The following is a 56,223-nucleotide window of genomic DNA, read 5'->3' as shown; positions in this document are numbered from 1 at the left end:
CCTTTGTTTTCCTTGATATTAATCAAATCTAAGATGCCCTTTGTTCTCTATAAATTTGATCAAACCTAAAGAAGTTGGACTTTTCAAGGAAAAAACATCTTATATTTCAGAACAAAGTAAAAGGCCGACTTATGTGCGTACTTGTCATGAAGTTTTTGCACCCGAGCTCAAATGAGCTCGGGTGAACGGTATTTTTTTTTGAAAACTCTTCAAAAAATCTGAATTCTTTTTACGGCAAACTTTGACAAGCATTTTCAAAGTAATAATTTTGTTTTTTTTTTCACGACTACCACAAATGTTATTTTGTGATGAAACTTTGCAATCTCTTAGAACATTTGTCAAATTTTCCATAAAAAATCAATTTGTTTGGACATTTTAAAAAAAATGAGCTACTGTTTATCCCGGGCTCATTTGAGCTCGGGTGTAGAAAGGGACTTCCGATACTTCTATGTTGTGTCTAAATCAGATACTTTTGAAACTTACGTGTACACTTCACCAAGGTATAATTGAAAATCCTTGTGTCATGTGTGAATCTGTCCATCTGATAACAATGGGAGTAAACTTCGTACCAAAGTTCATACATAAAAATATAGATAACTCCAAAATGACAACAATAATTAATGCGTGGATTACAACATAATGCTTGCTTATTGCTTCATGGTCTTTCGGTACCCAATGAAACATGTTCTCCTTGTCTTTGATCAACATGAACAACTCACCATACTCCGGCTTCATCACGATCTTGGTGGCGGTGTGGAATGACAAGATCATTTCCGTAGTTCCACACTCCACTAACAAATTAAATACTTTGTCCATGGCAGGAGCAATCATCTTGGGGACATGGTTGATTGATGCTTCACCACTCACTCTTTAGTTTATGTTACCCAAGCTTTGCTGCTACGTACATAGAAATTGGTGCTTGACCTCTTCAACTTTTATGTTGGATTTAGCCTTGTATTTACCCAATGTTTTTCCCTCTGTATCTTCAATGATTTTGCACGAGCTTCCAAATCATCATTTTCTTATACCTCACTGCTGCATAAATGGAGGTTGCTTCCCCACCGACATGAGTATTTTCAAATATGGCATCTGTTGGGAAACGTTGCAGAAAACAAAAAATTTCCTACGGTTTCACCAAGATCCATCTATGAGTTCATCTAGCAACGAGTGATCGGATTGCATCTACATACCTTTGTAGATCACGCGCGGAAGCGTTCAAAGAACGGGGATGAGGAAGTCGTACTCGACGTGATCCAAATCACCGGAGATCCTAGCGCCGAACGGACGGCACCTCCGCGTTCAACACACATACGGCCAGCGTGACGTCTCCTCCTTCTTGATCCAGCAAGGAAAAGGAGAGGTTGATGAAGATCCAGCAGCACGACGGCATGGTGATGGATGCAGCAGTCACCGCAGCAGGGCTTCGCCGTTCTCTACGGAGGAGGAGGAGGTCTTGGAGGGGAGAGGGAGGCGCCAGGGGCATGGGGTGCGGCTGCCCTCCCTCCCCCCTCTATATATAGGGTCCCCAAGGGGGGGGCGACGGCCCTGGAGATCCAATCTTCCAAGGGGGCGGCGGCCAAGTGGGGGTGGAGTGCCCCCCAAGGCAAGTGGGCGCCCCCCACCCTAGGGTTCCCAACCCTAGGCGCGGGGGGAAGGCCCAAGGGGGGCGCACCAGCCCACTAGGGGCTGGTTCCCCTCCCACTTCAGCCCATGGGGCCCTCCGGGATAGGTGGCCCCACCCGGTGGACCCCCGGGACCCTTCCGGTGGTCCCGGTACAATACCGGTGACCCCGAAACTTGTCCCGATGGCCGAAATAGCACTTCCTATATATAATTCTTTACCTCCGGACCATTCCGGAACTCCTCGTGACGTCCGGGATCTCATCCGGGACTCCGAACAACTTTCGGGTTACTGCATATACATATCTCTACAACCCTAGCGTCACCGAACCTTAAGTGTGTAGACCCTACGGGTTCGGGAGACATGTAGACATGACCGAGATGGCTCTCCGGTCAATAACCAACAGCGGGATCTGGATACCCATGTTGGCTCCCACATGCTCCTCGATGATCTCATCGGATGAACCACAATGTCGAGGATTCAAGCAACCCCGTATACAATTCCCTTTGTCAATCGGTACGTTACTTGCCCGAGATTCGATCGTCGGTATCCCAATACCTCGTTCAATCTCGTTACCGGCAAGTCACTTTACTCGTACGTAATGCATGATCCCGTGACCAGACACTTGGTCACTTTGAGCTCATTATGATGATGCATTACCGAGTGGGCCCAGAGATACCTCTCCGTCATACGGAGTGACAAATCCCAGTCTTGATCCGTGTCAACCCAACAGACACTTTCGGAGATACCCGTAGTATACCTTTATAGTCACCCAGTTACGTTGTGACGTTTGGTACACCCAAAGCACTCCTACGGTATCCGGGAGTTACACGATCTCATGGTCTAAGGAAAAGATACTTGACATTGGAAAAACTCTAGCAAACGAACTATACGATCTTGTGCTATGTTTAGGATTGGGTCTTGTCCATCACATCATTCTCCTAATGATGTGATCTCGTTATCAATGACATCCAATGTCCATAGTCAGGAAACCATGACTATCTGTTGATCAACGAGCTAGTCAACTAGAGGCTTACTAGGGACATGTTGGTGTCTATGTATTCACACATGTATTACGATTTCCGGATAACACAATTATAGCATGAATAAAAGACAATTATCATGAACAAGGAAATATAATAATAATCCTTTTATTATTGCCTCTAGGGCATATTTCCAACAGTCTCCCACTTGCACTAGAGTCAATAATCTAGTTACATTGTGATGAATCGAACACCCATGGAATTCTGGTGTTGATCATGTTTTGCTCTAGGGAGAGGTTTAGTCAACAGATCTGCTACATTCAGGTCCGTATGTACTTTACAAATCTCTATGTCTCCATTTTGAACACTTTCACGAATGGAGTTGAAGCGACGCTTGATATGCCTGGTCTTCTTGTGAAACCCGGGCTCCTTGGCAAGGGCAATAGCTCAAGTGTTGTCACAGAAGAGAGTCATCGGGCCCGACGCATTGGGTATGACTCCTAGGTCGGTAATGAACTCCTTCACCCAGACTGCTTCGTGTGTTGCCTCTGAGGCTGTCATGTACTCCGCTTCACATGTAGATCCTGCCACAATGCTTTGCTTGCAACTGCACCAGCTTACTGCCCCACCATTCAAAATATACACGTATCCGGTTTGTGACTTAGAGTCATCCAGATCTGTGTCGAAGCTAGCATCGACGTAACCCTTTACGACGAGCTCTTCGTCACCTCCATAAACGAGAAACATTTCCTTAGTCCTTTTTAGGTACTTCAGGATATTCTTGACCGCTGTCCAGTGTTCCTTGCCGGGATTACTTTGGTACCTACCTATCAAACTTATGGCAAGGTTTACATCAGGTCTGGTACACAGCATGGCATACATAATAGAACCTATGGCTGAGGCATAGGGGATGACACTCATCTCTTCTATATCTTCTGTCGTGGTCGGACATTGAGCTGAGCTCAATTTCACACCTTGCAACACAGGCAAGAACCCCTTCTTAGACTGATCCATATTGAACTTCTTCAATATCTTATCAAGGTATGTGCTTTGTGAAAGACCTATGAGACGTCTTGATCTATCTCTATAGATCTTGATGCCTAATATATAAGCAGCTTCTCCAAGGTCCTTCATTGAAAAACTCTTATTCAAGTAGGCCTTAATGCTGTCCAAAAGCTCTATATCATTTCCCATCAAAAGTATGTCATCTACATATAATATGAGAAATGCTACAGAGCTCCCACTCACTTTCTTGTAAACGCAGGCTTCTCCATAAGTCTGCATAAACCCAAACGCTTTGATCATCTCATCAAAGCGAATGTTCCAACTCCGAGATGCTTGCACCAGCCCATAAATCGAGCGTTGGAGCTTGCACACCTTGTCAGCATTCTTAGGATCGACAAAACCTTCCGGCTGCATCATATACAGTTCTTCCTTAAGATAACCGTTAAGGAATGCCGTTTTGACGTCCATTTGCCATATCTCATAATCATAGTATGCGGCAATTGCTAACATGATTCGGACGGACTTCAGCTTTGCCATGGGAGAGAATGTCTCATCGTAGTCAACCCCTTGAACTTGTCGATAACCCTTGGCGACAAGCCTAGCTTTATAGATGGTCACATTTCCATCCGCGTTTGTCCTCTTCTTAAAAATCCATTTATTTTCTATGGCTCGCCGATCATCGCGCAAGTCAGTCAAAGTCCATACTTCGTTTTCATACATGGATCCTATCTTGGATTTCATGGCTTCCAGCCATTTGTCAGAATCCGGGCCCGCCATCCCTTCTTCATAGTTCGAAGGTTCACCGTTGTCTAACAACATGATTTCCAAGACAGGGTTGCCGTACCACTCTGGTGCGGAACGTGTCCTTGTGGACCTTCGAAGTTCAGTAGGAGCTTGATCAGAAATATCTTGATCATCATCATTAACTTCCTCTCTAATTGGTGCAGGCACCACAGGAACATTTTCCTGAGCTGCGCTACTCTCTGCTTCAAGAGGCAGTACTTCATCAAGCTCTACTTTCCTCCCACTTACTTCTTTCGAGAGAAACTCTTTCTCTAGAAAGGATCCATTCTTGGCAACAAAGATCTTGCCTTCGGATCTGAGGTAGAAGGTATACCCAATAGTTTCTTTAGGGTATCCTATGAAGACGCATTTTTCCGACTTGGGTTCGAGCTTTTCAGGTTGAAGTTTCTTGACATAAGCATCGCATCCCCAAACTTTTAGAAACGACAGCTTAGGCTTCTTCCCAAACCATAATTCATACGGTGTCGTCTCAACGGATTTCGACGGAGCCCTATTTAAAGTGAATGCGGCAGTCTCTAAAGCATAGCCCCAAAATGACAGCGGTAAATCGGTAAGAGACATCATAGATCGCACCATATCCAATAGAGTGCGATTACGACGTTCGGACACACCATTACGCTGAGGTGTTCCAGGCGGCGTGAGTTGTGAAACTATTTCACATTTTCTTAAGTGTGTGCCAAATTCGTGACTCAAGTATTCTCCTCCATGATCTGATCGCAAAAACTTGATTTTTCTGTCACGTTGATTCTCAACCTCACTCTGAAATTCCTTGAATTTTTCAAAGGTTTCAGACTTGTGTTTCATTAAGTAGACATACCCATATCTACTCAAGTCATCAGTGAGGGTGAGAACATAACGATAGCCACCACGAGCCTCAACACTCATTGGACCGCACACATCAGTATGTATGATTTCCAATAGGTTAGTTGCTCGCTCCATTGTTCCTGAGAACGGAGTCTTGGTCATCTTACCCATGAGGCATGGTTCGCACGTGTCAAATGATTCGTAATCAAGAGACTCTAAAAGTCCATCTGCATGGAGCTTCTTCATGCGTTTGACACCTATGTGACCAAGGCGGCAGTGCCACAAGTATATGGGACTATCATTATCAACCTTACATATTTTGGTATTCACACTATGAATATGTGTAGCATTACGCTCGAGATTCATTAAGAATAAACCATTCACCATAGGAGCATGACCATAAAACATATCTCTCATATAAATAGCATAACCATTATTCTCGGATTTAAATGAGTAGCCATCTCGAATTAAACGAGATCCTGATACAATGTTCATGCTCAAGGCTGGTACTAAATAATAATTATTGAGGTTTAAAACTAATCCCGTGGGTAAATGTAGAGGTAGCATGCCGACGGCGATCACATCGACCTTGGAACCATTCCCGACGCGCATCGTCACCTCGTTCTTCACCAGTCTCCATTTATTCTGTAGCTCCTGCTTTGAGTTACAAATGTGAGCAACCGCACCGGTATCAAATACCTAGGAGCTACTACGAATACTGGTAAGGTACACATCAATTACATGTATATCACATATACCTTTTGTGTTGCCGACCTTCTTGTCCGCTAAGTATTTGGGGCAGTTCCGCTTCCGGTGACCATTTCTCTTGCAATAAAAGCACTCAGTCTCGGGTTTGGGTCCATTCTTTGACTTCTTCCCACCAGCTTGCTTACCGGGCGCGGCAACTCCCTTGCCGTCCTTCTTGAAGTTCTTCTTACCCTTGCCTTTCTTGAACTTGGTGGTTTTATTGACCATCAACACTTGATGTTCCTTTTTGACTTCTACCTCTGCCGATTTCAGCATTGAAAATACCTCATGAATGGTCTTTTCCATCCCCTGCATATTGAAGTTCATCACAAAGCTCTTGTAGCTCGGTGGAAGCGACTGAAGGATTCTGTCAATGACCGCGTCATCCGAGAGATTAAATCCCAGCTGAGTTAAGTGGTTATGTAATCCAGACACAGTGAGTATGTGCTCACTGACAGAACTATTTTCCTCCATCTTACAGCTGAAGAACTTGTCGGAGACTTCATATCTCTCGACCCGGGCATGAGCTTGAATAACCATTTTCAGCTCTTCGAACATCTCATATGCTCCATGTCTCTCAAAACGCTTTTGGAGCCCCGGTTCTAAGCTGTAAAGCATGCCGCACTGAACGAGGGAGTAGTCATCAGCACGTGTCTGCCAAGCGTTCATAACGTCTTGGTTCTGTGGGACGGGTGCGTCACCTAGCGGTGCTTCTAGGACATAATCTTTCTTGGCAGCTATGAGGATGATCCTCAGGTTCCGGACCCAGTCCGTATAATTGCTGCCATCGTCTTTCAGCTTGGTTTTCTCTAGGAACGCGTTGAAGTTGAGGACAACGTGGGCCATTTGATCTACAAGACATATTGTAAAGATTTTAGACTAACTTCATGATAATTAAGTTCATCTAATCAAATTATATAATAAACTCCCACTCAGATAGACATCCCTCCAGTCATCTAAGTATAACATGATCCGAGTTAACTAGGCCATGTCCGATCATCACGTGAGACGGACTAGTCAACATCGGTGAACATCTTCATGTTGATCATATCTTCTATATGACTCATGCTCGACCTTTCGGTCTTCTGTGTCCCGAGGCCATGTCTATACATGCTAGGCTCGTCAAGTCAACCTAAGTGTTTGCATGTGTAAATCTGTCTTACACCCGTTGTATGTGAACGTTGGAATCTATCATACCCGATCATCACGTGATGCTTCGAAACAACGAACTGTCGCAATGGTGCACAGTTAGGGGAAACACTTTCTTGAAATTATTATGAGGGATCATCTTATTTACTACCGTCGTTCTAAGTAAACAAGATGCAAAAATATGATAAACATCACATGCAATCAAATAATAATAGTGACACGATATGGCCAATATCACATAGCTCCTTTGATCTCCATCTTGGGGCTCCATGATCATCTTGTCACCGGCATGACACCATGATCTCCATCATCGTGTCTCCATGAAGTTGCTCGCCAACTATTACTTCTACTACTATGGCTAACACGTTTAGCAATAAAGTAAAGTAATTTACATGGCGTTTTTCAATGACACGCATGTCATACAAAAAATAAAGACAATTCCTATGGCTCCTGCCGGTTGTCATACTCATCGACATGCAAGTCGTGATTCCTATTACAAGAACATGATCTCATACATCACATATATATCATTCATCATTCCTCACAACTTTAGCCATATCACATCACAAAGCACTTGCTGCAAAAACAAGTTAGACGTCCTCTAATTGTTGTTGCAAGTTTTACGTGGCTGCAATAGGGTTCCAGCAAGAACGTTTTCTTACCTACGTAAAAGCCATAACGTGATTTGTCAACTTCTATTTACCCTTCATAAGGACCCTTTTCATCGAATCCGCTCCAAGTAAAGTGGGAGAGACAGACACCGCTAGCCACCTTATGCAACTAGTGCATGTCAGTCGGTGAAACCAGTCTCACGTAAGCGTACGTGTAAGGTCGGTCCGGACCGCTTCATCCCACAATACCGCTGAAGCAAAATGAGACTAGTAGCGGCAAGAAAGTTGACAACATCTACGCCCACAACAAATTGTGTTCTACTCGTGCAAAGAGAACTACGCATAGACCTACCTCATGATGCCACTGTTGGGGAATGTTGCAGAAAACAAAAATTTTCCTACGGTTTCATCAAGATCCATCTATGAGTTCATCTAGCAACGAGTGATCGAATTGCATCTACATACCTTTATAGATCACGCGCGGAAGCATTCAAAGAACGGGGATGAGGAAGTCGTACTCGACGTGATCCAAATCACCGGAGATCCTAGCGCCGAACGGACGGCACCTCTGCGTTCAACACACGTACGGTCAGCGTGACGTCTCCTCCTTCTTGATCCATCAAGGGGAAGGAGAGGTTGATGAAGATCTAGCAGCACGACGCATGGTGGTGGATGCAGCAGTCACCGCAACAGGGCTTCGTCATTCTCTATGGAGGAGGAGGAGGTCTTGGAGGGGAGAGGGAGGCGCCAGGGGCATGGGGTGCGGCTGCCCTCCCTCCCCCCTCTATATATAGGGTCCCCAAGGGGGGGGCGCCGGCCCTGGAGATACAATCTCCCAAGGGGGCGGCGGCCAAGTGGGGGTGGAGTGCCCCCCAAGGCAAGTGGGCGCCCCCCACCCTAGGGTTCCCAACCCTAGGCGCAGGGGGAAGGCCCAAGGGGGGCGCACCAGCCCACTAGGGGCTGGTTCCCCTCCCACTTCAGCCCATGGGGCCCTCCGGGATAGGTGGCCCCACCCGGTGGACCCCCGGGACCCTCCCGGTGGTCCCGGTACAATACCGGTGACCCTGAAACTTGTCCCGATGGCCGAAATAGCACTTCCTATATATAATTCTTTACCTCCGGACCATTCCGGAACTCCTCGTGACGTCCGGGATCTCATCCGGGACTCCGAACAACTTTCGGGTTACTGCATATACATATCTCTACAACCCTAGCGTCATCGAACCTTAAGTGTGTAGACCCTACGGGTTCGGGAGACATGTAGACATGACCGAGATGGCTCTCCGGTCAATAACCAACAGCAGGATCTGGATACCCATGTTGGCTCCCACATGATCCTCGATGATCTCATCGGATGAACCACAATGTCGAGGATTCAAGCAACCCCGTATACAATTCCCTTTGTCAATCGGTACGTTACTTGCCCGAGATTCGATCGTCGGTATCCCAATACCTCGTTCAATCTCGTTACCGGCAAGTCACTTTACTCGTACCGTAATGCATGATCCCGTGACCAGACACTTGGTCACTTTGAGCTCATTATGATGATGCATTACCGAGTGGGCCCAGAGATACCTCTCCGTCATACGGAGTGACAAATCCCAGTCTTGATCCGTGTCAACCCAACAGACACTTTCGGAGATACCCGTAGTATACCTTTATAGTCACCCAGTTACGTTGCGACGTTTGGTACACCCAAAGCACTCCTACGGTATCCGGGAGTTACACGATCTCATGGTCTAAGGAAAAGATACTTGACATTGGAAAAACTCTAGCAAATGAACTATACGATCTTGTTCTATGTTTAGGATTGGGTCTTGTCCATCACATCATTCTCCTAATGATGTGATCTCGTTATCAATGACATCCAATGTCCATAGTCAGGAAACCATGACTATCTGTTGATCAACGAGCTAGTCAACTAGAGGCTTACTAGGGACATGTTGGTGTCTATGTATTCATACATGTATTACAATTTCCGGATAACACAATTATAGCATGAATAAAAGACAATTATCATGAACAAGGAAATATAATAATAATCCTTTTATTATTGCCTCTAGGGCATATTTCCAACAGCATCTAGCTCCTTCAAGCTAGATACTCAAATTCTGCCAACATGTCACATTAAGAACTTTAAAAATACCTGACTTTGAATATATTTTTAAAACACCATCGCCTTGAGATGGTCTTCCACCAAATACACTCACCTCCATTGTTTCCAATTGATCATTCCAACCAAGTCCATTTGCAACATTTCAACATGATAATCACGGGCTAATTCCAGTTGCAACATTTCAACATCATTGTTAGGGGCTGGTTAGGGATTATTAACCTTGACATAAATCAATGGAAAATGAGAACTTGATGTGAAGTTGATGGGTCCACATGGCTAGCAACACTAATCACCAAATGAAAGCGATGATGTTGCTCAACATGCATGTATATAGGGAAATATAGAACAAAAGGACCGCTTGGCTTTTTCATGGAACCTCGATCATGCCGCTAATCATCTAGCAAAGATGATAATGTGAGGCAACCAATTGTGTCATGGGTTCTAAACCGTCTGGGTCACTTAATACATAGAGATTAAACTATACTCCTCCATTTCCCCTAGTTTTGAAATGCAATTAAACTCATTATTTTTTTAGTAATTAATAAATGGAGTAATAAATCCAATAAAATCACGGGGTCATTTCTACCACTTTGGCAACAACAACGTCATTAATACGCCTTGATGGCAGTCTGGCCTTAGATTTAACCATGTTTTATGTTTTATTTGAACGTACTAGCATGGTTCTACGCCTTTTTTGGCCCTTCTCAGTGTGTACATGCTCTAAGGATGTCACACATACAAAAAAAATTGACGTGACAAAGCATAGAGCACTTGATTCGAAGAAGAAACCATGCTAAGCACATCGACTTATGCAGAACAACTATGCATGAAAGACTTTAGTTGTTAAATAATTAAATAGAAAGCTTAGCAATAAGAAGATAAGCACTTATGCATCTAAAAGTTGAGTTGATAAATCTTTTCATGCACTTAGCATCTCCTCTAACCAGTACACTAGTATGGCCTACGGTCAGATGCTCAGAGGAATGGGAAGATGTAAAGTTGTGAAGGATAGCACGTAGGTGAAAAACTAATGTGATAAAGTAATTAAGAAGAGAGAACATTTTAATGACTCAAAGCAGAAACAATGGTACCTACATAAGGAAATGAAGTTTCTTAGCTCGAGCTCATACGAGGTCGTTGAACAGTAAAAATGAAAAAAATCAAACAATTCTGAATAAAATTGTGACAAACATTGACAAAAGTTTTTTACGCTTGCAAGTTTCATTGTGTCGCTTTCCGCAAAAAAAAAGTTTCATTGTGTCGCCATGAACTCTACAAATGTCCCAAGCTCAAAGAATTTTATGATTTTTTTTATTTTACTGTTCACCGAGCTCATTCAAGCGTGGGACTAGAAGAGTACTTCCGCCTACACAAACACCTATGCATGAAATAGTTTAATTGCTAAACAATTTAAATGAAGGAAGCTTAGTTACAAAAGGCTAAGCACGTATATATACATTAAAAAAATACAAGTTGGTACTAAGCCCTTTCGTGTATTTAACACTTAGCATCTTATTTAAGCGTACCGCGTAGAAAAATGACGGGGTGTTACTTCGTGTCACACGGTGGCACTTACCATTTGATAAAAAGAAAGTGCCCTCATGATTTATACAGCGAGCCTGGTCTTTGGACCCGTACGGCAGCCTGGCCCACACTCAGAGGAACGGGTGAGTGGACCCGTACGGCAGCCTGGCCCACGCTCAGAGGAACGGGTGAGTGGACGGTATGCCAGTCTGGCCCACTCGCAGATGAACCGATCTGAGCACTAGCTACAGCCGAAGCCAATTCGAGCAAGCTTTTAAACTCGAGGCCAGCGCAGAGCCGCGGACTTGCTATCCACGCGACATCGCCCCTAGAAATTCTCGCGAGTGGCCTCCGCCGTCTCGGATTCTTGACCGCCACGCTCTCACGCAACCCTCTCTGGATCCGGCGCCCGCCGGCGACTTCTGCGGCGTCTCTTGCTCCCCAGACTACCCACCCCTTCCCCGATGGATCCATTCCCCGTCTTCGGCCGCGAGAGGTCCGCGTCGTCGCCGGACTACCCGCCCCGCCCGGGGTCGCCGGAGTACGTGCCGTCGTGCCATCAGTCGCGAGCGGCGTCGGTTGACCTCGCGCCTCCGACCTCCCCGTGGCGCGCGGAGTCCCCGGAGTACGTCCCGTCGACCCCCTGGTGGCGCGGGCGCGTGACGGTCACGGCCAGCCACCGCACCCGGTCGTCGGCAGGTGGGCGGCAGAGCTCGTCCTCGTCGTCGCCGGATTACTTCCCGTCCACCTCGCCGCCCCGCGTGGCGTCTCCGGAGTATTCGCCGTCGGCGGACCACTGGAGGCGCGCGGAGTCACCAGAGTACGCGCCGTCGACCTCCCCGTGGCGCGCGGAGTCCCCGGAGTACGTCCCGTCGACTCCCTGGTGGCGCGGGCGCGCGGCGGCCAGCCAGCACACCCGGTTGTCGGCGCCTGGACGGCAGAGCTCGTCGTCGCCGGATTACTACACTCCTACCTCGCCGTGCGGCGTGGCGTCGCCGGAGTACACGCCGTTGGCTGACCACTGGAGGCGCGCGCTGGCGGTGTTCCCCGCCGACGACACCCCGTCGACACCTCTCGAGCAGCGACCGTCATCGTCGGACTACGCCGCGTCGACATCTCCTCTGCGGCGCTCGCCGTCACCGGATTACTCCCCGTCGGCCTCCTCGCGGCGCGCGGCCTCGCCGGAGTACGTGCCGACTGCTCCGTGGCGGCGCGCGGCGTCCCCGCAGCACACGCCCCCGACGCGTCCCCAGCGCGCGGCGACACGCGCCCCCTGCGCGTCTCCTCCGTCGCCGCCGGTGCCAGCTGACGCTGGGTCGCGCACGTCCTCGCGGTCCCGGTGCCATCGTCCGTACCAGAGGAGCGGCGTCGGGGCGTGCACGTGCCCCGCGCGCCGGAGCTGAGCAATCCCGTGGCGGCATGGGCGCCTGATTTTGCACGGATGTTAGTCGGATTCATAGGCACCTTGCAGATTGTAGTAGGAGATATTGGATTCCTCATGCAAACTTTGCTGCTAGTAGTTGCCTGACTTGCAATACGACTCACTCCTTTCCTGTTTGCCGTGCTTCACATCAATAACGAGCATGTCAATGCCACATGCATGACCCTTGCTCTTTCATGCATTGGTGAGATCAAAATATGACCGAATTTAATGTGGACACAAGCTATATTTATCTACTTGGGCCTTCCAAATGGCAAATTTCTGATTGGTAAGATCAAAATTTGACAGAATTCAATCTGTCGGTGGTAGGTTGTATTTAGGGATCTTATCTTTTTTTTTTTGCGGCAATTTAGGGACCTTATCAAAATTCAGACTACTACAAGTTCAGAGTACTTACCGAATAGAAAGCTTAGTTTTGAGTTGTTTGGCTCCACCTGGTAAGCATGTTTTTTTTTTTTTGCGGACACACCTGGTAAGCATGTTGACGTCGGTCAACACTAGAGATTCAGATGTATTGTTGAATACTTGTAGTTCATTTCTTGGTTAATTTCATGTATGTGAATCTCATGAACACCTCAAAAACACCCATAATCAACAACCATCGTATTTATATCCGATATCAATATTATTAGTTCGATATTTCCTCGATACGTGGCAATAAAGTAGCGATGAATATATGCAATAAAATTAATGTGGATGTGTTTTCAATACTCCTTTGATCCTTCCTTGATACGACCTAGCTCAGTCAAATTCGATGTTGCGGTTTGGCTGTCAGTTACTGGCTTTTGATATAAGAGAATGAACCACACAAACTAAATACTCCCTCTGTAAACTAATATAAGAGCGTTTAGATCACTAAAGTAGTAATCTAAACGCTCTTATATTAGTTTACGGAGGGAGTACATACTAAACAGTTTGATGCTTAATTGATAATATATTCTCAAAACAGTAAAACATATCCTTATTTTAATGCTTCAAAAATGCATTTATATCCGCATCATCTCGATACTGACACATATATCTGTATCGGTGCAACCTAGATGAACGAGTTGGACCAGCCCTCCGAAATAACCACATTTGGAAGACAAAACTCCCACATAAGATAAAAACGATCATACGGTTTCTAGATCATGGTGTTGTACTCATGAATGATGACTTGCAAAGCGCAAGCAGTAAGAAGTGGTGTTTCTGTGACTAGGAAGAAACAAATCAACATTCTTTTGTCTTCCCCCACGCCAATCACTAAACTCACTGGCCGGTTGTTCATGGAGCTTTTAATCTATGCTGATCAGCAACTAGAACACCAAATATGTTTGGAGTTGGTTGGCTGAAGTTTGTCCAAATTTGGAATTACCGTATAGATTACATTTTACTACAAACAACAACTCTAATTCTTTTGGAGATTATCTTCTGCGGGTCACATCCGTGCTATCTATTGCTACCGGATGTTGGGAGACGGTAACACGTGATATATCAATCGGTCTGGTTGATAAGCCAGTGATTCTATTATCGGGCGGTTGTGATTAGGCCTTTGATATTTACCATTTAAATATGAATGACGGTGTGCACCAAAATGGCGCGGGGGCTGAGGATCATCCCTTTTCAAAAGAAAATGATGTTTTTACTCCCATTTTCTTGGAAAAGGGGCACAACTCCCAGAAGTTGCAAAACGTCGTTTTCATTTCGTGAATGGAAGCTTTCGTTGCCACGTCTCTGCATCGGAGATGCATACAACCAACTCATCCGCATACAATAACCGAACACGTCCAAATCATAAAAGCTGTGACAGGAGCGCAATGCAAATGAATCATCTGTGGCAGGAGTAGTTCCTTATATTTGCAATTTCCCAAATTGGGATGCTGATGCTAATAGACAGAACAGGCAGAAATACAGAGCATCTAAAAAATGAATTGAATTTGCCGACGCCGTAACCAGGGAGTATTTTGTATTTACACTTCAATAGAGAAAATCACTGTAACTGCCGCCATGGCGCCGGTCGCCCGCGCAGAACAGCTCCGAGTAATCGCAGAGGCCGTACAGCTCGTCCGGAAACGTCTGCTGCGCGGCGCCGGCGTTGGCGTTGGCAGCCCGCACGTCGTTCCCGGCTGTACCGGCCGCGCCCGCGGTGGCGGGCATGAAATGGCTTCGTGCTCCGGCGGCAGCGTTCCTCCCCTCGGCGGCTGGGCGGCTGGGGCGCGGCCGGTGGAGCGGACGTGCGGCTGCTTCGGCTCCGGCCTCGGCGGACTTGCCGGTGAGGCGCTGCACGAGGGACTTGAAGCCCGCGGCGTCGGAGGTGACGAACTGCGTCTCGATGTAGGTGACCTTGACGCCATTGCTGGCCATGGATCTTGCCTGACCGAGCGAGCACGTACGGCTCTGTCCTTGATTTGCTGACGACTTGTTCTTCTCGCCGAAAAGGAGTACGTATGCTCTAGTCGCAGGTTGTGTCTGTCTCTCTATCCTGGGCTCCTGGCTTTTGGGGGCGTTTATATAGGAGTAGAAAACAAAGACTGGGGCTGAGATTTTGGGCCAAGAAGGACATAATACATCTGGGCCACACCGGAGGTAAAATTTCGTGTTTCGGCCCTTTTCTGAAATCTATTCGAGATCTGATCCTAGGTTGAATTTTTTTCGAGATCTGACCCTTTTGCTATCGCCAAAGCCCATGACGGTAGGGTCTAACAGCCTACCGCCAGGGACTTTGGCGGTAGGAAACATCGCTACCGGCAAACGGGCTGGCGGTAGCCTGCACACCCCTATCGCCAAGGTGCTTGGCGGTAAGCACGAGCACGCACTGTGTTCAATACTTAGAAGGTTTTTGACGGTAGGGCATGCAACCCTACCGCCAGGGTCCTTGGCGGTAGGCTGTTATACCCTATCGCCATGGTCTCTGGCGGTAGCCTGCACACCCCTATCGCCAAGGTGCTTGGCGGTAAGCACGAGCACGCACTGTGTTCAATACTTAGAAGGTTTTTGACGGTAGGGCATGCAACCCTACCGCCAGGGTCCTTGGCGGTAGGCTGTTATACCCTATCGCCATGGTCTCTGACGGTAGCAAAAGGGTCAGATCTCAAAAAAAATATTCAAACTAGGGCCTTTGGCGGTAGGAAACATCGCTACCGGCAAACGGGCTGGCGGTAGCCTGCACATCCCTATCGCCAAGGTGCTTGGCGGTAAGCACGAGCACGCACTATGTTCAATACTTAGAAGGTTTTTGACGGTAGGGCATGCAACCCTACCGCCAGGGTCCTTGGCGGTAGGCTGTTATACCCTATCGCCATGGTCTCTGGCGGTAGCCTGCACACCCCTATCGCCAAGGTGCTTGGCGGTAAGCACGAGCACGCACTGTGTTCAATACTTAGAAGGTTTTTGACGGTAGGGCATGCAACCCTACCGCCAGGGTCCTTGGCGGTAGGCTGTTATACCCTATCGCCATGGTCTCTGGCGGTAGCCTGCACACCCCTATCGCCAAGGTGCTTGGCGGTAAGCACGAGCACGCACTGTGTTCAATACTTAGAAGGTTTTTGACGGTAGGGCATGCAACCCTACCGCCAGGGTCCTTGGCGGTAGGCTGTTATACCCTATCGCCATGGTCTCTGACGGTAGCAAAAGGGTCAGATCTCAAAAAAAAATTTCAAACTAGGGCCTTTGGCGGTAGGAAACATCGCTACCGGCAAACGGGCTGGCGGTAGCCTGCACACCCCTATCGCCAAGGTGCTTGGCGGTAAGCACGAGCACGCACTGTGTTCAATACTTAGAAGATTTTTGACGGTAGGGCATGCAACCCTACCGCCAGGGTCCTTGGCGGTAGGCTGTTATACCCTATCGCCATGGTCTCTGGCGGTAGCCTGCACACCCCTATCGCCAAGGTGCTTGGCGGTAAGCGCGAGCACGCACTGTGTTCAATACTTAGAAGGTTTTTGACGGTAGGGCATGCAACCCTACCGCCAGGGTCCTTGGCGGTAGGCTGTTATACCCTATCGCCATGGTCTCTGACGGTAGCAAAAGGGTCAGATCTCAAAAAAAAAATTCAAACTAAGGCCAGATCTCGAATAAGTTTGAAAAAAGGGTCAAAACATGAAATTTAGCCCACACCGGACGTTCCTTTCTCCTTGCCAATGGCGTAGCTTGGGTCTTGGGTCAGGGTCGGATTCGAACCCCAAACATCTTGGATTACTTCCACCCGCTATAACCAGTTAGGACAGCTAACTTGCTTTGTCTAATTCCTTCTTTCATTCTTCTTGTTGTGCATCTTTTCAATCTGGTTTTCTTCTTTTTTGTTTAGCTGTTGTTTGGGCTTTTTTTTCAGTTTTTTTATTTTTCTTTGTTTCTTCTTCTTTTTATCTTTTTATTCATTTGCTAAAGTTTGTGAACATTTTCTTAAATTCATGAACATTTTCTAAATCTGTGAACTTATATTTTAAATGAGTGCTTTTTTTAAATGAATGAATGTTTTTAGTTTTTGCAAAATAAATCAAATTCATGATCCTTTGTGTCAAATTCATAAACATTTCGTAAATAGATGATTTTTTTTTCAATTTTACTAACTTTTTCCCAATTAATGAACTTTTGTGTCAAATTCGTGATTTTTTTAAGTCAATGAATATTTTCAATTTCATGAATTCTTTTGTCGTACTTTTTTCAAACCGTGAAGTTTTCTTTAATCTTAGGGTGGGCAGTTGAAACCGAAAACTCAGTTTTTACCATTTCGTTTATTTTAAATTTTGGTTAGCAAAACTATAAACCGAAATGAACAGACAAAAGCAGCTAACCCATAATTTGGTTAATTGGCTTACTCAGTTCGGCGTTCAATTTACACCGGGCAAACTCGTCAAATGTAATGCTTTATATTATGATACTCGCGCATTATATAGCAGAGCTCTCTACCCACATATTCGTTGCTCGGTGGGGTGAGACTAAATTGAGCGCTATGGGCGGCTCGTGATTGAAAGGCTCGCGCAGGTTTGGGCCTTCGTGGCCGGGTCAGCCCATATTGCATGCACCGAGCGAGCTCCACTCGCTACTTGGCGTGGGCTTGTCCGCTTGGATCCTTAGCACCACTCGCTACAGCGATAGTTTCCCTTTTTTTTCATTCATTTGTCTTCGCACTTTATTATTCTTTTTGAAACCTTTTAAAAAATTTGAAATATTGTTTGGAATACTAGAAAATGTTTTTGTTTTCAAATATTGTTTAAAATTTATAAAATATTCTGGAATTTAAAAAATGTTCCAGTTTTTGAATTTTGTGTTCACAAAGTGAAGCAATGTTTGTGTTTTGAAAAAGTTGATAATTTTTTAGAAAAGTATGTGGTTTGCATTTTGTGTTCATCATCAATTATTGGAAATTTTTTAATTTTTTTGAAAAAGGTGTTCAAATAAATAAAAAAATCATACACAATTCAAAATTCGAAAATTATTAACAAATTTCAAGTAATGGTTAGAAAAAATGACAAGCTCATGGATGCACCCGTCTGCCCTAGTCTAGCACACTCTTCTCAACTGGTGGTTTTTTGGACTATGGATAAATGATCTTAACTTCTTGTAGTAGCTTGGCTCGGACATAGGAGGCATCCCTGCCAAGTTTGAACGACAACCGACTCCATTCGCATGTTGCGACATGCTAAACCATTTATCAATACTTTTTCACCGAGAAAAATCCAGAAAATGCAAAACTTTGGTCATAGAAGCAGTTGGGGAAAATTTGGGGTCATTTGACGGATGTTGAAAAACAACATCTTTCAAACGGACCCTTCTCGCCCTACCCAAACACCATCCGTTGCACATGGTCTATTTTTGGACATCCTTAAATTGACCCCAACTTTTGCAAGCGGGTGGGCATGCAATGGTAGGCATCCATGCGTGGTTTGAACGAACTTTGATATCATGTGCAAGTTGTAACATGTCCAACCATTTATCAGCATTTTTTTACGAAGGAAACTCCTAGAAATGCAAAACTTGTTGAAAACTCAAACAACTTAATATATATGGTGCCTTGAATTAGTCATACAAGCCAATGAAAATAATTGAGGCCATTTAAGGGATGGCGAGAAATGAGATGCTACCAAACAGATCCATCTTGCCTACCTGAACAACCTTCATTGAACATGGTATAGTTTTGCACATCCTTAAAATGAGCCCAACTTTTGGAGGAAGATGGACATGCCCATGGTAGAATCCATGCCAAGTCTGAACGATTACCGACACCGTATGCATGTTACGGCACATCTGGTCATTTATCTTCTTTTTTTCACAGAAAAACTCTAGAAAATCAAAACTTATTAAAAACCCAAAAAGTTAGCATGGTGTCTTCAATTGGTCGTACAAGGAAATGTAAAAATTGGGGCCATTTGAAGAATATCGAGAAACAACGTGCTCTCAGATGGAGATTTCTCGCCTACCCGAACATCCTCCGTTCAACATGGTGTATTTTTGGACAACCTTGACATGACTCCGACTCCATATTTTTCCAGCAGGTGTGCATGCCCATTGTAGGCGTTCATGTCAGGTTTGAATGATTTTCGACGCTGTATACAGGTTGCGACACGTACGGCCATTTATCAGCCTTTTTCACCGAGGAAAATCCAAAAAATGCAAAAAAATATCAAAAACCCAAACAACTTGGCATGGTGCCTTGAATTAGTCACACAAGGGCATGGAAAAAATTGAAGCCATTTCAAGGATGTCGAGAAACAACAGCCTCCATTCAACATGGTCTATTTTTGGACATACTTGAAATGACTCCAACTTTTGGAAGCAGGTGGGCATGCCCATTGTAGGCATCCATATCATGTTTGAACAATTTTTCGACACCATATATAAGTTACGACACATCCAACCATGTCTCTGCCTTTTATCACGATGAAAACTTCAGAAAATGCAAAATTTGCAGAAAACCAAAATAACTTGGCATGGTATCTTCAATTGGTCAATAAGGAAATGGAAGTTTTTTCAAGCCACTTGACGGATGTCGAGAAATAACGTGCTCTCAAATGGAGCCTTTTGGCCTACCCAGACACCCTAGATTGAACACGGTGTTTTTTTGAACATTCTTGAAATTACCCCAATTGTAAGCTGGTTGACATGCCTATGGTAGATATCAATGTCAGGCTTGAAGGAACAAAGTATTTAAAATCATGATTTAAATAATAAATCTCTTTTCAAAATAATTTAATAAAATATTTGAAGCAAAAAGGAATTTAAAACACTTACTTAAAATTGTTATTTCGTATTCCAAAAAATATTTCAAACTTTAGGACAGGTTTATAAAAGAATAATAAAGTTCAAAAGGTAGAAAAATGAATTAGCGACAAAAAGAGAAGGCAAAAAATAGAATAAACGCTCAGGCCTTGGCCTAACTAGGCGACGACATCGCTCCCATCGGGCACCTTTTGAACCAGCCTAGCGCTCATGATTTTGAAAAAGTTCACCGATTCGAAAAATGTCCATATTTTAAAAATTGTTTCTCAAATTCATAAAATGTTCCTTTTTTAATACTAGTTCACAAATTCAAAAAAATGTTTGGGGACTTTCAAATAATGTACATGCTTTCAAAATTTGTTTCGCATTTTAAAATGTTCCTGTTTTCAACTCTACTCTATACAAATACATAAAATCTTTGGGGAAATTCAAACACTTAATGGTTTCAAATTTTTGTTCGTATATTTATGATTTTTTGAAAAGATGTTTGAAAAACCCAAAAATGTTAGTGATGAAATTTTTTCTCTTAAAAAAAATAAGTGTTCATGTTTTGTCATTCTTAGCAATTTTTTAAGACACATACATTTTATTATGAAATTATGTACAATTTACTAAAATAAGAATATTTGTTGTTTTGAACAAAATTTGAAAGAATGAACATTTATTGAACTTTTGGACAAATTTCCAAAAGCGTGGATTTCTTGGAAAAAATCAAAACAATTGAAAGGCAAAAAAAAAGAGAAAAGACGCAGGTTTTCTAGGAAAAAATCTATAATTTGAAAAATATTCCGGAATTTGAAAAATAGTTTCTAGATTTGAAAATAGTTTATGGGTTTTGCAAGGAAAGATGAAAATATAGTGAAAAAGTGCATGGAATTGGGAAAAGTTCACTAGAGTGTTAGCAAAAAACTACAAGAAATTATGGTGTTGAAAAAGATTGCAGATTTGGAAAAAGTGTCAATTTTTTAAAAGAAAATCACGCATTTGAAAAAATCCAAGAAAAGAAAAAGAAAAATGGAAAACGAAAAGGAAATAAAAATAGAAGAATATAAAACCTGAGTAAAAACAGAAGAATGAACCGCCAGAACAGCCCGATTGAAAAGGAAAACCAAAGTCTTTCTTTTTAGCGTCATATTTGATGCACTACAAAAGATGGAAAAAAGAAGAACTTAGACATAGGAGTTAAGGTATCCCATGTGGTTAACGCGTCTGGTTATGAACAATGTGGTTCTGAGTTTGAGTCTGACATAATGCCTTTATTTTTTAAAGGTTGTAAAAAAGAAAAGGAAAGTAAATTGGGCCAAGCCCAGGTGAGAGGGGGTGTGTACTATTGAAGAAATAAAGAAAATAAATTCATCCAAAGAAAAAAAGGCCAAATAAACATAAAAGAGAAGAAAGTCTAAGACGATGAACAACAAGAAGAATAAAAGAAGTAACTAGGCACAACAAATCAACTATCCTATTTGGTTATAACAGGTGGAAGTAAATGGTGGGTATAGCTCATGTGTGCCACATATGGAGGTGGGTAAATGACCATACTGCCCTTATATGGTTGGGGGGGGGGGGTGTACAGAAGCAAGCACATTTTGCTAACGGGTACTACACGCCAACATGTTAGCATATAGTACAAAAAAAATACAATGATGAATATGGTTCCACACACATCCACGTGAATGGTAAATTTAAAAAATACTATAAATAACGATCATTCTACATATTTGTTAGTGAAGAAAATACAATCTATCTTATTATTATTAAATACTCCCTCCGTTCATAAATATAAGATGCTTTAGTTTTTGGCCACATTCCACACGTATTAAATGTATCTAGACATGTTCTAGTGTGTACATTCATTCATTTTAGTATGAATCTAGACAACATGTAGAACACCTAAAACATCTTATATTAAAAAACGGAGGGAGTAGTGTTTATGGATATAGCTTTGATTTTGTATTTTTTGTTCAGAATACCACAAATGTCATTTTTTTTCTCGTGAAACTTCATACATGAGTGTACTAGTCGATGTAAAAAATATTTCAATTTTGTTTTAATGTTTTCTTTCCAAATTTACTATTTATAAGGGATGCGCGTGGCACCATGTCCCACAAACACCCATAATATATTAAAAACATTGATCGATTAACTCTTGCAAGCATATTAAAATTTAGAGTTAAGTTTCAATTGTAGCATGCACTTGCATGTCCGCAGTGGATGCACTTGCACCAGAAGAGGATGTATTTATCGAGGCCCTGTGGGCAGAGCTGCTCCGAAATGTCATCTACCCAGCGTGCATTTGTGGTTGCCTTGACCACCGTACGTTTGTTGAAGGCTCTTTTTCTGACAAGTTGGACAACCAAGGGTGCAATTTCTCCTGTTACGAAGTGAATTATAGAAAACCACCGCATTGAAGTCAAGATTTGCAAGAGACACCCTTCTACATCTTTTAGCACTGGAGGAGGGGTGCACTAATTCCGAGCTTAATCTTTTGCAGAAAACACCGACATGTCGCTTTGGGTATGTTAACCTCAATTATGACACGTGGGGTCTGTTTTTTATAACGTGGCGCAAAGGTTCGGACAAGACGTCGTTAGTTTTTGTTGTTGCCAAAAGCTCCTTCCTGAACAAACAAAACAACCAATCCACCCCTCTCCCCCGTGCGTGCCGCCCCGCCGCCGGTAGACCTGCTCACGGCGCCGCCCCTACTCTCCTCCCGTGACCTTCTCTCTGTCACTGCTACAGGCTGTGTCACCGGAGCACGCAACACGAGCCGCCCCCAAATCCTCGCCGCCTCGCCGATCTTCAGCCGTCCGCCGCAGCCGGAAACCGTTAGCTCTGGCAGGCCTCATCGACCTCGGGCTGCCCCTGCATCCGCCTCATCTGCCTGAGGGGCGCCTCGCCGCCCACCCGCGCCGAGATCCACCGTGTCCATGCCACACAGGAAGCACACGCAGCAGCTCGGGTTCTTGCCGCCGTTGGCCAAGACCACCAGCCACCGCGGGCCTCTGCCGGCCAGGACCAGCAGCCGCTTCGGGTCGCCGCCGGCACCTCTTCGCATTTTCCAACTCCGCTCAGCAGCAGGTCCTTGATAAAGTGCATCGTAGCCAGCATCCCGATGGTGGCTCCTGGTGCCAGAGATGTGTGAGGCAACGGCTTGGATGCCGCCTCCCAATGCTGAAGGCAGGCGACAACCTCGAGCCCGAGCTCGGGGATGGCCTGCTGCGGGTGGTGAGGAGGCTAAGGACTTGATTGCATTTTCCTATTCTAATCAAAGGGCGCCTATGCAAAAATATCAAGAACTATTTGGTAATTTCATATCACACTTTGTCTAACGCCTTGTGGGACCAACAGTTACGCCATGCCAGCTTTTGCGGACCCATATGTCACAATCGAGGTTAAAATGCCCAAAGAGACCGATCAATGTTTTTTTGCAAAATATTAGGCCGGGAATCAGTGGTCTCTGGCTGAAACTCGTAGAAGAGTGTTTTCTGCAAACATAAGTGTCAATGTGGTGGTTTTATGCAATTCACCCTACGTTATGCATCCATTTATCTAGCGGTAGCAGCCTCAATCCATGAAGACTCATTCTCAGCCCTACCCCCGCATTGCTCGCAGTGGCGGCTCGGGGAACCCTATTTCCGTCGATTGTCGGCCCTCCCCTCCAGCCCCTCTCCCTCGTAGGAGCCAAGGGTCTTTGTCAGGCGAAGCCCGAGTAGTGCCGACAGCAGTAGGGCCTTCCATCGGCGTGGCTCCTTTCCCTCCCCAGCGGCGATGCGACACCGATCCGGTGGCGGCTCGCTACGAGGCTCTGACAGTGGCGCTGCTCGGTGACAGGCGTGGTGTGGTGCTCCGCCTAGTGGTGTGCCCCGTCTTGTAGTGATGGCTTTGGTTGCCGATCCCTTCGATCTGATCTGGGTGGGTTGGTGGAGCTCAAACCAAACCTGCGTTCGATCGTGTCCTTCGTCGGCTGATGCGGCCCAGGGCTTTGGTCAGTAGGCTTCAGGCCATGGACGTACGTTGGCAGGCAGGCGGTAGCGAGCTGGATTGGGGCGGCATGGGGGCATGCTACCTTGATAACAACGGTGGTTGTCCTCCTGCTCTTCTCACATCATGGCAACATCCTACATGATCGGTCCTCCTTGATCTGGTCATCGACGTGTTTCGAAACTGCTGCCGGAGATCCTTCCTGATGAGCACATGGGTACATCATACATGACATTTCAGAAAAGTGCAAAATTTGGTTGGAAAGAATTACTAAGCCGAATCAAGCAAACACATGGCCAGGTGAACGCTAACTTAAGTTCATACTATAATCTTGAATACATGGCTGCACTTTCATATCCATTGTTGCTGGTTGAATTTAGGTATCACATGGAATAAATCCAACAACTTATGAGCTCTTGAAGCAACCGGTTTGGAGGAACAAGTTTGAAGAAAACAAGTTTCAAGTGAAGCTGATGCTGTCAGTTTTTACCTATGATGTTTCGTCGTGGCACACCCATATGATGGAGAGACGGGGCCATAGGGGTACATCAACAGAAGCTACCTCAAATTATCTTTCCAATGCAAAAAACCTCACATCATTTGGAGTTGTGAGTCAAAATTTGTAGTCATTCTCGTGGAAGGTGTTCAGACTGTCAAGGCTTCGCAAATTTCTGAGGAGCTCTCCAACAACTCCCAAAGTTGACTGCTTATTCACCCAAGGAAGCCATGCAAACCTGCTTACTTTTGAAACCATTTTCACACCTAGCTAAGGGGGGTTGTCCCTGCTATAAAACCCCATCTTCCCCATCCTCTAGAAATACCTTTTTGTCAAACCATTCAGCTACAAGCTTATGATGCAAGACATCTAGAGAGATCCGAGAGATCTTGCTACCTTTGCTCTTGTGAGTTCATTCAGATTCGCTAGAAGAAGCCTCTGGTTCCCCCTAGTTCGTGCTCTACGGTTCCGGCCGGTTTGTGTGGATTAGTCCCGGTTTATGGTTCTGCGATTGTTCGGACAGCGGGTTGGGGGTTCTTGTAGCTTCGGTCAGCCATCCCCAACGTACGGGTTGCATCCAACCTTGGCAGGTATAAAGCTAGTTATCCCGATGCTTGCAGCTAGTTATCCCTCCTGATTCGATCCTACGACGTGAAGATCGGGCCACCCTCAGGCGTGAACTCGTTCATCGGGGTCCTACCTATCATCTGGCATCAGAGCCTTCGTTGACACGGTAGGATCTGTTATCCAAGTTTATCTTGCTATCATCCCTTTAGATCGAGTGTTTTTCATGCTATATTTTCTGTCCTAGAAGTCCAAAGCCCCACCAAAAATAAAGCCAAGTCTTGTTGGTGCTGAGATCTTGTTGTTGCATACCTTGCATGTTCTTCATCTTTTAGATCTGCACCAAGTTCATCTTTATAATTGCTTTCAGATTTGGTTGTTGTGCTTTGGAAAAAGAGAAAAAAAAGTGGCAAAAAAAATCAAAGAGAGAAAAAAAGAGTGGGAAAAAAGTCAAGAGAGAAAAAGAAAGTGTTGTGTAAGATCCAAAAGTTTGAGCTTGATAGAAAAATTTCAGAAGCTTGTGTGTTGTGTTTTTCAATTTTGGTGCAAAGGTGCAGCAAATCCATCCACATATTTTTCTTGGTTTGCATCAACTTGATTTCAGCACAAGCCCCCTTTTGTTTACCCCACCGAGCTCCACCAAAAATCAAAGCTAGTTCTTTGATCCTTGTCTTTCAATCGCTTTAACACATTCGGGAGAAGCACACTCTGATGTTAACTCATACGAAATTTGGTGAGTAAGAGGTGAAGTTGTGTGATTCCACAAAATTATCCTTTTCCACTTTTGGCCTTACTAACATGGCAGGATCTAGATCGAGTGTTCATGGAGAAAACCATGGGGAAGAAGATGCCCCGGTCACACGTGCTGATTTTAAGGAATTACGGAACATGGCTCGAGGCCTTGGAAGGATGTTTTCACGACCGACCTCCAGCAGGTGGTGATGGGGTTTGACACCGACAATACCCTGTTGCTCATGAAGTGCAGCAAAGAAGACATGCTCGAGAGCATGATGTTGCTGCCCATAGGCGTGTCACTACTACTCATGAAGTGCAACAAAGAAGACATGCTCGAGGGCATGGTGTTGCTTCTCGTGGGCGTGTCGCTGCTCCTCCTGAAGTGCGGCAAGGATGGCATGCTCGAGGGCAAGCTGTTGTTGCCCCTAGGCATGTTACTGCTGCTCATGAATCGCAGCAAGGACGTCATGCCCGACGACAAAGTTATGGCTCCCGTCGGCACACCGATGACCCACCACAAAGCATGACCGTTGTTGATGAACCAAATCCAATAATTCATAGCCCATGTTTACATGAGAAGCTCATTCCTAGTGTTGCCATCTTGACCACCAATATTATCCCAACATCCAAGAAAGATGTGCTACAAATTCCACGTGAGGTAGAGAGTCCACAATCCAAAATCCCACAACTTGAGAGTGATAAGAAAAGCAAACTGAGTGACTCCACCAAAAGTGAGGAAGAATCTCCACTTTCAAAAATCCCAGCACTTGAGAGTGAAAAGAAAAATGAGTTGAGTGACTCCACCAAATGTGAGGAAGAGTGTCCACTTTCCACGATTCCATATATTGAGAGTGATAAGGAAAGTGAGGTGAGTGAGTCCACAAAATGTGAGGATCAGATTGTTCATCATGAGATTAGAGAAATACAAGATCTCCACCTAGATATACCACACATTCAGGAAGAGAGGATTAATGAGTTGTGTGAGTCCACGAAATGTGAGATTGAGATCATTTCGCACCTCATTAGAGAGATGAGTGAACCACAACATAATATACCACATCATCCAAGAGAGAGGATTAGTGAGTTGTGTGAGTCCACCAAACATGAGCTTGAGGTGTTTCCCCATAATATGAAAGAGATGAGTGATCCACCAAATGAAAAGAGAAAGGAGTATTCAATTACTAACCTTTCACAAAATTTTCTTTCTTTACAATATGTGCAGATGCAAAAGTCATACCTATCAGCTCTCTTGCAACAATGGGGGGACGAGATCCAGGAACAATTGTGGTGCACGTGGAACACCACTACACAAGGTGCACGTGTGAAGATCGATTTTCAGAAAGGCGTTCAAGTACTCAATGAGGTAAAACAAAAAGGATCTTCCATTTTGATGAAGCCAGAGGTATGCACTTATGAGTTTTTGAAGCAATGGCGTGATAAGATTAGAGAAAAATTGTTTGGTACATCATCCATCCATCAATATGATTTTATTAATCTTTAAGAGGCTATAAAATATCCAATAAAACTAAATGTTGCACATGATTATTCATCATTTTCTTTTCCTAGTTATTTCAAATTGTCCTCGTGTTATAATTTTGTGGACCAAATGAAGTCGAGGATGACTTTTCTCCTAGAAAGGGATGCTGATATGAACATGATCATTGTCGATTGCAAATTTGTACTCCATGGAAACGTTTGCTGGAAGGAACTCCTAAGTCGAACAAAGCATCATATTGACATCGTCCATAAGATAGCAAAGTTGAAAATTAAAATTCTCTATATCATGAAACCTTTGCATTATGATTTGGTATTGCCCTGCTTTCTTTTGTGTGATGACCAGGTAGAGTCGAGGACGACTCCGTTTCAAGAGAGGGGGGATGATGAGGACATGTTCATCATTTAAACAACACAAATCATTCCTGAACAAATTCTAAGTTGTGAAAAAGAAGTACATGATCAGATGCAACACAATTCAAAGATGAAAGCTACAAATGAGGATTGCATCATTTCTTTGCATTGATATTATCTACTTCCCTTCTACTTATCTTTTGCAGATCAAAGAGAGTCGAGGACGACTCTTCATCAAGGGAGGGAGGATGATGAGCACATGGGTACATCATACATGACATTTCAGAAAAGTGCAAAATTTGGTTGGAAAGAATTACTAAGCCGAATCAAGCAAACACATGCCCAGGTGAACGCTAACTTAAGTTCATACTATAATCTTGAATACATGGCTGCACTTTCATCTCCATTGTTGTTGGTTGAATTTAGGTATCACATGGAATAAATCCAACAACTTACGAGCTCTTGAAGCAACCAGTTTGGAGAAACAAGTTTGGAGAAAACAAGTTTCAAGTGAAGCTGATGCTGTCAGATTTTACCAATGATGTTTCATGGTGGCACATCCATATGGTGGAGGGACGGGGCCATAGGGGTACGTCAACATAAGCTACATAAAATTATCTTTCCAATGCAAAAAACCTCACATCATTTGGAGTTGTGAGTCAAAAGTTGTAGTCATTCTCGTGGAAGGTGTCCAGGCTGTCAAGGCTTCGCGAATTTCCGAGGAGCTCTCCAACAACTCCCAAAGTTGACTGCTTATTCACCTAAGGAAGCCATGCAAACATGCTTACTTTTGAAACCATTTTCACACCGAGCTAAGGGGGGTTGTCCCTGCTATAAAACCCCATCTTCCCCATCCTCTAGAAAAAACCTTTTGTCAAACCATTCAGCTACAAGCTTATGCAGCAAGACTGCTAGAGAGATCCAAGAGATCTTGCTACCTTTGCTCTTGTGAGTTCATTCAGATTCGCTAGAAGAAGCCTCTGGTTCCCCCTAGTTCGCGCTCTACGGTTCCAACCGTTTTGTGTGGATTAGTCCTGATTTGTGGTTCTGCGATTGTTCGGACAGCGGCTTGGAGTTCTTATAGTTTCGGCCAGCCTTCCCCGACGTACGGGTTGCATCCAACCTTGGCAGGTATAAAGCTAGTATCCCGACTGCTGGCAGCTAGTTATCCCTCCCGATTCGATTCTACGACGTGAAGATCGGGCCACCCTCGGGTGTGAACTCGTTCATCGGGTTCCCACCTATCACTTCTCAAGATATTTGGATCTGATAGAATTCGGTCGTGCACGTCATATCAGCCTACAAGGTTCCACGACGGCGTGGCGCGAACCTCTATTATTTGTTGACACCATGAGACATGTTGGCTTCTCGATTTCTATGGTGTAGACAGTTGTGGAGAAGGTCATGGTGGCCGAGATCGGATGATCAGTTAGGCGGACGGATCCTTCCAGACGATGGAGTCAGCCAGGTGTTTGATAACTCTCAGGAGCAACAGTGTCAAGTGAGGGCGGCAACACTATATGAATTCATTTTTAGTGGTGCTCCTCGGTTGTCGATCCATGACCTTCAGGGTGAAAACGTGAGGTATGACCTTCATTGGTTGTACCTGCCAATTGCCTTGTTGAAGGAATTGTTTTGAGAGCTCGGACTTCTTTAGAGTGAAAATCTAAGATCTTAGATCCAGCAAAGATGGTGCTTGTGCACTGTTTTTTTGAGGCGTTGTTTTTGAAGACCTTTTATATTTTTCGGGTATTGTATTTGGTGATGGTTTGCGTCTAGTTGCTGAGAAAGTTGATCATGTGGCAGGACCTTTGTTTTTTTTCTTTCTTTTCTATTTTTTTCTTTGACTGTGTGCATTCTAGATGTTTTCTTTGACTGTGTGCATTTTGGATGTCGCTTGTCATGCAGAGGCTAGATGTAATTGATATTTTGCGACATTAACATGTTTTTTTTTTCAAAAACAAAAAAAAAATAGTCCATCGGTCACGGCAGAACAACACCTTTTTGCCATCTCCCAACTTAACATTCACCAAGCTGTCAAAGATATGTGTAGCTATGTCATCCGAGACGAATGGCAATCCTTGCCAAGGCCTGTCCTGCTCCGTTCTTCTTAGCCATTGCCGAGGTACTGAAGCCACCACCCAGCACGAACGCGAGGGCCCCTCTAAGATTTCACTTGGATTTTGCTCTAATAATTTTACTCCCTTCAATCTACATTAGTTATCTGGATGTAGTTAGGCATATCTCAATGCTAGATACCGTTTGAGACCGGAGGGAGTACCACATTGAGCTCCGAAGAATCGTGCTAGCTAAGCTAGATCGCGGCATCTTTAGAACCTTCGCTTGGATAAATTATCACACTAGCCTCGGAACTCGGAAGCATCGTACTACTAGCTAGCCAGGTAGCGGCGTCTTTACCCGATCGGTGTAGAATTTTGTTTACTTGTTTCTATGGGAAAACTGCTCTGTGCTACCGTGCTTACACTCATGACCATGCGTTGGTACGTGTCCACTCTTTAATCTTCACGGAATCAGTATATATAATTAACAAATCTCTGCATCGTATTACACATGACCAGAAACGGTTGCTATTTCTTTTGTTTTTGTTTTTCTTTCTCCAGGAAGAAAAGAAGAATTGCCGTTCATAAATAGCCAAAAGAAGAATGAAATAATGTTATTGCCAAGACGCACAACTCCCACCCAGCTCCATCATCACAATCACTTCTATCGATCTCATCCTAGTACGTAGTAACAATAATGCCTAAGCGAGCCCACACTCCTTCGGGAAGCCATTGGGGAACCTCTTTTCGTCGGTGCAGTAGTTGTAGATCATGTACTTGCCCTGCACCTCCCTCAGCTGCTGCTGCTGCTTCACGTCGTCGTCCAGCCGCCCTCCTCCCCGTGCCCGGTCCATCCAGCCGCTGCTGCCGCCGGAGCCGGAGGGGTCCGGGCCGCAAGCCCACGAGCCGCCGGCGCTCGGGGCGCACCCGGAGGCGGTGTAGTTCCGGAAGTAGGCGACGAACGGCGCCTGCGACCAGTCGGTCTTGACGCGCCCGCCCTGCGTGGCCCAGTCGTCTGCGTCCCACAGGCACCCGAACAGCCGCATCGGCTGGTACACCGGGAAGGGCACCCCGGCGTCCCAGTGGTTCTTGAACTGCCGGATCGGCACGCCGTCCACCAGGATCCTGCAGACCACCCCGACAATGCCTTCAGCAACATACAGTAAATGCCATGGAAACTTGAAAGCATTCAGAGTTTCAGACATGTCCAACAGAGTACTGGTGTGTAGAATAAGGCGAGGCTTACAGGATCTCGTCTGTGTTCCAGACGATGGAGTAGGTGTGGAAGTCCTTGGTGGGGTCGAACCAGAGGCGGTACTGCACCTCCCTGCCGCCCTCGCCGTTGGCGAAGATGTTGGTGTGCAGGGTGTAGGGCTGGCCGGTGGCGTTGCCCAGGAACTCGAGGTCGATCTCGTCGTGGGTCTTCCAGTCCTTCTCCGAGATCATCTGCACCACAGCACACAGCATATGTACCATTACTTTGCCAGGAACTCGTGCATGCCGTGCATGGATGACGAGACGATGGACATGGCATGATCTCACTTACATATATGGTGGTGACGGTGCCGGCGGAGTTCCTGGGGATGAGCTTGATGTCCACGTCGATCCGGGCAAAGAGGTAGGAGGTCTTGGACTTGAAAGCCGACCCCATGGCGTGGTCCAGCATCAGCGCGATGGTCTGGTCGCCGTTGCCGTCGCTGAGCACCTTCGTCTGCCCCCACAGTATCTGCAGCTGGTCCGCCGGGTGACCACCGGCAACCGGAGAGGCCCAGGCGGCGATCATCAGCGCAAGAGCCGATAGGCTGGCTAGGAGGCGCTCCCTAGCCAAGGCCATGGCTCCTGGCGAGTGAAGTGAGTGACTGTAGTGTGCGGGGCCAGCCACGGTCAAGTGAAGGATATATGCAGTGCAGACTCGACTGAGAAGGTGCCGCAGGATTACCGGGGTCAACCACATGAGGATCGATGCCGCCGGATCGATCGCATCGAGCTCGGCGACGCCTTTAAATTCTTGGAGGATGTAAACAAGCTCAGTCACGGGCTGGCTGCTCGTTCAGTGAAGACCTAGGCATTGAAAATGTTGGAGGGTTCACAGTTCAGTCACAGCTTAATGGCGACGCAAGATGGGCAAAGATGCGAGAAGTTGACAACCTGGTTTAAGTGTCGGTTACGTGTCCGGCGACGAGTGAACTGCGGCACACATTGTGGCTTCAATATACTGTAGTACTCACTCCGGTCCTTTTTACTCTGCATATTAGGTTTGTTCGAAGTCAATTTCATCCAACTTTGATCAAATTTATATAAAAAATTATAGACATTCACATATAACAACACCAATATCATTAGATTCATCTTGGAATATATTTTCATATTATATTTATTAGATATTATAGATGCTAATAATTTCTAATATAAATTTGGTCAAACTTAGCAAAGTTTGTGTAAGAGTCGCGATCGATCTAAGCGTGGAAGCTAGGGTTCATGGCGGAATGGGGAAAATTCGATGGCGTGTTTATCCTCCCAACCTCCCTCTGTACTACAGCTATTACAATCGGCCGAAGCCGCCGTCCGTCCAAAGCCAATCCATCCGAACGTTACAAGGGTATTTAAACTACAGCCATTCCGGGCCGGCGTGCCATTTGGGCTTCGTCTTCACCCGAGTGGGCCGCACCGCAGGCCCACGAGAAGTTTTGAACTCTGCCGCTTCTTCTCTGCTTGTCGGATGATGAATAGTGTCGTCACCTGTTGTCGCTGTTGCCAGATCATTTGAAGCGCTACCCGGTGTGCTGACATTCCTCCCTCCTTGAGAGCCGGCTTGACCCCAAGCCGGAGCACGGGGAAACTGCTGCTTCAAATGCTCCAAATCCTCCCAAGTAGCATCTGCAGGAGAAGATTCAGACTAGTGAACTAGCCCTTGGGCAACAGTCTTTTTACCTTGAGATCGCACTCGCTTCTGCAGTATACTGAGAGGGACTTGTATAGCTGCCCTGACTGTAGGCAATGTGCGACTGGGAATCGTCTCTCGAGGTAAAAACTTCTTGAGCTGAGAAACATGAAAGACAGGGTGTAGGCTGCTGTTATTAGGAAGATCCAATCGATAAGCTCGCTCTCCAATGCGCTCCAGGATTGGAAAAGGACCACAATACTTGAAGGCCAGTTTTTGATTTGCCCTGGAATATAATGACAACTGAGCATAGGGTTGCAGCTTGAGAAAGACACGATCCCCTACTGCAAAAACCCGTTCAGTTCTCTTCTTGTTAGCCTGATTTTCATACGTTGCTGTGCCCTTAACAAGTGTTGTCGAGCTGTTTCTGTGACTGCTTGGCGAGATTGCAACCAATCTTGCATTTCCAATGGAGCAATTGTATCAGTTGCAGAGATGCCAAAATATCTGGGAGTATACCCATACAAGATTTCAAAAGGAGATTTCCCCAAAGCAGAGTGCCAATTGGAATTGTACCAGAATTCACACAAAGGCAACCATTTACTCCATTTGTGTGGTTGAGCACTGATAAAACATCTCAAATAACACTCCACTTGCTGATTTACTCGCTCAGTCTGCTCATCTGTTTCAGGATGATTTGCTGTACTCATATTCAATTGAGTCCCTGTTTTTGCAACTAACAATTTCCTGAATTGACTAGTAAAAAGTGGATCTCTATCAGATATGATCACACTAGGCAGACCATGCAACTTGTAAACATTATCCAAGAACACCTCAGCCACCTTCTGAGCATTGAAAGGGTGTTTGAGTGGAATAAAATGACCATATTTAGAAAATTTGTCAATCACCACTAAAATGCAGTTGTACTGAGATGACTGGGGAAGACCATTAATAAAATCCATAGACACAGTATCCCAGGCTTTATGTGGAACTGGCAAGGGAGATAACAAGCCATGATAAGGAACTCTTTCAGGTTTAGCTTTCTGACATATCACACAAGACTGCACCTGTGTTAAGATGAACTTCTTCATTCCAGACCAAGTGAACAGAGCATGAGTCCTTTTGTATGTCACTGGAAAACCTGAATGACCCCCAAAGGGCTATCATGAAAAGCAGAGAAAATTTTCTGATGTAATGCAGGAACAGGGCCAACCCAAATACTCTGCTTATATTTCAGAATACCATTAACCAAACTGTAGGGTGGCTTAGAAGCTGGTTGCACAGCTAGTTGTTGCATAATTGTCAGGGCTCGTTCATCATGTTTATAACTGTCAATAATTTCAACTAACCATGTGGGTTGGCTACTGGAAATGGAAAACAACTGAGAACCATCATGAGGTCTCCTGGACAGAGCATCGGCTGCACTATTTGCTGTACCTTATTTGTACTGAATCTGATAATGCAATCCAAGAAGTTTAGTAAGACACTTCTGCTGCCAGATTGTATGCAATCTTTGATCCTGCAAATGAGCCAAACTTCTTTGATTAGTTTTAATAGTGAACTGCTGAACTTGCAAATAAGGCCTCCACTTATCCACTGCCAATAAAATAGCCAAATATTCTTTCTCATATACTGACAGGGCCCTATTCTTGGGTCCCAAAGTTTTACTAACAAATGCCAGTGGGTGTCCCTGTTGCATCAGCACTACACCAATACCATATTCACAAGCATCAGTCTCAATCATAAAGGGCTTACTAAAATCTGGTAAGGCCAATACAGGAGCGGACACTAGAGCATGCTTAAGTGTGACAAAAGCCTCCTCTGTAACACTGGTCCATACAAAAGGAACTCCGTTCTTAAGCAAATTAGTTAAAGGCCTTGCAATAATCCCATAATGTTTAATGAATTTTCTATAATAACCACTCAAACCAAGAAAACCCCTCACTTCCTTCACATTTTTTGGAGTAGGTCATTGCTGAACAACCACTATCTTATCAGGGTCAGTGGAAACCCCTTTGCAGAAATAACATGCCCTAGATATGCTATCTTGGGCTGAGCAAAGTCACATTTAGACATCTTAACCTTCCACTGCTCCTTATGCAAAATAGATAGCACCTCATCCAAATGTTTCCAGTGTTCTTCCAATGTCTTACTGAATATCAGAATATCATCAAAGAAAACCAAGGCAAACTTCCTCAAGACTGGAGACAGATCAAAATTCATTTGCCCTTGAAATGATCCAGGTGCTCCTGTCAAACCCATGCCCATCACAGTAAATTCATAATGTCCATTATGAGTTTGAAATGCAGTCTTATATTCCTCTCCTGGTGCTAATCTGATCTGATAATATCCACCTTTCAAGTCCAGCTTAGAAAACCAACAGGCTCCTGCAAGTTCATCCAAAAGTTCATCTATTACAGGCACTGGATATTTCCCTTTTTCGGTGATAGCATTGAGTTGTCTATAATCAACTACCATCCTCCAAGTTCCTTCTTCTTTCTTTTTAACTAACAACACAGGAGAAGAAAAAGCACTGTTACTATGCCTAATCATCCCTGAATCCAGCAGCTCTTTAATCTGTTTTTCCAACTCATCTTTCAGATATGGAGCAATCCTGTAGGGCCTAACAGACACTGGTCTGGCTCCAGGAATCAATGGAATAGTGTGATCCTTAAGTCTTCTAGGAGGTAGTGTAGTTGGATTTTCAAACACTACAGCATGCTTATCTAGCAAAACTTGCAACTCTGGCTGAACAACTTTCTGTTCCACAGGTCTGATCAGAGAGACAGAAAACACTGTAACTGCTACATCGTCAGGTAACAGCCCTTGCAATGTAACTGTATCTCCTTGATAGTAAAAGGACATCCACTTTTGAACCCAATCAACCTGCATAGGACTGTGCTGAGCAAGCCAATCCAGGCCTATAATTCCATCATAACTGGCTAGGGGAAGTAATCGAAAACTAGTAGCAAATTCCACCTGACCACAACTCCAGGAGCAGGATTTTAAAACAGAATCGCATCGCAATGTACCTCCTCCAGCTACAGATACTGTCACAGGTTCATGTGTTTGAACATTTGTCAATTTGTGTTGCAAGCTGCTGTCAATGAAAGAATGCGTACTGCCTGAATCAACAAGAAAGACAAGTTCCATGCCTTGCAACTCAATCAACAACTGCAAAGTGGGCACATTAGATTGTTTCCCTACAGTAGCAGCAGACAATTGCATACTACATACATACATCTGGTCCTGAATACTGCTATCAGTGGATATTGTTTCTTCCGATTGAATGTGATCAATAAGCTCCTGCACTATGTGCAACTGGACTGACGACTTGCATATATGATCCTTCGACCATTTCTCACCACAAACAAAGCACAGTCCCTTGGACTTACGATAATTCCTCAAGGCAGACCACTTATCTTTAGTCTGACTTGGTTTCTGAACTTCAACACTTCGTTTGTCTTCGGAAGTGCGATGTTTATACGATGGCAATGGCAATGGCATTGGCCCTGATCTAGCAGCAGGGACATGATTAATGGGAGTAATGCCTTCACCTAACTCCTCATGCAACAACGCTAAATCATACGCTGCATCCAAATCGCGTGGTTTCTGTAGAGCTACAGCGACACGGACACCAGGTTTAAGTCCATCCAGGAATCTAGTTGTATAGTGCAGGGAATTGGGCGCCTCTTCATATGCAGATAGTTGATCATACAAATCAGCAAAGCGTTCCACATAATCTGCTACAGTTGAGGTCTGAGCTATTCTGAACAACTGACGGAGCAATGTCTGATGTTGATTACGCCCAAAACAGTTCTGCAGACTCTGGCAAAATTCAGACCAACTTGCATGCGGCTGTCGACGTTGCATCGATTCCAACCAACGAGCAACAGCACCCTCAAATTGAGCTGTTGCCAGAGAAATCCATCGGTGAGCCGGTGTACACCACAACCTGAACTGATCTTCACACCGCGTTTGCCACAGACGCGGATTGGCACCATCAAATCGCGGCAATTCCAGGCGAGCACCAAACGCAAACGAATCAGCAGCATCAAAGGAACTCGACTCACGACCCAGAGAAGGACGGAACGAAAAATTGGACTTGCGCGCACCTCTGACCGGAGGAGGGACATAAGTATTATGCGCCTTCCCCCGGTAATCGTTGTCGAAGCCGAGGGAATCAGTCGGGCCACCGCCACGACCATTCCCAGCCACACGCGACAGAGACGGATCTTCTTGCGGAGGAGTACTCCCCTTCAACTGGTCGCCGCGGAGCTGCTCCATCTCCATCAACAACTCGTCTCGGACCCCATCCACGCGCGACGAGAGCAAGCCGTCGAGGGTCGAGGTATTCGTCGAGATCAGCTTCTCCATGGCCTTGAGGAGATCCGCACCTTGGTCGCGGAAGCGCTTGTCGAGGTCGATCGCGAGATCCGCCCGCAGAAACTCGTAGATACCGCGCCCATCCTCCGACAACTTTTCCATCGCCGCCGATTTCGCCACCGCGTCTCGTGATGATGCTGGGGAAGCGCCAGGACCTCCGGCTCTGATACCAAGTGTAAGAGTCGCGATCAATCTAAGCGTGGAAGCTAGGGTTCATGGCGGAATGGGGAAAATTCGATGGCGTGTTTATCCTCCCAACCTCCCTCTATACTACAGCTATTACAATCGGCTGAAGCCGCCGTCCGTCCAAAGCCAATCCATCCGAATGTTACAAGGGTATTTAAAGTACAGCCATTCCGGGCCGGCGTGCCATTTGGGCTTCGTCTTCACCCGAGTGGGCCGCACCGCAGGCCCACGAGAAGTTTTGAACTCTGCCGCTTCTTCTCTGCTTGTCGGATATTGAATAGTGTCGTCACCTGTTGTCGCTGTTGCCAGATCATATGAAGCGCTACCCGGTGTGCTGACAGTTTGACTTTCGAAAAATCCAATGTGCAGAGTAAAAAGGATCGGAGGGAGTACATCTGTGACTGGATTCGATGGAACTGGAGCAGAGCAGACATCGGAAATATGGAACGAGATATGCCGCGGGCGGCTGAGGCTATCTGAACTTGGTTGTTCTGTCAAAAACTTGAAACATTAACTGATGTGTTATACTAATGCAAAGATATTTCACCGCTCGCCGTGGTCGCATCCGCTCTGCGCCAAATGCAGGCAGCTGCCAGATTAGTTAGACACAGACATGGCAACGGTTCGGACGCCCGCAATCCCCTTCCTCAGTTTGTCTCTGAACGGACCAATGTAGGACCGCGTTGAATGACAAAACACGTCCGGATCGTGTCTCGTATGGTCCGGATGGTTGAGGGTGGTTTGAGGGTGGGCGTTGAAGATCCCCTAAACGACCAACTACTGGTTCTAAAGGTTTGTTGCATAAATTACCATTTATCGGTGTGATTCATTGCAGTTAGCTCTAATCCATCATTTGATTCGGTTGAGATGAGTTCTGAGATTAGTCACAGTGGGGAGTAACTTAGAGTAGTAACATGCATATGTTACTAGTCTATGTTACTACCTCCACAGTGGGTAGTAACATATGTGTTGTGTCATGCATCACTTCATTTATTAGGTTGTAGACTCATCTTTTTTTTTCATATGTGTGATGTTATTGTAACTAGCTATGTTACCACATGCCTCTCTTTCTTCATTAATTACATGCCACATCATCTATTTTGTCTAGATAAGCGTGATGTTATCATCTATGTTACTCCCATTGTGGGTAGTCTGATGAATCGGCCCCACCTGTAAGTACATGCATGACAAAAAGAGGATCACATAAGTCATCCAACCGAGATGAGCTAAAAAATTTCAAGACAGCATGTATGATTTTCTTACCACTTATCCATTTTCTCAAAGCCTTAAAATTTGAACCAAAAAATTGAATTCCAGAATTCAATAGCCAATGGGTACATTTCGAGAATCTTGTGAATTTCGTCAATTGGATCATACATGTATCTGGGGCAATTGCAACTCATTTGCACCAGATTTTGGTATGTATTTGTGCTAGCATTAAATCTTTAGAATTAACATGAACATGATCTTAATCTCGTGACTGGAACATATAAATAGTGTGGAAGTGGATGTTGACCAGATTCAACTCAGGCCATTACCCATGTCTGCGGGTGTCAGGGTGGACAGCGGAGATGTAGATGGCAGTAGGGTTACCGTTGGCACCATGTGGTGGCTGGCGATGGTAAACGACGTTCATCTCCTTTAGAACCTTATTAGCATCGGGTGTTAGAGAAGGACACGGCCTCCCGTATGAGATCGTTAATTTTCAATGGGCGGGGTCATTTTCCTTTTATACTACTGTATGTGCTAGGGAGGTGGGACCAAGATCAAGTCGTTGGTTTAGTGCCCCTGATCCATGGGATGTCTAGCTCTGCCATTTTCAACCAAAGATCAACCTCATCAATTGGTAGTTTTAGTTGGCCGACTAATGTGGTTAGTTTTTATTATTGCCATGTGTGCACTTTACAAAGTGGGACCGACCTGGGAAGAATCATGTCAACCGAGTCAAGTGATAGACTAGAGCTAACATGTTTTGTGTAACAAGCCTGTATAGCTGGTGTTCTGCGCAAAACCAACCTTAATAGTTTGTGGTTTATGAATTTTTCAGTAAGTACTATACCACCTCATGGGTTGAAGCGCGTTCAAAATTAAACACGAGAGCCATGAGCTGCGATGACCATGTGTTCATGAGCCGCTTTGGTCTCAAAGGCCGTGTTCTCCTCGGAGTATGATCTTGGCCGCCATTAATTAGCGTTAACAAAGCGCATTGTGCTGCGAGTAATTAACATGTATTGGTTCAAGACTCCAAACTGGAGTAGTACTATATGTTCATAGTATATGTTTTTTGAATATACCACTTACCACCGAAAGAATTAAGCTATCAAATCATGGAATAAATCCAAGAAAAAGTGACCGCCCATGCCAAATATATGAGTTAAACCCGGGCTGACTGTTTTCACCACAAGTAACTTAACCGACTGAGCTACGCTCAATCCGCACCATATATTCATACATTTTTTAGGGTCTCTTTCTTGAGTATGGCGTTTTCGATCTCGGCCTCCATGTAGGCCGAATTTTTGAAAAAATCAAATTCAAAATTTTTCGGTTTCAAAAACCTTGAAAATATTTGTACAAGTAAACAAGGATGTGAGTTTGTGTAAAATCTCGGGATGAAATACATTGAAATGTGATCTGTACAAAAAAGAAGAAGATAAATTCATGGTCTAGGAGGATGAATATAGTATCATCTGTTAATTTGTAAAGTTGCTTTTCTTTCTCCCCACGCAAGGTGGTTAGGGAAAGCCTTCCTCCCCTCAATCTCCCTGGCGAGCTCGTGGGTTCGCCTCCGCTTCACCTGCCGCTCCGGAGGCTGATGGCGGGGAGGGGATTTCTGGTGCCTCGTCTCCGGTTAGTAGATATATACGGTTTTAATTCTCGCTGGGGCAGTGTTTGGACAGATGACGACGCTTCTTATTCGGATTCTTCTCAAGTTCGTCCGCTGGGACTGATTAGATGGAGCTCTTGTGTAGATTCCTGCCAGCTCCTCGGGACGGCGAGGTTAGTGTTTCTCGTTGTGCGTACGCAACGGCGATATTTGGCGTCAAATTCTTCAGATCAATTCAGTGGGGATGACTGTGGCTCCGAGGCAGTGGTCCTTAGGGGCACATGCACGAAGACTTACCGGCTGCCATCGACAAGGTTAGGCCGGCTCCCGTATGAGAGCAGCGTGTCAGCGGCTTGTTCTAGCTACGGCAATGGTCGTTCAGTGGTCCATGGACCTCGATGTATTTTTATTATGTTTGAGGTGTTTTGTGCTTTCGATGAATCTTTATAATAGATCTGATCTTTTGACAACAAAAGCCTTCGATTTATTTATTTTTGCGCAACCCTCATTTCAACATATTTCGTCCAGAAAATTTACACACTTGTGCCTTATGCCTTCATATATGTCTATATTTTTTTAGAATTTCTTAAAATATAAAAATATGGATTTTCACGGATTTTGAATTTTGCATTTGAAGGCCTCCATGTAGCTCGGCCTCCAAAAGCAATTTCCGCTCTTTCTGCTCTTTCTTCTTCTTTTGTCTGGATAAATAGGAACGCAAATAATTACCACGAGATGGACATGCATGCACTTGCCATCCCTTTGCTTGCTCCCCCCTTTCATAAAGATAATAAAAATAAACTGTCTTCGTCTGTGGTTGAAGATGCAGACAGCTCAATGTATACTTGATTTTTATGAACTGAAAAGTATATCCTTGATATTTTTAGCTCGGTGATTCACGATCCAATAAGTGGGTTCGTTGGCGAGCAACGATGTCGCGGTTAATGGCTAGCTAGCTTAGCTAGCCAGACGCCATTCCAACCGATCACAGATATAGGTGCTTGCTAATTTCACCTTTTCCTTTGTCAGCTGCATGGTGGAATTCCATTTCCGAAGTGAACGGTAGCCCACTGCCCGGAGCCTGAGATGACACGGTTCCGTCTTGACAAGGAGTTCGGCTACGTCATGGCAGGTTAGCTGAAAAACACTTACTCCCTCTCCCACTGTAAAGAAATAATAGTGATCTAAACGCTTTTATATTTTTTTACTTAAGAAGTACTATACAGAGCTCAGATACGTCGATTGCAATTTCTTTCACACGTACGAAAACTAGAAATGATCAGTTGCAACGCGTCGAATCTAACTAAGGTTTGTAGCTTTTCTTTTGTCAGCGATCGATGTGATCCTTGAAGTTTGTCGGCATGCAAGTTCGGCAGCATTCGTCAGCATGCAATACATGGCGTTCAGTTTGGTAGTACTCCCTCCGTTCCAAAATAGATGACCCAACTTTATACTAAATTTATACCAAAGTTAGTACAAAATTGAATCATCTATTTTGGAACGGAGGGAGTACTAGTCAGCATCATCACCGTTTCATTGAACACGTACGTACTGTAGAACAAGTAGTGAGTGGTGACACATATTTGCAAACACGAATAGCTATACCCTACCTCCCCGTAACATTAACAATAAAAGTAAGAGCCATGGCATATATTCAGCATGAAATTGGCAAACACTCGTTTCAAGTGTTTGAAGAATTGGGCCGGGCGATCTAATAATAGTTTCTGTTGTGCGTAGGAGCAAGTGACCTAATTCTCCTAGCTTGTCGTTGTAGACTCATTTGGTATGATGTACACTCAGCAAGCACGATGGACCGATTAATGTATGTGCGTGCTCGTGGTGGCCACGGGCGCGCAATACCGAAGGGAAAGGATGTGTGGCTGCATGTACGCACTAGCCATGGCGGCATGAAAGCTGGAAATCCCAGCACCGGGGGAGAAAAAGAAGAAGACCGGCATGCCCACAGACAACCCTCGTGCCTCCCTGAAGTTCACTATAAAAACACGGCAGGGCAGCGTGTGTCCTCCACACTACTGCTGCCTGCCACTGCACAATACCATCACTGCCATCTCCATCCATCTCACTAGCTGCCAGTCGCCATGGCCGTGAACAACACCAAGCTGGCTGCTGTGGCGGACGCCGAGAACCCGGCTGTGGTGTGCTGCGACGTCGACGACTCCGAGTCGTCCATCGACTTCGCCGGGCGCGCCAACTGGCTGCGCGCGGCGGTGCTGGGCGCCAACGACGGGCTGGTCTCCACGGCCTCCCTCATGCTCGGCGTCAGCGCCGTCAAGCCCGAGGCGCGGGCCATGGCCGTGTCCGGGTTCGCGGGACTACTGGCCGGGGCATTCAGCATGGCCATCGGAGAGTACGTGTCCGTCTGCTCCCAGCGCGACGTGGAGATCGCGGAGCTGGACCAGGCCGGAAAGCGTGGCGGCGACGAGGAGAAGGCACTGCCAAGCCCGGCACAGGCCGCCGCGGCCTCAGCGCTGGCTTTCTCCGTCGGGGCGCTCCTACCGCTGCTGGCCGCCGGGTTCATCGTGGGCTACAACCTGCGGGTCGCCGTGGTGGTCGTCGTGGCGACGTTGGCGCTGGCCGCGTTCGGATGCGTGGGCGCCGTGCTGGGGCGGGCCCCCGTGGCGAGGTCGTGCGCGCGGGTGGTGGTGGGCGGACTGGCCGCCATGGCCGTCACCTTTGGGTTCATGAGGCTCTTCCGAGCCAGCGGCGTATGAGAAACTGACATGGACACATGGTCTTGGTCGCCGTCCTCGCGTGCGTAGGTCATGTGCGGGCATCGTCCATACTCTTCTCGGAATAAAGTACCCAGTACTAGCCACCGTACTTGCACCTACGGCTGACTTATTTTCTTCCTTGTAATAGTAATCAAACGGCAAATGAAAACGTTTAAACTCGTACTATAGATAACAGTTTCGTAGGTGTAGTATTATTCCTCTTCGGCCTCCCTGATTTCAACCGGGGGTGGGGCCATCCCCTTATTTTCTGTAATGAAAACATGACACCTAATCAGTTATGTTAATTACGTAGAAATCCTTAACATTACGTAGAAAAAAAAATACGTAGAAATCCTTAAGTATGTGTAGCATTACCCCCCCCCCCCCCCCCAAATGCCAAGAACATGCGCCTCAAGCAACCCACCTCGTGTATCGGCCTCACCGTCACTTGGCGTGCTTCCCGCAACAATGAAGTTGTGACGTCTTGTGGTGGAGGTTAGAGCAACTCTAGTAGAGATGTCATACTGGCAGCTTTTGTAACATGTATAGAGCGCATTGCAAAATAATATAAAGGTTGTCAAGGCGATGCGCAAACTCAGAACCATCACTACCAATCTACAATTTCTTTCAAATAGGATGCATCTCTCATTGGATCTATAGATTCTTCCTCAATTATCCCTAATTCAAAAGAACACACTTGGTTCATAGCACACATTCAAAAACACCGATCTCATTCCTATAATAGTAGCGCAAAATTAGTCACATCACGGCTTACGTTCATAGAATTGCTAATTAATTAAACTAATAAAATAACCTAGCACTAAGTTTCTCCACCACCACATCATACAAGTCCCAAAAGGGGACCAACGGTCCAACCGCTTCTCCTCGTCCCCGAAACTGAAGATGACCGGGCGCTCCTTCCACTGTGCCATGTACGATGAAGTGGTGGATTGGGGGTGGACAAGACAGGAATGGGAGGCACTTGAGGGAGGAACGGATAAGGGAGAGAAGAGATGCACCGGTATAAGACACCATGGGCTCCATTAGAAGGGTAGTTGGGAAGGTGGCAGACAGCCATCAAGGGACGCTTTTATACGCGATTGTTGGCCTGCTCACATGCCACCTAGCCTCACAAACAAGCTAGGAGATGGTGATGCGTGGTGACCATCTGACGGGCTGCCACGGGAATCCGAGGAGGCAGCCACAGTCATTTATTTGCCATGCGGTTGAAGCCCCCCCCCCCCCCCCCCCCCCCGCAATCGATGGTGCATGCTTGGTCGTGTTGCTTCAAATCCTACATATAGCCCGAGGAGGAAGAGATGAAACTTTCCTCACATACTGTCAGTTGGGTTTGGAGCGAGCTGCAAACATGGCTTCCACAACCTCCATATTTGGAGGCTATGTGGTCGTTTTAGGAGTGAGGTCCATAACATATGGCTATCACGGCAACATATGGCGACTTTCTAGAGTGCCATTTTGTGTGACGACGAACATACTAGCGGTTATTATAGTGATCGACCACATATGGAGCATCTGCTAGAGTTACTCTTAATGCTTATCTAGGTCCAATCTGGGAGGCCGCCCCTAGCCCTAGGAGATTTTATTTGACTACCTTTAATTGATGGCATGTATAACAAGTGAAAATCATCCCAAATCTTGACGGTCGCTCGCAGTCTATCATCCCTCCAAGATTTTTCCCATGCGCCGCCATTGCGCCTCTCTCCTTGCCCCCCCCCCCCCCCCCGCGCCCTCCATGTTTCCACAAGTACATCAATGATTATCCAGTTGGCACCCTATTTCATAGTATGCCTAGCATGTATCTAGTCCTTCGATAGCGTGATGCGGGAGGCTATAGCTACCTCCTTTTGGTGGTGTTGTCGTGGCTGACTCTGTATACAAGGCCGTCGAGTGTTGTGGATTACTCATGATGCGTTATAGGTGTGCCTGCCTCTGATCCAGGCCACCAGTGTCAATTGTTTCTGAAGCAACGGGCATTCTCATCGGTTTTCATGAAACAAACCACCCACAACATTAGTGTGGACAATACATGCACATTTCCGGGTGGGTAAAATCTAGGATGGGATATATCCTGAAACTTTAGGCCAGATCCATTTTTGGATCACTTTTTCGGGTTAATCCGACCTTCTTTCACATGCATTTTTAATGGCTATAATGCGTAAGAAAGATGAGATTATCTCGAAGTCTCTACAAAGGTGTTTCTTTTTAACAATGTCAATTGTTTTCTTAGGAATCCGAAAAAAAGTGTTTCCTTAGGAAGCGGTTTCACTGTTTCTAATGCAACTGGAAAGTAAATACTCTCTCAACCTTAGTTCAAAACGGTGACACTTATTTTGAGTCGGAGGGAGTAGTATTTTTGAGTCCATACTAAGAACCACCTAATCTGAGCGTTAAAGTTCATGCAAGTTTAATTGAACGAACTAATCTTCATTGAATGACTATTGTGTTTCTCTTAAAATATTTCAGCAATTGCGGTAGTATACACAAATTATTTGGTACGATCTCAATAAAATTCGAACAGAAAATTTGGTTCCATGACCGAAATGATAACCGAAATGGCTAAAATTCAACGAAACCCAGTGATTCGAATGTAGCTAAAAAATTCTGAAACTGAAATTTAAAACCATTTGTAGCATGTAGGAGCAAGCAAGCGCAGAGCTGAAAATATAGAGTGAGACGAGAAATGAATAATTTTAACCTTTATCTTTCATCAGTAGATGGGATAAATTAGTATATATGACGCGCTTTCTCCCGCGACTTCGGTCAGTAGTCCTTTCACTTTTGACAAAAGTGTCGGAGCCAATTTTGCGGAGAGTACCCTAAACCCCCAAACTGCTCAGATTCCATCTCTGTCTACGGATGAAATGTTTCATTTTCTTTTCATAATTTCTATTATTTGAATTCTTCTAATTATTATTGTTATATGTATATGCTTACTTTTTCTTAATATATGGATATTTTCCGTTCCTTTCTATTTTAGCTGATTTTTCGTGGTCTATATCACATGCGAGTTAATGACTATAAGGAACAAACGACCAAATTATCGCTAGTCATTGTAAACGCCTTTCATATGATGTACACTCAGCAAGCACAATGCATCGATTTATGTAGGTGTGTGCTCGTGGTGGCCACGGGCGCGCAATACCAGAGGAAAAAGATGTGGCGGCGTGTATGCACTAGCCATAGCGGCATGAAAGGTCAAAAAGAAGACCGGCAATGCCCACAGCACAAAAAAAAAAAAGAAAAAAAAAAGAAAAAACACGAACACAAGGCACGACCCTCATGGCTCCTCAAATTCACTATAAAACCACGCCAGGGGAGCGTGTGTTCGCCACACTACCGCTACCACTACTACTACCACCCCGAACCCAACCATCTCCATCCATCTCGCTAGCTCCCAGTCGCCATGGCCGTGAACAACGCCAAGCTGGCCGCCGTGGTCGACGCCGAGAACCCGGCCGTGATGTGCGGCTACGTCGACAACTCCGAGTCGTCCATCGACTTTGCCGGGCGCGCCAACTGGCTGCGCGCGGCGGTGCTGGGCGCCAACGACGGGCTTGTCTCCACGGCCTCCCTCATGCTCGGCGTCAGCGCCGTCAAGCCCGACGCGCGGGCCATGGTCGTGTCCGGGTTCGCGGGACTACTGGCCGGGGCATGCAGCATGGCCATCGGAGAGTACGTGTCCGTCTGCTCCCAGCGCGACGTGGAGATCGCGGAGCTGGACCAGGCCGGAAAGCGTGGCGGCGACGAGGAGAAGGCACTGCCAAGCCCGGCACAGGCCGCCGCGGCCTCAGCGCTGGCTTTCTCCGTCGGGGCGCTCCTACCGCTGCTGGCCGCCGGGTTCATCGTGGGCTACAACCTGCGGGTCGCCGTGGTGGTCGTCGTGGCGACGTTGGCGCTGGCCGCGTTCGGATGCGTGGGCGCCGTGCTGGGGCGGGCCCCCGTGGCGAGGTCGTGCGCGCGGGTGGTGGTGGGCGGACTGGCCGCCATGGCCGTCACCTTTGGGTTCATGAGGCTCTTCCGAGCCAGCGGCGTATGAGAAACTGACATGGACACATGGTCTTGGTCGCCGTCCTCGCGTGCGTAGGTCATGTGCGGGCATCGTCCATACTCTTCTCGGAATAAAGTACCCAGTACTAGCCACCGTACTTGCACCTACGGCTGACTTATTTTCTTCCTTGTAATAGTAATCAAACGGCAAATGAAAACGTTTAAACTCGTACTATAGATAACAGTTTCGTAGGTGTAGTATTATTCCTCTTCGGCCTCCCTGATTTCAACCGGGGGTGGGGCCATCCCCTTATTTTCTGTAATGAAAACATGACACCTAATCAGTTATGTTAATTACGTAGAAATCCTTAACATTACGTAGAAAAAAAAATACGTAGAAATCCTTAAGTATGTGTAGCATTACCCCCCCCCCCCCCCCCCCCCCCAAATGCCAAGAACATGCGCCTCAAGCAACCCACCTCGTGTATCGGCCTCACCGTCACTTGGCGTGCTTCCCGCAACAATGAAGTTGTGACGTCTTGTGGTGGAGGTTAGAGCAACTCTAGTAGAGATGTCATACTGGCAGCTTTTGTAACATGTATAGAGCGCATTGCAAAATAATATAAAGGTTGTCAAGGCGATGCGCAAACTCAGAACCATCACTACCAATCTACAATTTCTTTCAAATAGGATGCATCTCTCACTGGATCTATAGATTCTTCCTCAATTATCCCTAATTCAAAAGAACACACTTGGTTCATAGCACACATTCAAAAACACCGATCTCATTCCTATAATAGTAGCGCAAAATTAGTCACATCACGGCTTACGTTCATAGAATTGCTAATTAATTAAACTAATAAAATAACCTAGCACTAAGTTTCTCCACCACCACATCATACAAGTCCCAAAAGGGGACCAACGGTCCAACCGCTTCTCCTCGTCCCCGAAACTGAAGATGACCGGGCGCTCCTTCCACTGTGCCATGTACGATGAAGTGGTGGATTGGGGGTGGACAAGACAGGAATGGGAGGCACTTGAGGGAGGACAATACCATCACTGCCATCTCCATCCATCTCACTAGCTGCCAGTCGCCATGGCCGTGAACAACACCAAGCTGGCTGCTGTGGCGGACGCCGAGAACCCGGCTGTGGTGTGCTGCGACGTCGACGACTCCGAGTCGTCCATCGACTTCGCCGGGCGCGCCAACTGGCTGCGCGCGGCGGTGCTGGGCGCCAACGACGGGCTGGTCTCCACGGCCTCCCTCATGCTCGGCGTCAGCGCCGTCAAGCCCGAGGCGCGGGCCATGGCCGTGTCCGGGTTCGCGGGACTACTGGCCGGGGCATTCAGCATGGCCATCGGAGAGTACGTGTCCGTCTGCTCCCAGCGCGACGTGGAGATCGCGGAGCTGGACCAGGCCGGAAAGCGTGGCGGCGACGAGGAGAAGGCACTGCCAAGCCCGGCACAGGCCGCCGCGGCCTCAGCGCTGGCTTTCTCCGTCGGGGCGCTCCTACCGCTGCTGGCCGCCGGGTTCATCGTGGGATACAACCTGCGGGTGGCCGTGGTGGTCGTCGTGGCGACGTTGGCGCTGGCCGCGTTCGGATGCGTGGGCGCCGTGCTGGGGCGGGCCCCCGTGGCGAGGTCGTGCGCGCGGGTGGTGGTGGGCGGACTGGCTGCCATGGCCGTCACCTTTGGGTTCATGAGGCTCTTCCGAGCCAGCGGCGTATGAGAGACTGACAAGGCGTCAAGGCCTTCATCGCCGTCCTCGCGCACGTACGTCGTGTACGGCCATCGTCCATAGTCTTCTCGGAATAAAATACACAGTACTAGCCACCGTACTTGTACCTGGGCTCACTAATTTTCTTCCTTGTAATTGTAATCAAACGGCAAATGAAAACGTTTAAACTCTTGCACCGTATTGCTACTATATACTGTAGTACCAAGTGATTTTAATTCTTCTCCGTGCATGCATGCCCTATTGTTTGAAAAGATGCGACACAACATTTCTGTGGGAAAGACCAAGGACGTCCATGCATGGGCGGAGGCATTTGCGGGCCTCGATGGCTCGGAAGGACCTTGGCGTGTTCGTCCCACACCCACCATGCATCAGCGACAGGGGCGGTCGTGCGGTCCCAAATTCGCCGCTCCTCCCCCCCCCCCCCTCCCTCGACCGTCCCCCACCACTACATCGCACAAGTCCTAAAAGGGGACCGATGTGTCCGGCTGTTTCTCCTTCTCATCCTCGAAATTGAAGATGACGTGGAGCTCCTTCCACTACGTCGTGGACGATGAAGTGGTGTATTGGAGACGTGCGTGATGGGATTGAGAGGCACTCGAGGGAGGAACAAATGAGGAAGATAGAAGAGGCACATGTATAGGACACCGCGGGCTTCATTAAATGGGTAGTTGGAAAGGCGGTAAGCGGCCATCAAGGGGTGCTTTTATACGCGATTGCTGGCCTGCTCACACACCTCCTAGCCTCACAAACAAGCTAGGAGATGATGATGATGGGTGGTGGGCTGCCATTGGAATCTAAGGAAGCACCCGCATCATTTTTTTGCCATGTGGTTGACGGTCATGCCCCCCCCCCTCTCCCGGACGTTGGTCATGTTGCTTCAAATCCTGCATATAGCGTGAGGAGGAGGAAGATGAAACTTCACTCCTGTGCTGATAGTTGGATTTGGAGCGAGCTGCAAACATGGCTTCCACAACCTTCATATTTGGAGGATATGTGGTCGTTTTTGGAGTGAGGTCCATAACATACGGCTATCGCGGCACACATGACGACTTTCTAGAGTGCCATTTTGTGTGCTGATCGACATGCTAGCGGTTATTATAGCGATCGGCCACATATGAAGCATCTGCTAGAGTTACTCTTACTGCATAGCGAGGCCTAATCTGGGAGGCCGCCCCGAGCCCTAGGAGATTTTATTTGACTACCTTTAATGGATGACATGTATAACTAGTGAGAATCAGCCCAAATCTTGACGATCGCCCTCACGGTCTATCATCCCTCCAAGTATATGCCCATGCGCCGCCATTGCGCCTCTCTCCTTGGCTCCCGCCCTCCATGTTTCCATAAGTACATTAATGATTATCCAATTGGCATCATATTTCGTAGTATGCCTAGCATGTGTCTACTCGTTCAGATGCAGAAGGCTGTATCTACCTCCTTTGTGTGGTGTTGTCCTAGCGGCCTTAGTATATAAGGCCGTCGAGTGTTGCGGATTACTCATGATGCCGTATAGGTGTGCCTGCCTCGATCCTGGCCATCGGTGTAAATTTTCTTGAAGCAACGAACATTCTCATCGATTTTCATGAAAGAAACCACCCACAACATTAGTGTGGACAATACATGCACATTTCCATTACATATTTTGATGGAAGCTGGTTTTGATATAATCACTGGATTTTACTATTGGGTGGATAAAAAATTTCATGGGACATATCCTGAAACTTTAGGCCAGATCATTTTTAGAACACGTTTTTGGGTTAATCCGACCTTCTTTCCCATGCATTTTTTTATGGCTATAATGTGTAAGAAACATAGAAAAGGATCAGCATATAGCGAGTCTGGAGTCCACATTTTACATGTGAAGAAGTAGGGGCTGCTTAGTTGTTGCCCAGGAGCGCCACACCAAATTGTGGGCGTCGCGGGCGCACCAAAATATTGGTGGCCGATTTGGCCGCCCCCAGTTTCGGCAATGAATTGGCGTGAAAGTACGGAGGAAAAGGCAGGGTGAGTTGGCGAGCCAAAATTTCAGATCCCATCAAAACAAGCTGCAGTGCTTCGGTCAAGGCCAAAAAATTGGCTGGGCGTGCAAGGGATCCAATTCAAACAGTCCCATAATCTCCAAGTCTCTCCAAAGGAGTTTCTTTTTAACAATGTCAATTGTTTTCTTAGGAAACGGCTTCACTATTTCTCATGCATCTGAAAAGTAAATACTCCTTCAACCTTAGTTCAAAACTGCGACACTTATTTTGAATCGAAGGGAGTATATTTTTGACTCTGTTATAAGAACCATCCAATCTTTGCGTTAAGATTCATGCAAGTTTAATTGAATGAACTAATGTTCATTGAACGATTATTGCGTTTCTCAAAATATTTCCGCAATTGCGGTAGTACTACACACAAATTATTTGGCTAGGTGTCAATAAAATTCAAATGGAAAATTTAGTCCCATGACCGAAATGATAATGAAACATCGCTAAAATTCAATGAAATTCAGTGATTTCGAGTGTGGCTAAAAAAATATTCTGAAACTGAAATTTAAAACCATTTTTATGTAGGAGCAAGCAGGCGACCAAATAGTCACTGTAAACGCCTTCGATATGACCCGCAAAAAAATTTGTAAACGCCTTGGATATGATGTACACTCAGCAAGCACGATGCATCGATTAATGTAGGTGTGTGCTCGTGGTGGCCACGGGCGCGCAATACCGAAGGGAAAGGATGTGTGGCTGCATGTACGCACTGGCCATAGCGGCATGAAAGCTGGAAATCCCAACACCAGAGGAGAAAAAGAAGACCGGCAATGCCCACAGCATCACACGAACACAAGGCACGACCCTCAAATTCACTATAAAACCACGCCAGGGGAGCGTGTGTTCGCCACGCTGCTGCTGCCTGCCACTGCATACGGCTACTACCACCGCGAACCCAACCATCTCCATCCATCTCACAAGCTCCCAGCCGCCATGGCCGTGAACGACACCAAGCTGGCCGCCGTGGCGGACGCCGAGAACCCGGCCGTGCTGTGCGGCGACGTCGACCACTCCGAGTCGTCCTTCGACTTGGCTGGGCGCGCCAATTGGCTCCGCGCGGCGGTGCTGGGCGCCAACGACGGGCTGGTCTCCACGGCGTCCCTCATGCTCGGCGTCAGCGCCGTCAAGCCCGACGCGCGCGCAATGGTCGTGTCCGGGTTCGCGGGACTACTGGCCGGGGCCTGCAGCATGGCCATCGGAGAGTACGTGTCCGTCTGCTCCCAGCGCGACGTGGAGATCGCGCAGCTGGACCTGGACGGCAAGCGCGGCGGCGACGAGGAGAAGGCGCTGCCCAGCCCGGCCCAGGCCGCGGCCGCCTCCGCGCTGGCTTTCTCCGTTGGGGCGCTAGTGCCGCTGCTGGCCGCCGGGTTCATCGTGGGCTACAACCTGCGGGTTGCCGTGGTGGCCGTCGTGGCGACGTTGGCGCTAGCAGCGTTCGGGTGCGTGGGCGCCGTGCTCGGGCGGGCCCCCGTGGCGAGGTCGTGCGCGCGGGTGGTGGTGGGCGGGCTGGCCGCCATGGCCGTCACCTTTGGATTCATGAGGCTCTTCCGAGCCAGCGGCGTATGAGAGATTGAAAATTGACAATGCCTTCATCGCCGTCCTCCCGTACGTACGTCGAGTACGGGCATCGTCCATGCACTTGTCGGAATAAAAAAAAAATACACAGTACTAGCCACCGTACTTGTACCAACGGCTGACTTATTTTCGTTTTTGCAATCTATATATATACTGCATGCTAATAAAGTCCGAAGCGTTTGAATTTCTTCGGTTTTGTCGTCCATCATCCAAATTGGGCTCGGAGTTCATGATATTTACCCCGTAGCCACCGGTAAGTAAAAACGGCTTGTCTTTTTTCATTGTCGGGCTCATCGCTGCTTTAGACCGTAGCCCGCGCCGCCTCCTCCGCACCCTGCACACCTCTCCCCCTCGCGCCACTACTGATTCCAATACCAATACAACTCGGAGCACACTAAAGGGAGATCGATCGATAGTCCCGTCAAATAAAAGGGATCTACTCCCTCCGTCCGGGTTTATTAGGCCTCTTAGCATCATAAGCATGTCCCTTTTTATAAGGCCTCGCTTTGGAAAGGTGCATGCGTGCAACCATTTCATTGGTTGCCTTGAAAGCCATTGTTGTTGGTGCCATGAATGGGAAATTAATACACTTCATGCGTGCTTTTTCATTGGCTGCATGCATGTGAGAGAGTGCATTGAGAGTGGAATTGAAGAATTTATGTGAGCAAATTATTATGTGTCTTGGTCTAAGAGAAGTTGTCTTTAGGCCTAATAAACCCGGACGGAGGGAGTATATTGATAGAGTTCAGGTTGGGCTTCGATCTTAACACGCCACCGGATTTCAAATTGCGGGGCTTGGTAGATCGAGAGAGACGGGGGTTGATGGGGAGATCTAGTGGGGTCTCGCCCCAGGAGCCCGGAATCTTCTCTGTGCGTTGACCGATGATAGTGATGCATGTCCTGACAACTACTGCATTGCGGTGTGCTGGTCCAGACAAGCGCTATCTGTGCCAGGTGCATGCTTGGTGGCGATCTTATGTCCTAGCGGGGTGGTCAGCCAGTCTTGGATGACGGGGCGATGGCCCCAAAAGATGATGTTGCCCACTTGGCTCTATAGCGAGCAACGTTGCATCGGTGGTGGCCTTCTCTTCAGGTGCATCAATAGCGAGGGGAGATCCGGTGGGTGGTCCTGGTGTTGTCGTGGCTTCGGTGGTGGTAGATCTGTAGTCTTTATCTGGAGGCTTAGGTCTGGCGGAGGCGGTTATTCTCTTGGGGTGGGGTGGCGACCTTGGTACCTCGGCGTGGCGTGGATGAACCTCCGAGCAAAAGCTCTGCGTTCCAGCGACGATGATGCCTGTGGGTATCCCATCCCTCATGAAGGCATCATTGTGGCCCCCCTCGTCATGCCACGGATTTGGTGAAACCCCTAGTCCATAAGATCCTATTAACGATGACTCATAGCATAAGTCACCGTCTTGGGAGGGCATCTTCGTGGAGCTCTGGTACCTCCGGTCGCTCGTCAGTGTCTTCGGGCAAGCTTTGATCCTAACACGAAACCTTTTCGACTCAGGCATGGGGCGACCTCGCTTGTGTCCTACCTTTTACACGTCCCGTTGTCACCTTGACGTCCGCATGCAAGATCGGTGCTCCACGGTCTGAAGCGAGAGGGCATATGTTTCTTTTCGCTCATAGATTGGTGTGTGCGGTGCAACGGTGTCTCGTGGTTCCCAGGAGGCGTTGTCTCATTTCTAGTTGGTAGTTTCAGGTGCTTCTTGGTGGGGTGTAGCCACTTCTGTACTCATGCTCGACTATGAGTTGGTGGTGTTTGCTACTTTCTCGGTTATCTTTTTTTTTTCTTTGACCAAGATTTGCTCATCAATTTGTATCAGTTTGATCATTTGGCTTTATTTATAGAATAGAACAAATGCCTATTCCGAGAAACACATCTTAAAAATAATTGAAATATGTACTTTGAGAAGTTTTAAAATCAAACATTTGAAAATCTTTCTAACTATATTTTTTTACCAAATTTGTAATTTTACAAGAACTTAAATACAATTATTATTTTAATTGTGGTTCCCACAAAATTTAGTTACAAGGTATGCAGAAGGAATGAATGCAAAGAAATACAATATGCACAAGGCCAAGAAAAATATGAATCGAATCTCAAAGCAGCGTGAATACGTGGGTGTCGGATACGTTACTTGCACATGGTGTGCACGGCACTAATGCTTTTGTGGTACAAATTTGCAACTTACTCTCGTACTTTACTTTCTTCGTTTATTTTTAATTCGCATATTAGCTTATCGTAAGTTAAATATTGTAGGGTTTGGCTAAGTTTATAGAAAAAGAATGAACGTTCGCAATACATACCAAATCACTATCATTACATTTATTGTGGAATATATTGTCTTATTTTATTTATTTGATATTGTATATGTTGATATTTTTAGTATTAAATTGATTAAAGTTCATAAAGTTTGTCTTAAGATAAATCTGGTGTAAAGAGTTAAATGAAATGAAAGCACATCAAGGACTACTGAAGCCATTGTCGTAATCACGAGGGGTATAATTGATCATTTTTAGGACAGTAAAACTGAGCCTAAACCAAGCGTTCTGACGCCATGTGTATTTTTAGCCGTTCGACCTTCTGGCCCGGTCGTCCTATGCCGTTAGATTTGTGTGCACTTCCACGCGTGGGCTAACTGTTAGGTTCAGCTGCTCCGAAAGAAAAAACCGAGTTATTTTGTAAACTGGGCCACTTCTAGCCCATTAACCTATCCCAGCCCGTAAGCTTACGTCACCGCGTTCCGAAAAAAAAACCTACGCTCCAAACAGGAGTGGTTTTCTCAAAAAAAAAGGACGTGGTAAGGCTGTGGCAACATATGACAAAGGTATTCACCAACCAAACATGCCCTAAATATAAGATGGACAGTAGCATGAACATGTCTGCGCATGTATATATAGCTATTATTTCTTTATTTTTTACAAAAAAGAATGAACAAATCTTGACAAAAAATGAGGTCAACTCTGCTCTACGTACGCATGTGTAAGTGTAACCGACTCTGCACTCAAAGTAGTTGTACTACAACCGATGGAGGCATCACCGGATCTCTACGGCATGTAGCACTCGGGCGGCGAGCCGTAGGGGAACCGCGCGCTGTCCGCGCAGTAGTTGTACACCATGTGCGTGTCCCGCGCCCACTTCATGGCCTGCTGCGCCGTCGCGTCCATCTCCTGGTCGTAGTACCCGCCGCCGGCGCCCGGCGACGAGGTGGTGGCGGTGAAGTTGCGGTACTGCGCGACGAAGGGCGCCAGCGACCAGTCCGTCTTGACGCGGCCGCCCTGCGTCGCCCAGTCCTCGGCGTTCCACAGGCTCCCGTACAGCCGCATCCGCTGCCACGACGGGTACGCCACGCCCTTGTCGGCGTGGTTCCTCAGCTCCCGGATCGGCGTGCCGTCCACCAGCACGCTGCAGAGCATCAAGATTCAAGCGAGCAATTCGCGTCGACTGTCAGTTCATTTGGTCACCCATGGATGGGATGAATGCACGATTTGTATGGGATGGGTACTCGGTCTGCTCACAGGATGTGCAGGGGAGTCCAGACGATGGAGTAGGTGTGGAAGTCGGCGGCGGGGTCGAACCAGAGGTGGAACTGCTGCTCCTTGCTGCCGGTGCCGTTGATGTAGACGTTGGTGTGGAGCGTGTAGGGCTCGCCGGTGGAGTTGCCCAGGAACTCCAGGTCGATCTCGTCGTGGTTCGCCCATGACCCCTCAGACAAGAACTGCAGTATTTACACTGATATGTATGAGCGGAGCTCGCGATCAAACCAAAAAATGCACATTGATCCAGCCTCAGAAAGGATATTGCCAGCTATCTTACGTAGCACGTGGTGACTGTGCCGGCGGAGTTGCCGGGGGCGAGCTTGATCTGCAGGTCGATGCGCGCGTAGAGGTACGTGTCCCTGGACCGGAAGCCGGAGCCGGAGTTGCGGTCGAGCGACAGCGAGATGACCTGGCCATCGGCCGAAACCGTCCCGTGGCTGCCATGGCCCCAGTTCACCTCCAGGCGGTCGTCGATTCTGCCCCAGGCCGCCGCCGTCCGCGCGGCAATGCAGAGCACCACGAGCACTACGCAGGCATAGGCCTGCTTCGAGCTCACCGCCATCACTAGCTCGTACAAGGAGTCGCGCGATGAAATGAAAGGAGGGACGGCCGGTGGTGCAGTGATGGGTCGGTG

General features: G+C 46.6%; 6 protein-coding genes across 6 annotated transcripts; 4 read left to right on the top strand and 2 right to left on the bottom strand.

Moving 5' to 3' along the window:
• Positions 1-30,165: 30,165 nt before the first annotated feature.
• LOC123185966 (probable xyloglucan endotransglucosylase/hydrolase protein 25) lies at positions 30,166-31,542 on the bottom strand. Its single transcript, XM_044597771.1, has 3 exons — positions 31,233-31,542; positions 30,933-31,132; positions 30,166-30,811 (listed from the first exon to the last, which is right to left on the bottom strand). The coding sequence occupies exons 1-3, from the start codon at positions 31,518-31,520 to the stop codon at positions 30,388-30,390; spliced, it is 912 nt and encodes a 303-aa protein (XP_044453706.1). The 5' UTR covers positions 31,521-31,542; the 3' UTR covers positions 30,166-30,387.
• A 10,463-nt stretch (positions 31,543-42,005) lies between these two features.
• LOC123185965 (vacuolar iron transporter homolog 5-like) lies at positions 42,006-42,883 on the top strand. The gene has a single exon (XM_044597770.1). It carries the CDS (start codon positions 42,063-42,065, stop codon positions 42,693-42,695), a length of 633 nt encoding a protein of 210 aa, XP_044453705.1. The 5' UTR covers positions 42,006-42,062; the 3' UTR covers positions 42,696-42,883.
• Positions 42,884-46,062: 3,179 nt separating this feature from the next.
• LOC123185964 (vacuolar iron transporter homolog 5-like) lies at positions 46,063-46,940 on the top strand. Its single transcript, XM_044597768.1, has one exon. It carries the CDS (start codon positions 46,120-46,122, stop codon positions 46,750-46,752), a length of 633 nt encoding a protein of 210 aa, XP_044453703.1. The 5' UTR covers positions 46,063-46,119; the 3' UTR covers positions 46,753-46,940.
• An 816-nt stretch (positions 46,941-47,756) lies between these two features.
• LOC123185963 (vacuolar iron transporter homolog 5-like) lies at positions 47,757-48,432 on the top strand. The gene has a single exon (XM_044597767.1). It carries the CDS (start codon positions 47,800-47,802, stop codon positions 48,430-48,432), a length of 633 nt encoding a protein of 210 aa, XP_044453702.1. The 5' UTR covers positions 47,757-47,799.
• Positions 48,433-51,339: 2,907 nt separating this feature from the next.
• Positions 51,340-52,232, top strand: LOC123185962 (vacuolar iron transporter homolog 5). The gene has a single exon (XM_044597766.1). The coding sequence runs from the start codon at positions 51,402-51,404 to the stop codon at positions 52,032-52,034; it is 633 nt and encodes a 210-aa protein (XP_044453701.1). The 5' UTR covers positions 51,340-51,401; the 3' UTR covers positions 52,035-52,232.
• A 2,734-nt stretch (positions 52,233-54,966) lies between these two features.
• Positions 54,967-56,195, bottom strand: LOC123185961 (xyloglucan endotransglucosylase/hydrolase protein 24-like). Its single transcript, XM_044597765.1, has 3 exons — positions 55,867-56,195; positions 55,569-55,768; positions 54,967-55,455 (listed from the first exon to the last, which is right to left on the bottom strand). The coding sequence occupies exons 1-3, from the start codon at positions 56,149-56,151 to the stop codon at positions 55,098-55,100; spliced, it is 843 nt and encodes a 280-aa protein (XP_044453700.1). The 5' UTR covers positions 56,152-56,195; the 3' UTR covers positions 54,967-55,097.
• Positions 56,196-56,223: the final 28 nt, after the last annotated feature.

This window comes from Triticum aestivum, chromosome 2A (genome assembly GCF_018294505.1).
Source record: "Triticum aestivum cultivar Chinese Spring chromosome 2A, IWGSC CS RefSeq v2.1, whole genome shotgun sequence".
NCBI classification, from domain to species: domain Eukaryota; kingdom Viridiplantae; phylum Streptophyta; class Magnoliopsida; order Poales; family Poaceae; genus Triticum; species Triticum aestivum.
This window is presented reverse-complemented; position numbering and strand designations above follow the sequence as displayed.

Excerpts from the sequence above, each read along its gene's own strand:
- LOC123185966 (XM_044597771.1), bottom strand. The coding sequence starts at position 31,520 with ATGGCCTTGGCTAGGGAGCGCCTCCTAGCCAGCCTATCGGCTCTTGCG. Across the intron at positions 31,133-31,232 it reads GCACCGTCACCACCATATAT|ATGATCTCGGAGAAGGACTG; the intron begins GTAAGTGAGATC and ends GCTGTGGTGCAG. Across the intron at positions 30,812-30,932 it reads TGGAACACAGACGAGATCCT|GATCCTGGTGGACGGCGTGC; the intron begins GTAAGCCTCGCC and ends GGTGGTCTGCAG.
- LOC123185965 (XM_044597770.1), top strand. The coding sequence starts at position 42,063 with ATGGCCGTGAACAACACCAAGCTGGCTGCTGTGGCGGACGCCGAGAAC.
- LOC123185964 (XM_044597768.1), top strand. The coding sequence starts at position 46,120 with ATGGCCGTGAACAACGCCAAGCTGGCCGCCGTGGTCGACGCCGAGAAC.
- LOC123185963 (XM_044597767.1), top strand. The coding sequence starts at position 47,800 with ATGGCCGTGAACAACACCAAGCTGGCTGCTGTGGCGGACGCCGAGAAC.
- LOC123185962 (XM_044597766.1), top strand. The coding sequence starts at position 51,402 with ATGGCCGTGAACGACACCAAGCTGGCCGCCGTGGCGGACGCCGAGAAC.
- LOC123185961 (XM_044597765.1), bottom strand. The coding sequence starts at position 56,151 with ATGGCGGTGAGCTCGAAGCAGGCCTATGCCTGCGTAGTGCTCGTGGTG. Across the intron at positions 55,769-55,866 it reads GCACAGTCACCACGTGCTAC|TTCTTGTCTGAGGGGTCATG; the intron begins GTAAGATAGCTG and ends TAAATACTGCAG. Across the intron at positions 55,456-55,568 it reads TGGACTCCCCTGCACATCCT|CGTGCTGGTGGACGGCACGC; the intron begins GTGAGCAGACCG and ends GATGCTCTGCAG.